The sequence below is a fragment of the Balaenoptera musculus genome, chromosome 6 (genome assembly GCF_009873245.2).
Source record: "Balaenoptera musculus isolate JJ_BM4_2016_0621 chromosome 6, mBalMus1.pri.v3, whole genome shotgun sequence".
Lineage (NCBI taxonomy): Eukaryota > Metazoa > Chordata > Mammalia > Artiodactyla > Balaenopteridae > Balaenoptera > Balaenoptera musculus.
This window is the reverse complement of record NC_045790.1, coordinates 55076589-55148677: the sequence shown is the minus strand read 5'-3', so window position 1 is coordinate 55148677 and position 72089 is coordinate 55076589.

Below are 72089 nucleotides of genomic sequence, written 5' to 3'. Positions count from 1 at the left end.
GTGTGTGTGTGTATATATATATATACATATACTTACATATAAATAATAAATTATTGCATTTGTTCCAAATGAACTCATGAACAGTCATGAATTAATCATTCACATAATGAGTCTGAGAAAAAAAATCCATGATAAAGCAAGAGTTTTCAATAAAGTTAAAGTAGAAATAAACAAATCTGAAAACAAAAAAAATAGAATAGATTAATAATCCCGAGATAATTTCTTGAACTGACCAACAGAAGACAGAATTTTCACAGTATTTCTCAAAAAAAAAAAAAGAAAAAAGAAAAAGAAAGGACAACACTATACACACTATACGTGTAGGATTTAATCACAGATATTCATAATTAGTATCAAACTATACTTACTGGATTTCAAATTTTCCTAATATTGGGTAATTTTCTAGAAATATAGATATTGTCAAAATTCATAAAGAATAGTTATAAAATATAAAGATAGCTATAAATTAATGAAAACACTGGCCAAATTTATTCCTCAAAATATGCTGTGGGCTTGACAGATTTAAAAGCAAGACTTAGCATATTTCAAAAAGTAGTAACTTCATCTGATGGGTTCAGTTCCAGAGAACTGAATCTATACCAGCTATCTGCATTGGAATAATAAATCATAATGTATTACAGAATTGTTGAGTTGATTTACAGAATTATAGAATTGTTGCAAAAACTAAAGAATTAGAAGCTTGCTTAGCTTTTAGAAATAACTCCAAGATCCACATTGCAAACCCTAGAATTTGCCATCCTGGCATAATCAGGGAAGTATTTAATCAAGAATCTACCTCTGCAGTATTGGTTCTAGGATTATTCCTCTTCTTCCAATATCTGCACCATGAAATGGGTCCTCCGCATTTTTTTCATAGCCCTTATGAAGCTAGAGGTTTGATAAAAGCAAGTCTGATACAGGTCAATAGTAAAACCTAATGGCTCTTTGACTATGCTTGCTAGCGCAAAGGTCAGCGTCAACGGATGAATGTTCTCATAATGCTCTATTCCTACCTTCCAAATAACGTGCATATTCATTTTGTTGCAACCTATAACAGATCTGAAAATCTAAACCCAAAACTACCTGGGATATGTATTCTTCCACACAAGAAAAAGCTTCTACAACACCAAAAAGAGAAAGCTGATGTGGTTAATGAGCTAGTGGAATGATTCTAAACATTCTGATACACAGAACATAAAATCTTTTTTGAGGATTTCCAATGACTTGTTTAGGTGGGTTATATCTATAGATAGTTGTAATATGAGAAATTAAAACTGAATTTTGAAAATATTTATTTTAAAATACAATAAATAATTCATCAAATGTTAACGATGTATTTTTTAATGGAAAATGGCTATATATTCTAGAAGAAAAAGAAACAGAGTGAGAATTGGGGCATGATTTTATACTTTTTCCAAATTTCTTTAATATCTGGATGAATAGAAGAAGCTGGACTTTCATATTTGCTTCTGCATTCAATCTATTATTTTATTTTGCTATGATTTAATATGCAAAGAAAATCTGACCTCACTCAAGTATGTCACTGTGAAGGGAGGACTTTGTGTACCTCTGAAAGTTTCTCAGAAATACAAGGAATCCTCAGGCCATACTTTGAAAATTCTCAAAGGGGCCTATTCTCAGAACATCCCAAAAATCTATTTAAATTTTAGCACATTTAAATTAAAGACAGAAATCATCTCAGCCCATTTTTATAGAAAGAAAAAACAACAACAAAAAGCCCTCTGATGTAAATGCCTAAGAAAAAATACCACATTAATTAAAGATCGATCTCAGCAAGGAACTTAGATGCCAGTCCCAAATAAATTTTAATAATTTGACATGGCAGATACTCAAATAATTATATATAATTAAACATTTAGGTTTTAATCCAAAACCATAAAATAAATTCAGCAATAGGTAATCTATTAACAAAATCCAATGCAGGTACAGTTAAAAAAAATGTAAACAAAAAAAAATCACTAAAATTGATATTAAAATTCATTTAATAAAATTTAAAATGGTATAACAATAAGTAAAAATTCTGATAATTTACCATCAATGTTTTTTATTTACTAGTGAAACATTATAGGCATTTTTATTAAGGTCAGAGCAGTATCAAAACTATTTCACTTTTGATATAATAAGCAATAAGTATATATACATAAAACATCTGAAAAGATATGCCAACACGTAAACAGTGTTACCCTCTGGTGTGAGGTAATTACAAATAATCTTTTTTTGCATATCCATTTATCTAAAATTAATGTGTCTTATTTGCATATTAAAACATTTTTAAAGAAATCTGAGTAAAGGCTGCTTACACAAAAGACTTAACAAAACCAAGACAACACAGAAAGCTTAGAAATAATTGATGGGCATAAAACAGGGAGATGCTAAAAAAGAGAAAAGAAGATGGCAAAATTATTTCCAAAGTATATTTAAGAAAATAATTACATAGAGCAGAAAGATCCATTTCATATTATTAAATCTCATGAACAACCATATTAGAGGTACATCAGGCATAAATTTTTATGTGACACTAGCACAGAATCAAAATACATATATAGCAAAAATAATTTTAAAATATGAATAAAATTAACAAAAACATAAAGGCTGGAGAATTATAAGACTGATATAAGGAAACCCTGAGACTAATGGCCATTGCAACTCTTGTACCTCCTCTATTAGGCCTCTTTGACCATCCTAGAATTGGCTTAACATAATGGACAAAAACACAGAAGTAATAAGAAACTTTACCACACTGCTATCCATTCATTAAAAAAAAGCAGTTCATGTAAAACACAGAAATTTTAAATCATATTCAAAATACTGATTTTATATATACATATGTAGGTATATATGTTTTATATATACTAGTATATACATAAACTATATAATGGTATAAGTATATATGATATAAATATATATAAAAACACTGACGCATACCTATTATTTCTAAAATAATGAAAATAAAATACCATATTCTATGTCTTTAAGATGAAGCCAAGTATTAGCATATTCTTAGAAACCTGCATAATTTAAGAAGAAAAATGTATACAGAGTACAAAACTCAGTTTGTAACTCAACTTAATTTTGACTTTGAGCCTTCACTCTACCAATATAGTCAAAACTTTATCTTCTCAATACAATCAACTAGCACACACATCACAATATAGTGTGTTTCTCAATTAAAATATAAACACAGTTAATCTCCAGAGCCACAAATCATACAAATAATAAATCATATGCTACAGTTTTACACAATTATGAATTTCAAAATGTCCTGGAATATATCTCTGGTGAATGACAAAGTTCTACTATGCACCCAAACCCTAACTGTGATCACCTTGCTAGTTATATTTAAAATTATACTATATCTCCCTTATATTCCTCTATGAATTATTTTTGCTATAATATTTGTACTTGTTTTATATTTTTCTTTAAATTTAGATGACTGAATAGAACTATACTATTTAATTCTCTATGATTAAATGAGTCACATCATTAATATTAGACAGTTTGCTGATCATGCCCTTTTTATTCCAAGTTTAGATTTTACAAATAGATTAAAAATTGATATATTTAAAGAGATGGCAATTTTCACACAATGTTTATTAGGGATCAGAAATTTAAATGTTTATTTAATATAGAATGATATTTATTTATTGGAAAGAATGAGATGGTTCCTTATGTACATATATGGGAGAAAAGAAATAATAGAGTTTAACTAAAAAGTCAAGTTTCAAAGTAATGCATATAAGATGAACTTACCTCTATGTAACATATAGAAGGAAAACTTATGTGCTTATATTTATACTAAAGGAAGTGACATAAGGATACACACCACATTATTAATATTGGTGTGCTATTTGCACATCGGTTACCTTAAACATTGATTGCTAACAGGACTCATAGGACTCAAGTGGTTTATCCTCACAGAAGAGCTTTATTAGACAAAGTATAATACAGTAATAGGCAACAGCAAAAACATTTTTACCAAAAGGGGTTTGGAGATGTCAAAGAGATATCTTGGTCCTTTCTCTCATGGATTACATGGGATGCATTTTGCCTCCAGATCTTACCTACCATTGATGCATGTTTGAAGCATCGAGGTACCGTGAGACCCAAAGTCACCTCAAGGTGGGGGATTTCTTATATTAAGCTTGTCAGTTAAGCACTTTCCAGTTATCTGACATGCCTTAAACGTCAAACCTCAATAGGATTCTCTAAAACCCAGTGTAAATATAAAATCTAGAATTGTATACCCTATTTCCCGAACAACTTACTGACCAAAGTTAAAAATAGAGAATCATTCCTCTTTGAGTATATATTCCACAGAGTTAATCAACAGTCACCATCATACTCCAGGAAGGCCAGGATCTAAGTACCTGGTCAATCTATACCAGCTGGGATTAGTCAATGCTATAAAGTCTATACTCATAATCCTTGATCAAGGTCTTTTTATAATGAAGAGTTTTTCATCTGGATTAGTACAGTTTTACATCTTTTACAATAGCAATACGGTATAAAAATCAATAACACACAGGAACTTCCCTGGTAGCTCAGTGGTTAAGAACCCACCTGCCAATGCAGGGGACACGGGTTCGATCCCTGGTCCGGGAAGATCCCACATGCCGCGGAACAATTAAACCCGTGTGCCACAACTACTGAGCCTGTGCTGTAGAGCCTGTGAGCCACAATTACTGAGCATGCGCAACACAACTACTGAAGCCTGCGCGCCTACAGCCCACGCTCCGCAACAAGAGAAGCCACCGCAATGAGAAGCTCGCGCACGGCAACAAAGAGTAGCCCCCACTTGCCATAGCTAGAGAGAAGCCCGCGCACAGCAACAAAGACCCAACGCAGCCATAAATAAATAAATAAATGTATAAAAGAAAATCAGTAACATACAAATGATCAAACTGAGCATTTGTAATAACCAGTGAGTTACATGTATTGATCCAAAAAGACAACTAATCCATGCTCTAATTCCTGACTAAATTTTCTCAAGTTTTTGCACCATATTAACAATTAAACTTTTTGTCTATTCTAATCTGGACTTTATAATAAGCTTGAGCTCAGAGATTTAAAACCATATTAAATTTTTATTTCTTTTAAAAAATAATGATTGTGAAAATTAAGGAAATGTCTTTATGATTTCAAACTGAGTGGTAAGAGCAGAACATTACTTTTACATACATCACGAATATGATTTTAATAAGAGACTATAGTATACTTTTGCTTCCACTTATGATGTAGAAGGCTTCAAAGAAGGTCACTTTAATCTTAAAATTACAAAAAGTGACATAAGCTACATAATCATAACTTTTCTTTAGCCATTACTAAGCAGTGGTCAGAAGACAACCATGTAACTGGATTTCTAAAGAGAGACAAGCCCTTTTAATGAGGAAAGGGACACACTCACATCTCACTTGTGACACAGATTAGGAGGAAGAGACACCAGCATCCCTACAAGCAGATAAGAAGAAATCAGCAAAAACCATAATGAAATGAATTGAAAGATTAAGGATGGACTCGTAGGTCAGTCTGGAATATTTGGGGACTCCACACACAAGCGGATTTTGTGCCCTCTCATAAAGATCTTTTCTTTGGGACTCAACCAGATATTCTCAAGAAATATGGAGTGCAGAGCAAGATGTCAGAAAGAGCATGCTGGCTGGCTCAGGTGACAGAAGGTGATTAACTACTTGTGGGGAGCAGAGACAAGAACTACATACTTCCTGAAACCCTTCTTTCAAAAGAAAAGGCCTTAAAATGCTGGGGGAGTGACACATATTCTCTCAAAGGAGTTAATCATCTATGTGAGGACAAGTACATCCCCACCACTTTCTCTGGATCCTTGTCTCCCAGAAAGCAAAAGTCTTCAGCTAGTGGAAAAGGGGAAGCAAAACCTACAAATTCCTCTCCTCTCCTCTCAGGGTAGTCCGGAGAAGGGTATAAAATGTAACTCTCTACTCCTTGGTGAGGAAAAGGAAATCATCTTAGTCATAAAATACAGTGATGGTTAGTTTACTTGGTTAGGCTATCTACCCAGTTATTCAAACAAACACTAATCCAGTTGTTTAGAAGTTGCTGTGAAGGTATTTTGTGGATTTGATTGGCATCTACAATCACATGTGACTTTAAGTACAGGAGATTATCTTCAATAATCTGAGTTTACTCAGATTAAGCCTATCAGATGAAAAGCTTCAAGAGCAAAACTGAGGTTTCCTGCAAAAGAAAAAATTCTGCCTGTAGACCACAGAGTCAGCTCCTGCCCAAGTTTCCAGTCTATAGGCCTGCCTTCCAGCTTTTGACTTCCTCCTCAGTCCACACAATCACTTAACTCAAGAGCTTTTAATAGCTCTCTTTACATATACAGATACTTCCTACTGCTTCTGTTTTTTTCTGGTAGAACCCTAACAGATTTTGGTACTGAGAGTGGTTCTAGAGGAACAGGAACTTGAGGATGAATTTTCTGAATTGGTTCTGTTTTTTCTGGAATTGGTTCTCTAATTTGATTAGATTTAAAGACATTAAAGACTCTTATTTCCAGTGGTAAAGAGGACACTGGTAGTTCATGGCATGATGTGACAATATACATACAATGTCATTACTAATTCCAATCAAATACTTATAAAAGGTAAGATTCTGTATGACGATGTTTTTGATATCTTAGAATATTTTAGTCAAACTAGGAAGTATAATAGCTGCTCCTAACTGCACTGGAAAATATGGAGAAAGAAAAGGATGAGTTTGGGGCTAGAAATCCATATCTCAAGCTCTACATAAATGACGTGGAAGTATCTATACGTGCCCTGAAAGAAACCTGTAGCCACAGGGCTAAGATTTCTGAAAACCAAATCCAGGGTCTCATCCTGAAGATGACTAAATTATAACACAAATTGAATTCCCAACCTCCCAAGTAATTCACTGATACTACTATGTTTTCCATCATCCTGAAACAGCTGGCTTTATAGAATTGTGGAATGATCTTTTGAAAACTCAAATACAGTGCTAGCTAGCTGAAAATATCTTGCATGGATGGGACAAGGTCCTCAAGAAGGCTATACATGCTCTAAATCTATGTCCAATATATGGTGCTATTTCTCTCATTTCCAGGATTCTCTTGAGTCCAGGAATCATGGAGTAATCACTATTACCCTTACTGATCCACTAGAAAAATTTGTACTGCTCATCCTTGGGACCATATACTCTTCTGGTCTATATGTCTTAGTCCCAAAGGGATGAATGTTTCCACTAAGAGACATAACAATGAATTTCATTAAACTAAAATTTGACTGTCACCTGTACACTTGGAGCCTCTCATGTCTCTGAATCAACTGGAAAAGAAAGGAGTTATTGTGCTGAATGGGGTGACTGACCCTTATTACCAAGGGGAATTTAGAATGTTACTACACAACTGAGGTAAGGAAGAATATGTCTGGAACACAAGACATCCCTTAGGGTGTATTAGTACTGCCATGTCCTGTGATTGAAGTCAATGGAAAACTACAACTCAATTCCATCAGGATAGCTAATGGCCCAGGGCCTTCAGGAATGAAGTGTAGATGATCCCACCAGGCAAGGAACCATAACCAGCTGAGGAGCTTACTGAGGACAAAGGAAATATGTAATGGGTAGTAGAAGAAGGTAGTTTAAAACCAGCTACAATCATGTGACCAGTTGCAGAAATAAGGAATATAATTGTTATTAGTATTTCTTCCTTATTCTGTCATATATATTTTAATATGTATATTAAGCAAATATTTTTGTTTTCCTACCTCTCTTATTCCCTTATTACATAGCAAAATATATATTACTAATAGCTAAACTCACTGTATTTAAGTTTCATGGAGAAGAGTGAATATCATACACAATCTCTGCATTCCCTTCCAGGGAAAGTGTCAGTACGTTTACAGTTGCACACACAGGATAGCTGTATTATAACAAGTCAAAATATGACTTTGTTATCATTCTAAGATTAAGTTTCATTTAAGGAGATGTGTATGGGTGCCAAGGTGAAAAAATAAATCTACTAGTTCATTTTCTGTAGTAGAACCCTGAATGATATAGATAGTATACAGAAACTAACAAGAACTATCTTATCAATGGAGAAGGGACATAAAACTCCTACCCAAGACCACCAACACATACAAGAAAGAATTTGTCTGCCATAAGGAAAAAGAACAAGAATACTGAGAAAGCCTCACCCTTGAGGTTCATATGCACAGGACATCCCTGAGACTGAGGTTGGACCAAAACCAAAAAGAAGCCTTTTTCTCACAATACAAGCCTAGTATGGTATAACAAGTAACACCGGTCTGCTGCTGGAGATGGGCAGAGTGTGGAGAGAGAGCTCCTCTGAGGTGCAGATGTTGGGGGATGGCTGGAAGTTGAAAGTAAGGTGTTACCACTGAATAAAACATTCAGGCTCACCTGGGCCCAATCTGATCACAAGGCAACATCATTCCACTGCTAGAGGAATACAAAGCCTTGGACACTAAAACCAAAACCAACCAAACAAAAAACAAATCTAGCTCAACCTCTGATTAGATTGACTCAACTCTATCACACTAACTGCTTCAAAGATAAAGGGGTCTCTACTCTACTACACATGAAAAAATACACGTTATATTAAATTCTATTAGCAAAACAAGACTCAGAGATGATACGGATGTTGGCAGTATTAGATAGGGACTTTAAAATAACACTGCTATTAGAGGATCTAATGGAAAAAGTGTATACCATCCACAAATCAAAGAGGACTCTCAGCAGGTAGATAAAAATATGAAAATGAAATAGAATTGCTAGGAAATAAGATAATCCATTGTGTGAGAGATGAATACTTACTCCAGTGCAGTTACAAACTTTCCACAACTAAGGAAATAATAAAGTCTGAGAAAACATGAATAGAAATTACCCAAACTGAAATATAAAAGAAACACAATGAGAAAAACAGAACAGAATTAACAAGACTTGTTGAGCAATATCAAATGGCGCTGCCTGTAGATACCTGAAGTCACAGAAGAAGTGAGTGAGAGTATAATCAGAAAACATATTTAAAGAGAAAATAGACAATAATTTTGCAAATATAATTAAAGATTTTTTTAAAAGTCCAAGAAGCTCAGAAAACTGCCAAGATAGGTTAAAAACGCACCCATACATACATCTTAATTTATTATAGTCAAACTACTACAAACCATATATAGTAACAAATTCTTGAAAGTATTCAGAGAAAAAAAGAAACAATATTCATTGGAACAAAGACAGGATTTATGTCAAACTTGTTATACACTATGCCAAAGACAATGAAGTTACATCTATGACAAACTGCAAAGAAAAAAAAAGAAAAACAGAAAAAACTTTCATCCTAAAATTCTATACCCAGTGAAAATATCTTTCAAAAATAATGGCAAAATAAATGCTTTCACAGCAAACCAGTGGTGTAGGAAACATAAAGACATTTCTTCAGGCAGAAATAACATGACAAAAGACAGAAACTTGAATGAACACAAAGAATACTGTGTTGATATGAATATTTCCATAATATGAATAATTCCATAAATGATAAATACAAACATTAATATAAAATATTTTGGCATTTTTCTTTTCTTTTAATTTCTCTAAAAGATGATGGGCTCTTAAATGAAAAAATATGGCAACAATGATATGTATGTTTGTGTATTGGGGGTAAGTTATAGCACATGTAAAAGTAAAGTAAAATTTGTGCCAATAATAGTACAGAAAGTGAGAGTGAAGAATTAAAATTATATTGTTTTAAGGTTTTAACTGTTTAAGTGGCATAATATTATATGAAAATAGACTGTGTGATACATTAAAATATATTATAAACATTATGGCAAACTGGTAAAACTAAATAAAGAGGAATGACCAAAAATCCAACACTTAAGACAAAATGGAGTTATTTTAAAAATAATGCAACTCAATGAAGGCAGCGATGAGGGAAAATGTAACCAAAAACAAATCAAGAATGACCACAGTAATAAAAAGTAACTAGAAAAATGTAAGATTTCAATTTATCCACAGCAATAACTGTATTAAATTTGAATTAAATGGCAGAGGTTGCCAGATTGGATTAAAAATATCAGAACCCAAACAGACACTGTCGACCTGTCTATGAAAAATTCATTTTTAATATAAAGACAGAGATAGATGCAAACCTATAAAAGGGTGGAAAGTATAGAGAATGCAAACACTAATAAAAGAATCCTGGAATGCTTATATTAATATCATATAAAGTAGATATCAGAACAAAATATTGTCAAGGATAGAGAAGTACTGCATAATTATAAACAGGAAAATTCACCAAGAAGATTTTAACAATCCTAAATGTTTAGGTAATAACAACAGAGCTTCTAAATACATGAAGCAAAAAATGACTACTGAATTGATGAAAACAGACAAATTTACAATTATAGTTTAATTCTCAATGCTCCTTTCTCAGGAATCAATATAAAAGATACATAGAAAATCAGACAGGATATAAATAATCTGGAAAACACTATCAGTCAGTTTGATCTAATTGAAACTTATACAACACTTCTATCAACAACAGCAGAATACACATTTTATTCCAAGTGAACTTGGAATATTCACCAAAATATATTTTGAATCATAAAATAAATCTAATAAACTATACAATAGAAATCATAAGAAATATTTAAGTCAATAAAAGAGAAATATACACAAAATGTATAAATATTTGTAAATTAAGTCATACACTTCTAAGTAACCCAATGGTCAAAGACAAAGTCACAGGGGGCTTCCCTGGTGGCGCAGTGGTTGAGAGTCTGCCTGCCAATGCAGGGGACACGGGTTCGAGCCCTGGTCTGGGAGGATCCCACATGCTGCGGAGCAGCTAGGCCCATGAGCCACAATTGCTGAACCTGCGCGTCTGGAGCCCATGCTCCGCAACAAGAGAGGCCGCGATGGTGAGAGGCCCGCGCACTGTGATGAAGAGTGGCCCCCACTTGCCGCAACTGGAGAAAGCCCTCGCACAGAAACGAAGACCCAACACAGCCAAAAATAAATTAATAAATAAAAATAAAAAAATTTTAAAAAAGCAGTGGGATGGAGTGCCTGGCTGAGAGAGCTTATAGAATTGTGGAAAAAAAAAAAAAAAAAAGACAAAGTCACAAAGAAAATTACAAAACATTTTAAATTCAATTCAATGAAAATAAAACGCAATGTGTCAAAATTTGTTGAATGCAAATAAAGCACAGTTTAGAGAGCTTTATAAGTTTAGAGAGCGTCTATATTTTCTGTATAAGCAATAATTGTTTACATTAGAAAATAAGAAGGTTGTCATATCAATGACCTAAATTTCCACCTCAAATCTCATAAGATTAAAACAATAATATTTTATTTCTCCCTTATTTAAGGTACAATGATGATCTTTCTGTCTAAGTGACTCTCCTGGGCTTCTCTCTTACGAGGAATGATCCATAGATCCATGTTCCATCTACCTTGAGACCCTACCTACCACCTTCAACACAAGGTTTTCAAAGCTTGCAAAAACAGAAGACATATTGCATACAACCGCCTCAGTTCAGAAAGAGACACTTTCACTCACAGTCTAATCACTGAACTCAATCATGTGAGCCCCATTAAGGAACTGGGTGCTGGAAGATGTAATCTTACCATGGGTATCTAGTTTCAGCAACAATTCTACATCATAGAAATGGAGTATATATCTCTGTCAGCTAACTTCGAAGGTTAAGCAGGTTATTGTTCTAAATTTTTCTACTTGCACTTAACCTGCAGTAAAATACCCTAGGGAGTTCAGGAAAGACTGGCCTTAGCATCAGCCAGTAGCAAATGACCAAAGATATACCCTGGTTTTAGCTTATGAATTCATGTAAGTTCATGAGTCTCCACACCTAGACTGGGGTTTGGAAAAGAATGTCAGTGAGACATACTTCTTGAATTTTAGAATCTCTCTCTCCATATTTCTCAGGCCTATTCCAGTAGCCTATTCATGGACTATATTTTTTGTGTGTTTATAGTTGAGAACTCTTTTATGACATCCTTTCAGGAAACTTTAACCTATAGGCATTAAAAATAAGCATAAAACTTAGGTCCCCAGATGTGATAGAGAGCCTGCCATATTTCACACACCCATTCACCACTAGCTTCTTCTATGAGTGACAGGGCCAGAGGAACCCTAAAATACATAACTTGAAGTCTGTCCAAAAATTCAAAAAACTTACAAATACAAATGACAATTTTTATTTATCCTTTCAATCAAAGGCATGCCTTTAGAACACAAATTAAGACGTAAACTGTTTTTCTTCACCATAATTTATGTTGCCAGATTAACAGATGCTTCATAAATGACAAAGTGCATTCCACAAAAACCCAAAGAAAGTGTTTAATAAAAAACATCTAGCCCCAATCCTAGGCTTTTAAACTAGAATTAATAGTAAAGCAGTAAATATTCCAGATAAAATTAAACTTGAGCAATTTAGACGTCATAAATCACCAAAAGTGACATTATATAGATAAGTAATTCTCAGAAGAACACAAGAAAAGAATCCTAAGAATATTCATGGCTTCAGATGTCTAGGTACCAGGTTAAGTATTATAATCAATGAGTAGAGTGAACTAAACATTAGTATTAACAGGTCTATGTGGTCCTAGGGACTTGTAGGAATAAGAATTATGAGCATACATAGTAATAGAAGGGCATATCTTGGCTTCAAAAAACAGAAAGTATTACAATGAGGCTAGCTTGGAACAACATGTCATCACTTACATTTATCCATAAACATGAAATAAAAATACAATGAAGAGCAAGTGGAATACAAATTCATTGAAATACTTTTCAGAATACAAAAAGAGAATATGGAAAATACTTTCTCAATGTATATTGTAAAAGTGACTAAGGACCAAGTTTTAGAAAAAGTAAATACAATTAGCTCAGCATTTTTTTGAAGGCTCATTCTGCCAATGCATTTATTAAATGAATAACATTCTATGTGAATAAATAACTTCAAGGGCAGAAAAGTAAAAAAGTCAATGACTGAAGAATCCAATTGTTACCTTGATTTTAATTTTACAAAACAAAATTGGAATTTGGTGACAAAATAACCATATCATTTGAGATTTATCAATAATGAAGGGATAAAAAATTGAGAAAAATCCAAAATACATCTAGACTTTATAAAAGTAGTTACTTTTGATGAAAATTCTAGTATGTTCAACAAAACCCATATAATAGCTATTTATGGGGCTGTTGTATAAAACATGGGGTATTGCTACAAAGTTGTTCTGTGAAATACATTTGTACCATTTTCTCTTAGTTTAAAAAATACTTTTCTGTATTTCGGTTTAAATTTATTAAACTTCACTTTTTTAGAGCAGTTTGAGGTTCACAGCAAAAGAGTAAAGTACAGAGATTTCCCATACAACCCCTGCCCCTACACATGCATAGGGTCCCAGATTATCAATATCCCCCACCAGAGTGGAACATTTGTTACAACTGATGAACCTACATTGACACATCATAATTACTCAAAGTCCATAGTTTACATTACGATTCATTGATGGTACTGTACATTCTATAGGTTTTAACAAATATATGACATATAGTTATCATTATGGTATCACACAGAGTATTTTCACTGCCCTTAAAATCCTCTATGCTCTACGTATTCATTCCTCTCCCCACTCCAACCCCTGGCAACCACTGATGTTTTTACTCTTGACATAGTTCTGCCTTTTCCAGAATGTCATATGCTTGGAGTCATATAGTACATAGTGTTTTCAGATTGCCTTCTTTAGCAATATGCGTATAAGGTTCCTCCATGTCTTTTCATGGCTTAATAGCTCATTTCCTTTTAGTATTGAATAATATTCTACTTTCTGGATGTACCATAGTTTATTTATTTGTACCATTTCTAAAGCAAATAATGTGCCAAAGCATCTCATTATCCTGGAAAGAATAAACATACCTCTACTTTCACTGTGATTAAAAAAAAAAAAAAAATTGGCAGATATTCTACCCAGTAGTATTCTTTCCTCAACTACAGCTCCATAAAGATCTGGTTCAGAATAGACCCCTAATATTAAACTAGAGAATTCTTATACCTGGCAATGATTTTTTTAAACAGTTGTTTAGTAAGACAATTTCACACACATTCCTTGTGGAAAGCATGACAAAAGAAGGAATTTAAGCCCTTGCAGTAAATTGATTACACTTGCAATTATAGTTCAGTTAGTTAAATGACTTCAGGGAAATCAATTTACTCCACATCACCAGTGAATGTCAGAGTTATACACAGTGAATTCTCCACTTAAAATGCATGTTCAAGAAATACACTCAAAGAACAATTTTATTTCATATCATGTTGCTGTGTTTCCAGTGATTTTCTTACAATTCCTACTATCAAGCAGCAAAAAACAATGGTTTCTCTAGGTTCTATGAAAAGCAATGATAGGATTAACAGTTTCAAATGGATATATAATTGCCTGTCTGGAATCCTGCCAATTTCACGATAAGGCAGGAAAAGTAAATTAAGAAACAACTAATAAATTCAAACTACTATGGTTTCTATTTTAAGTGTTTATGGACATATTTAAAACGGAAAATTCTCTACATTAAAAAAAAGACACTATATTTTCATACATATTCTATAAATTATTTTGGCATCCTAGCCAGCTTTTTTTTTTTTCCTCTGAGAAGGGAGAAGGGTTGATTAGAACACGTTGATTATTAATTTTTCTCTGAAATGGTAAGGGAGAACAGAATCTATTTGCCTTTAGCCATCTAATTTTATTCAATTTGTTACCAATTTGATCACTTGACATTCCTGTTTGCTCCCATGGTAATTGTAGAAAGATTTGCAATACTCTTTCCTGAGGGACTGAAATGCTCTCAAAAGCCTTGCTTAAGAGACAAGCACTTAATGTGAGAAGAGTTTTGCTCTGTGCCACTTGAACCTTATCCTTTCCACTAGAGCATGTGACAAGAGTGCTAAATCTAGTAGTAGCCTCTAGTTTATCGTATTATGCGTATGTGTGTCCCTTAAGCATTGAGATGAAACCTCCAATTCATTTCTAAGAGACCTTGGACACTGACCAGATGGTAGTTCTTTTAGTTAAAATAAAACTGAGTTTAAATTTATACTTAAATGTGAACTATTCCATAGCACACTTCCTTATGACACAGGGTTCTCCTTTACTAATTTTCTTAATATTGTGCCCAAAGAAAACCTATGGCTATGAAAGTTCTAAGTTAGAAAATATAATATTATTGATCACAGGATATCTCTGATAAACATTCTTCAGATGTTACTTTGATATTCTCAATTACTGAGACTCAGTCATACTTTGTCGAATATGTACCAGGCACTTTGCATTCATCATCTCATTTAATACTCAGAGTAACCTGCTGAAGTAATTATTATCACCATTTTATGGGTGAAAAAACTAAAGTTCAAAGAGACAAATTAATTTTTTGAGGACTCACAGCTAGTAAGAAATAGACCCTTGATTTGTAATGAAGACCGGGATACCTTCAAAGTTCATGTTCAATCCATTCAACTTCAGAACTCTTTATACTCTGCCACCAAAGTATCTTTGTACATTTTCAAAGCTTAGGTCCAACAGCTCTCTGCAAGTTTAAAGTTTTCTGGAAGTCTCACATTTCTCCTTGGAAATGATTTACATTTTGTATTATACTATACGATACATCAGCAGTTGTTTTAAAAACATTCAAAATTATTTAAATGTTGAATTACTTATTTCTCTTTAAGTATTAGAGATAAACTGATGCTCCCAGATGTTAGACTGTTTATTCTGTTACTTTATCCAATAATTACACAAAGCTTTCTACTTCCAAAATTATAGGAATATGCACACCAGTTTGAGAAGCACAAAACAGGAAGTAAATGGTAAGAACAAGGCCATGGAAGCAAATAAGGGCTTGGCAACGTAAAGGGATTTCAGTGTAGGTGAGAAATATGGTACACATGGACACATGCCATGTTCACTGGGGTAGAACTATAGAAAACATGAGTTATAATAATTCTCTTTATTTAATTACCTGATAATATATTTAGAAGAGAATAGAAAACAACTAATCTATAAAAACAATTCAATGCAATCCAACACATCCTTTATTAAGTAGTTTAAAAAAAATGACAAGCATCATGCAAGACGCTGGAATATTACAAATATTTGTAAAACACACTTCCTGCCCTCAAGATACTAACAAGAGAAGGCAGTCACATACAACTATAATTATGTGTAATGTGATAAGTATCATAATAGAAGTATGCAGAGGACACACAAGAACCACAGAAAAAAGTGCTGTATCTGGGGTGCTATTCTCCCTGGGTTTTAACGATCTTGTACAGCAGAAGGGTGGAGAGTAACACCCAGTTACTAAAATAGTGTGATGTATTTTAGTGAACGTTAAAGAGTTTAGCAGGCTTGATTGCAAAGGAATGTCCACGCTAGAGAAAAGTGTAGTGGGAAGAATAGCACATAAAGTAGAATAAAAATAGTAAGAGCCCCTGTAAATATTCACATGGCTTGTTGCACTTTTCCTTTATAAAACTCAATGTCCTTGTAATTACTTGTTCAGTGACTGTCTTCTCTACTAGACTGTAAACTCAAGAACTGCAGGGGCTGTGTCTTGTCCTCTCCTGCTTAGCACAGTTCCCAACACACAGCATGCATGAGGTGTTGTGAAAACTCCAAAGAAAGGAAGAGAAATATGTATTTGATATGGTGCACCAGACAGAAAGTGATTAAAAAGTCATGGTGAAGGGAGTAGCACGTGGTAAAGTGTCTTTAGAAGATTGGGAGTAATATGAGGGATGACTTAGGTAAAGGGTAATAATTAATGAGGTATTAATTCACACTCAGAACTCACCCCTTGGATGGTGAAAAGCCTGGAAAGAGTAGTGGCAGACCATGTAGGGAAGAAAAGGATGAATGAGAGGCATATGTTTAAGATAAAACTGTCCAGAATTTTGAAAGGAAGTATAAAAAGACTGAAGGAAAAAACAAGATAGAAAGAAGACTGTTAACTTCCAGTCTGAAGGACAGGAGGAAAAACGGTGACTCTGAAGGAAAAGGAGTTAGTTTGGGGGTGGAAATTAACAAGACTTGATAAGAAGTGTAATTTGAGGGACTTCCCTGGTGGCGCAGTGGTCAAGAATCCGCCTGCCAGTGCAGAGGACGCGCGTTCGTTCGATCCCTGGTCCAGGAAGATCCCACATGCCGCAAAGCAACTAAGCCCGTGCACCACAACTACTGAACCTGCGTGCCACAACTACTGAAGCCCACGCGCCCTAGAGCCCATGCTCCGCAACCAGAGAAGCCACCGCAATGAGAAGGTCGCGCACCGCAACGAAGAGCAGCCCCCGCTCTCTGCAACTAGAGAAAGCCCGCATGCAGCAATAAAGACCCAATGCAGCCAAAAATAAGTAAGTCAATAAATAAATAAATAAATAAATGTAATTCAGAACTGCTAAGTTTTGTTATTGAAGTAATTTATCTACCTAGGATCTTTTGTTAATTTTATTGCTGAAGAGTTAAAATCTCCTACTTTAAGAGTAAGGATAACATCATAATTCTTTAAGCTTGCTTTACTGATTTATATGTTTGTTTTTTCTTTAAGCTACATTTTGAAGAGTCCATTTACAAATGTGCCTTTTTTTAAAATGTGTAATTTTGCTTAGAAAAATGAAATCATAGATTCCAACCTCCACGGTTCACCATGACTCCAATAAGCAGGGATTTACACCCTTTGGAAATAGTCTTAATTAGCGTACTATGGGGTATGCCCTTGAAAATCTCCCCTCTTTCTAAACTTACCCATGAAAAGCAACTTTGGACTCCCCCATAACAATATCTACTATTTTTTCTTTCTTCAAGGGAACATATCAAACCCTTTCTTCAGTTTTTGGGGGATTTTTTTTTAAGAGGAAAAACCCTTCTGGTACACTACATTTGAATAACTTTTTTTCATTTAATGAGGTCATGGGGAATACAGATCTGGAGCAATAGCACAAGCACATCAAGTTTTCTTAAGCCCTGGAAGAAATGCAGAGGGAGACTAATTCAAGGACTCAATCTTTCTTCAAACGTTTTGCTTCTCAATGACCAAATGAAGATTACAATTGTGTTTGCTTTGCTTTCTCCTCTGATCAGAATTTTTCAGGTTGATTTTTAGAGTGTAGTAGACCAGGTTTCATCTTCATTTACAAACAATCCTTAGCAAGAGAAGAAGATGGTTTAAAGGTGCTGTAAGAATCATAAGTGAAGTCTGGTAAAATAAGGAAAAATATTATAAACTTTTGGCAATAAGATAAAAGTGACAGGTAAACATAGAAGATATGGTTTAGAAACACCCTTTATTTTAAGAAGACAAAATATTTAGAGTGAATGAGTAATGTTTGAAACTGTGATAGGACTGATAGGGGAAACAAAAGCAATAATAAAGATATTTGATTCTAAAAGCTCAAGTAGGATACTGTGCATGAAATGAATTTAGGAAACGGTGCCCAGAAAAGTAGCACAGGGAAACACTGATAGTTTCCTCTTATTTCACAAAAATAGTAAAAAGTGAAACTGGGATGATGATGGAGAGATAACTAATTACACTGAAATCATTTATCTGGACTAAAGTTTATGGTACGCAACCCAAGTCCCTGTATTATAAATTTTAAGAATCCAAACGCTAGTATATTCAAGTTTAGACATAGTACAGATCATAAATGCATAGTTCTAATTTCTAATATAGAATATACTATTGTTTGCAATTCTAAATCTAGATGGATATATAATCCAACCCAGTTTTTTCCTACTCAAAGAGCATATGTCAATGTATGTTTTATAATCATCTGTAGACATTGTAAGATTTTCAAATTTCACTGCAGCACATTAATAAATGATGCTGGGGAATGCTTCTAAGACTTTATACACCTGTTTTAATCAAACGCTTCTTTGCCCTAATTTAAATTAAATCACACAGGATGAACTGAATGTATACAAACAAGATGCTGTGTAATATTCAGACATGATGAACAAGGAAGTATGATGTAGCCCTAATCTTTCAATACACTTAGAATCTAAGCCAATTTTCCAGAACCATATCTGTGCTTCTGGAGCCAGAAAATCTGAGTTCAAGATCCAATAATGACATCTAGAGTTTATAACTGTGAAAGGAGTTTATTATTTGTGCCTGAGGACTTTTATTTTCCATTTTAACAAGAGGGCATTAACTGTCTAAATATATTATGAGAAGATTAAAAAGACAGAGAAAATGAAAGTAAAATAGACCACAATGATATCATTATACATAGTAACATGTATCCTCTGCCTCTGCACTGATCGCAATGTCTTTCTAAAAAGGAGAAAAATAATAATGGTAGAAAAGTTTCATTTTCTTTTATCCCTGCACACCTTGTCTTTCCCCTAAAATGACAATGGAAGTTGTTTCTCATACTTTTCAATGATTACAGTGATCTGCTATTTTATTTCTTTATATTAGTGTCTGGATATCTGCTTTGAATCCCAGTCTGGTAATCATCGCCCTGCTAGGATACAGCGAGGCCTCCTGTTAATGCCTGCCCATCTAAGCCCAACCTGCAGTGTCAGTTAAACCTGTTTAATCTCCTTCTCTTGTCAAAGAGCTTCTTAGACATATTTTCAGTTCATGGAATTGGAGAGGAAGTATAATTTTTTATTCACTAATTTCTTGTGAGACTTAATGGTATATTTAACATATACTTAGAATTAAAAAGAGATAAAATGATGGGCCAGATAAGAAGAGAAAAAGGGAGTGTGGTATGGAATAGGTGGTGGCCTATTTAACCTCTAAAGACAAAGTAATCATTTAACACATCTAGCTCTTTAAATACATGCTCCATTTTAAGAGGCAGAGCAGAAGAGATTCTGCCCCAAACCAGCATTACTGTAGTGAGATTTTGTAGTGGGATTTGGGTTTATATATTCTTCTTATAAGGCCCAAGCGTGCTCCACAACTTTCTTGACATGCTATGTATAATGCAGTGGCTGCTCTTCTGGTTCATATCCCTCTCAGGTACTGTAGAAAGATATCATCACATGAGAAATACGGAAGCTCTATTACAGCGCACTTAAGACACTTATTCTTAGTTGCTGGGCAGGCCATGGGCAGTAGGAAGCATCTACACAGACTAGTCACAACAAAAACATTAAGAAATAGGAAAAATGCACATGGAGAAGAGCAGGCTTGGGGTTACTAGAAGTGATGACATAGGGAGAATCTCTAGGGAGAAGGAAAATTGTTACCAGGCTCACTATGCCATTACTGTGAAGGAGCCCAAGTCCTAATTCTCTAATGTTCCCGTGTATGGGAATGATATCTTGGAACTTGAGTAAAACTACATTTCTTACTTGATTACATCTTCCTGTGGTTCTGACCATTAGCTGTCACTTTTCTTACACTGATGATTTATATATGAAACAGTATCCTGGATGTTCCCTCAGGGGTCTGTAACCGTGGATGACTGCTGGCTGCCAGAATATTGGCATGATCAAGAATAATATGAAACTTTGGTTTATACATCATAGTTGCTCTGAAAGGGAGAGAGGTGTTCCATGTGGATAAGGATAGAGAATAGTTTAAAAGGATTTATCATAGGAGGTTTTGCAGCAAATGTATTTCCTTACTACCAAGCTGATACATTTTTTTAGGTACTCTCAGGAGGCAGAAAGAAAATGGGGACTTCAAGGTCTTTTCCATACTAATTGAGGGTGTGGTCAGAAGCTTCAGAAAGTGAAAAATCTGTTTAACATATCGCAGAGCTATAGACGGTGTTAGCTGGAGGTCAATTCTGTGAAAGAAGAGTACCATTTTCATAAGTGCATCCTCCAATATCACTATCAGGTACTGGCCCTGGAAAAATTACTGGTCATTGCAATGACGTTTAAGAGGTATTCTAGGAGTGAAGTTTAAGCAGATGGAGATCTGTCCAAACTTCCAAACCTATACTTGATGTAAGCAGGTGTTCAATTATCAGAAAAGTTATGTGTTTAAAGAAGGATCACTACACGTCCTTCTGGACTACATTTGCAAATGTGAACAAACTTCAATGGCTGCCATGTAGAGTAATGGGCTAGTTATAGTACTTGGGGCAGGTGTTCTGGCAGAATACAGTTTCTAATCTTGTAGAAAAAAATAATAATCTTAATATTCTAGGACAACCTCCACATCAATTTATATCTCAATGGTAATAAAAATAAATATTACAATTCCTGACAAAACGTCTTGATGTACAGAATATCCTTTTTATTTTGATACCAGAATTTCCATCTACTAATTTCCCTTAAGGAAGTAATCAGAGATTTTATCATTTCTTTTTGTGCTGATAAAATCATTTTGCCTTATTTATGCTGTAAAAAAGTAGCTGACTCTGGCTATATCTGCCTTCTAGATAGCAATAATCTCTCTGGTAGAATAAACAGTTCTTTCAAAAAAACAAAATAAAAACAATACTTTAATGGACTTTGATGGGGCTTTCAATTAAGAAAGACAAGGACTCTTCTTCACAAATGGCATGTGGGTATTCCTCAACTGCCCTGTGTAACAAAATGGGAAGTGTTCGAAGTGGCAGGCATAGCCAGAGAGAAATAACACAGTTGGTGATAAAAAAAAAAAAAAAAAAGAAAGTGGAAGGGTAGAGGGCTAGAAAGTGGGGAAAGGCGGTGGGGAGAGAGAGAGAGAATATTTAGTCCTATGGTGGGATGACAGGGAGCCTGGAAAAAACCGTTGACAAGTGGGTCAGTACCTTCTGTGGGATTTCCTGAGAACTTTTATTGTGGCAGTATATGATGCTCAATTTTAAATAATTTGCTCTGCCATTATGTAATCCTCCCCATTTCCCTACTCCTTTAACAAAAACACCAAAATAGAACAATCTTGTGCTGGTGATGCTCTGCAGAACAGGACTACTTTCTCCAGATTTAGAGATACATGTGAAAGGGAAAATTTCCGTCACTGAAGGCAAGATATCAGCAATACTTAGAGACTAGAGGGGAAAAGAGGAGAAAACACATCAATTTAAGTCCCCAAGAATTAACAAAAATCTTGAGAAGGGCATTGTAATTCTCACAGTATTTGAGACAGAAACTTAGGGTATCTTTATTTTTTTGTTTGTTCATCTGTTTCCAATATTAATGTGGATTGTGTAGTCATCTATATTTCCCTTATGCTATTAACAATCTGAAAAACAACCTAAATATGAAAATATTTGAAAACTGTAGAAGTGATTACAAGTCTTTCATATAGTGTGGTAATAGGCATTCATGCATTTGTATCTAGCTAAACATAAGCTGGAAAAATCACCAGTGGGGAAAAAAGTTGCAGATAGCATCTTATCCAATAATAAGTTGTACAAATAGCACCTTATTTTTTTTTCTAAAAGACTATTAAAAATGTACAAAATTGTTAATATGAGATATCACTAGAGCAATTTTTAATGCCTTCCTGAATTTGCCTAATTTTTTTCTACAAAATAGATGTATCCCTGCTATAATCAGAAAATGTTATTTTAAAATTTGTGTTCATCAAGATATTCTCATCCCATGCCAAAGAAAGAACAAATTTGTTGGTAACGCTTGCTGTACATTTTTTTAAAAAATTTCAGTGTTACTTAAGCTGTCCGAGACCTTAAAAACAACTGGAAAAAAACAGTTGATTTCAGGTCAACAAAATAAGTGTTTGGTCTACCAGATATGGTAAAAGCAAGAATGGGGCCTGGGGACTATCAACAGCAAAGAATGAGATACTGGAATGTTGCAAAGTAATGGAAATCTGCAAAATCACTAAAAGTATTACAGCATTCGACTTTTGCAAAATCACTACTAGTATTATAGCATCCAACAATCTGAAAAAGCTGATTCATTTTCAAATTGTTTAAAATTTACTCTTTTGGTAACTTCTTTTAAATAGGAAATGAACTTGGATTTTAGGACTAACATATATACACTACCATATGTAAAATAGATAGCTAGTGGGAACCTGCTATAAAGCACAGGAAGCTCAGCTCAGTGCTCTGCGATGACCTAGATGAGTGGGATGGGGGAGGTGGGTGGGAGGAAGGTCCAAGAGGGAAGAGATATATGTGTATATATAGCTGATTCACCTCATTGTACAGCAGAAACACAACATTGTAAAGCAATTATACTCCAATAAAAAAATAAAAATTGAAGTCAATGAAAAACTAGATTCATTTTATGGAATATCATTCTTAGAAACATTTTTTCTAAATCACATTGACTCCATAAATATGTATTTATAACACTATATTCTTAATGCAACAGAACTAGTTATATTAAAATTATTGAGGCTCAAATTTGCAAAACTGTTTCTATTATCTACCCAAAAACCTACAGTGAGAAATAACATCACTTTTTATTCATTTTACACTAAAAGTGGAAAAGTATGTAATCTATCCAATTTTCAAGGTTCCTTGCTGTAGGGATAATGCTTTTGTTTTCCAATCACTGCTTCTCCAACTGGTTGGTAGTAGAAACAGAAAACATGCAAACTCAAAATTGGCATGCTTTGCAAAATCTGAGACAGAACGTTTCTCTGCCTATCAGTTCAGGCAGAACATATAATTATTTTCACATCTCACAGGAGTAGTCCTTTCAATGTTAGATTTCCTTAATGCTCTGAGTTGGCAATGACAGGGAGAAAAAGAAGAAGAAAAGAACACATTTGGGGACTGTCATTTGCAGTCAGTTCTTTGAAACTAATTTTGGAATGACTTTTAAATTCTGCAAAACATTTATTGGGCAATTCTCTTGATGGAGAAAACAGTTATTCCTCAGTTAAATTTGCCATGAAGTTTTCCCAACTCTGTCTCGTTTATGACAGGCTATTTTCATGAATGTCATCACAGTAAGGAAGGTAGAAGTGTGGCTCCTATCCTAGGGAAACCTTCATTAATACATTATCTTTCTCCAGCTCTACAACTGCATTAGGTATTTAGGTATTGACTATGGCACAGGTACTTGCATGGGTAAAAACCTCAATGACATCATCTTTAGTACTCAATTTGCAAACTGGAAAATGACTGTAATTTAAATCCCATGAAAATTTTCTTCCTTGGCAACACAGTTCACGGTTAGATCCGGTAGGTAGTTCAATATAAAATGTCTTGTTAAGAGGAGTGAAAGCAGTTAATACCATGGTACAGAAACTATGCTAAGGTGTTAGGAAGTGTAAGAAAACATTAAAAGGAGCTGTAGTGAAACTATAGCTTGATCACACATCAGTCTCTAATGCATTTCTAACACTTGCTGCAAATTTAAAACTTACAAAAAATTTTACTGAAGGTCACACAGAAGGGACATAGCAAGGTTATTTCCCCTGTGTCCTAAAAAGATATACATACTGAATAAGAACTTGAAGTGTAAAAGAAATCTTACTGATAATGATTTAAGTTCTCAATATTCTATATCCTTAAGACTTTCCATAGATTTACAAAGATGTTAAACAAAGAATAAATCCGAATGATACAACTCTTGGCATAACTTTCTGAAGGTGCACCCTGAAGGCTTACTCTGAAGTAAACTCTGTCAGTTGTGAGAACTGCTGAATAGTGATCTAAATAGAAATTATTCTGGAAACACTGCCAGAGGTTAAATGAGAAGCAATCACAGAGGATCTCAAATTTATCATTTGAAAAAATCTTTCTATATTGTTTTCACTGAAATTAGGAAGAACAAGCTTAACAGTTATTGATTTATTAATACTACGGCTAGAATCAAGTCCTAAAACTTTAGCGCTAGACAGAGTCCTTCCAAATCTGCAGCCAGTCTGCTATTCAGACTGATTTCCTACCAGCTTTCTTCTCTTCCTGCATGGCCTTTCACCATGTCACCCATTCAGAACCAACTATCACTTTACGCACTTCCATAATTCCATACATTTGTGTGTGTGTATGTTGTTGTCTCTAAGTGTACAATTCTTTTGAAGCTTAAAAATGGTGAACTGCTGTTTATTCTTTCAAACCCAGCTCTGAGAAATCTCCCCTGACAGCACAAGATAGCCATCCCTTCCTTGTATGTACTATAGCAATTTGCAGTATTCTATTAGGCTGGGAGCCATTCTAAATGTCTTTTATATGAAAACTGACATTTTCCTATCAGAGGTACATCTAAGATGATAAATTCTTTCTATTAAGGTAGTCACCCACTTCACCTGCACTTCTAAGTCACCGACACGTCTCTGTCCCATTATCCGCTATATCCTGTGTTCCATTATCCTCTATGACACGATAAAGGAAAAGGGAAGTTCAAGATAAATTCCATTACATATTCCTGCCAATTTTTTGTGCAGACCCTCCCCCCTTTGCTACCACCACCACCACTCTCAACCAGCAGCAAAGAGGAAGTTCAGGGGCAAGGTAGATCATGTGACACAGTTGGAGATGAACTTAACACACGTTGGTTACATTATAAAACCTAAATATTGGGAATGAGGCACCAAATTTGGCAGCTTTGGTGCAGCTGTGAGACTTCTGGCAAGAAAATGAAATACAACAGGATCATCTTTAAGAAGCCATGCATAAAGTTAAAACGCAGACTAGAAGGTGACATGACCAATAACCATCATAGCTACCCAGAATTCAGGGATAGGAGTAAGCACTAACTAGCAGGCCACAGAAAATAGCTGTAACTCAGTGATAGCATTTTGGAGAGAAATCAACCCTGAGACTCTAAGACTTCTCACAAACTCTGTTGTCACATATTGTGTTACAATGTAATTATTTCTCAATTAACCTTCCATAAACAATTCCAAATTTTTGAGATTATAAATATAATCTAATTATTTTAATTTTGAATCACCAACACATTAAACAATAACTGATAAAAAGATTTTAATGAAAACTTGGAATAATTAAAACAGGAACACAGCTGGTTTTTAAAAACAGATATCCGGCAATTATTTAATGAGGAACTCATTATAATCCAGACTGCTCTTCTTCATAGGTGAAGAGGAAATTCAAATAAAAATTAAGTTCCTAACCCCAATGTTAGGTCAATTATTGTGGAGTGGTGTTGAAAGAGGAAATGTTAAAACATAACTTTTGCATTAGCAGAGCTTGTGAAATTAATATAGAAACCCAATCAAAAGTCCATCATGTAGGCATTAATTGGTTTAACAAATATTTATTGAGAAACTACATTTTATTTAGAAAAATTAGGCATTTGGAACATAAAGTATTTTATATTCTTCAAGTGAGCATTATTTCTATAATGTTATGTTACTTCTATATCTTATAGAAAATGATAAAATATTGTTAAATTTAAAACTTCAATGGTAAGTTATATTTTATAGTCTTATTTTATAAATGTTTATAAATATATGACTTAATATACTTAATACTGTAATACTTAATAAGGATACACAGTGCAAATGATAAGAGCTTTGAAGAATCACCCAAACATGATTGCCAAATGTACAAATCTTTTTGGTCATATCCTCTGTACTTCTGTTTGAGATTTTACTCCAGGAATCACAGAACAAAAGGTTCCAAAGGGAGTTGGGGGGGGAATGCTGTTTCAGTAAATATTTCCTAGAGATACTCCTTACAAAGAGCTTTGGGGACACATTCAACTTAAGGAAACACCACCTATTCTCCCTGTATCTGTAAAGAAACTTTAACAGGAGGAAACCCAGTTCCTAAAAAAAAGAGAAGGAAGTTTAACTGACTTCCAAAGGAATTCTGGGATTCATGCCCTGGCCTTAGGAGGTGGTTTTCTCAGTTACCTTTGACACAGAGCACTGCTCTGGAGGAAGTATCCAGTTTCTAACACTGGATCATGCAATATCTGCCCCCGAGGTAAAGTGATACATATCTATATATCTCTATGTATGTATATACACACACATACATACACATCTTTTTCATATGTATTTTTTCATATATATATTCTGTTGCTGTTGTTTGGTTGTTTGTTCATTTAAGCAGTACTCTGGAAATGTAAGAAGGACTTGAGAAAGGAGCTGCCCTGGTCACACAGGTAGAGAGGTTCCATTAACAATGCAGACTCTTCCAATTACCTATAGCAAAAATCTAGTAAAACAGGGACAAAGAGGCAGAAGCAGGAGAGGCAGGATACACAGGAAATTTATCAGAGATGGGAAGAGGCGCAAAGTAATGTTCACTTCCACTTTTAGTCTTCTAAAAAGAAGCAATGTACACCACAGCTTGTGCCCTGTATCCCAAAATAAAACTCAGAAGAGTTTAAATTGAAGGGCAACTTTCCTAGAACAGGAAAACAAAGGCATGGTGTAAGGCATTCCAAGGATACAGAGGGCATGATCTAGTTTGCTATTTAATAAGCTAACTGAAGTACTAATTATGAGAAAATGTATTAAATCAGAAATAAACTCTACTGATCAATGCATTTGTGTGTGTGTGTGTGTGTGTGTGTGTGTATTATCTTTAGAGGAAGTGTCATGTGTAAAAATTGGGGAGATATTTAGAATTTAACTGAACGATTAGAATTAGATTAACAGGACTTTGTCTATAACATGGCTCATCAACTGGTTCTTTAAATACATTAGAATGCTAACAAGGGGAAGGTTGCAGAGTTTTGACAATCTGGCTATACAAGAATTAAGGAAGAACAGAGATGGCACTTAAGAGGTGCTTGTGCAGAGCACAATGAAAAGTGTTTGATTTGAGGATAAAATGAAATTCACTGTGTATGAAATTTGCAAACAAAGCAAGTAAATCTCTCACTCATTGAATTGTGTATTTCTGCCAGCACCAAGTGAAGCAAACTTTGGAACCAAAGGTGCCATTCTACTGAATTCTTTGAATCGACTTGGCTTACTAGTGATTTTTAAAGCAACTGATTTCTCTCCAAGTTCTCTGGCACAATTAGCCTGGTTAGAGTTTACTCTAAGTGTAGAAATGCAAGACAACATCCAATCCTGCTACTGGGCAGGAAATATGGGCTTTGTTAAGCCAGAAAAGTTTTAGGAAGGAAAAACAAAACAAACAAATTCACTCTTGAAAGATTCCAACATAGTAGACATGGCAAAAGTCAAATGGCTAGAAAAGGTAATTAGGTCCCTAACAATACTAACTCAAGGGAAAAGGGAGTTTAATTATTGAACAACATGTGCATTACTAACAATGGGGAATGCATCTGATTCTGGCTTGGTTGCCCCATGTAGATCTCAAAACAGAGATACCTAAACACTGTGGCACAGTAAAGTGCTTTGAGGAACAATGGCAAATGTGAGGGGTCATAAAAGTGATATATTCTTTGAACCTAAGCATGGGTTTCCTTTGAGCCTCTACATAGATTTGAATCTGACACAATCCAGAGTGAAGAACTGTCCACTGACTTCCTAGGGCTAAGCTTAAGTAGTGAATCCATGTGGCTTCCAGAAACAGCTACAGCACAAACTGAATATACTCCAGTTTACTCCACAACTGTCTTCAAAAGTAAACCGAACTGTGAATCCTTTGGTTCAAGGGAGCTATGATTTCTTAGCCATTTTGTAGGGAGCTAATAGTCTTAAGTATGAGCTACCAGACTTCATGCTTATATGACAGGAGATATAATGCATCACTAAATTTTTAATCATATTTTGTGAAACAGTACATACCACTTTCCTGGAAAAAACAAAATCAAAAGCTGGGATTTGGGTGTTTAGGGGCAAGAATCTACACAGAAAAAGAGGGAAAGTCAGAAAGGAAGGGCATGGCTGAAGAATACATTGGAGGGCTGAAACCTTTATAGGAAAAGTGACCAAATTTAATTCAATGGGAAGGAACGATTAGGAAACTATTAAAACTATTAAAAACAGTATATCTAATTTTCAGATTTAAGTCTTACGTAGCAATATAATATCCTTCTAATTGAAATCTTTAAACCTAGCCTTGATTTGAGTCATGTTTTAAGGAGGGAAGGTATCAAAGTGGTATCCAACAGGCTGTCATGATGCAGAAAAGAGAAAGAATATATCTGAGGTAAAAAGGAAAATGTACATTTAGAATCTTATCATCAACCTTGAGACAAAAATCCTTAAGGGGAACACTGCTTTGCATCCGCTGCCCAGAGTATCCCCTAGAGACATTGACAGGACTGCTATGCTTTCCACCATATGGGAGTGAGGCCAATTTTCTAAATCTTAAATTACTGGATGGTCTTAAGTAGCTGGAGAGTTTCGGATTATTAGGAAGAAAGACATAAGTTACATTTGTATTACCCACCTTAGAAATATTTTCTTTTAAGAATTTTTGAAATGGTAAGAAGAAAAACATATTTCACAAGTTGAGTAGGTGAAAATTATAGAAAATAAGTTTATCTGCTAATCCCTAAGACTCTAAGTAGATGTCCTAAAAAGGGCACAGAGAGGTGAACTGTAAATAAAAGTAGTTTCAGGTCAATCAAATTAAATATTCACATTAAAGAGAATTTAAATGACTAATTTGTAGGTTATCCGTTCTTTTAAACAGACACTGCTAATTTGTCTTTTCAATATACACTGACTATAAAGATGCATATGGAAAGTTTCCCATTCTTGAACAATTTGTTGTACAGAATAAGAAACAGATACATATGCAAATGATTACAATAAAAAGTTCTAAGTGTTTCAGTAATGATGGACATGTAGGATTTGGAAACACCTAGGGAAGAGCAACTAATGCTTAACTGAGGTATCAATAAACCACTCATATAAGAGCAGGGTCTTGAAAGTGAAGTGGAAATTTCCTAAGAAAGCAGACCGGAAGGAATTCAGAGGGAACAATGTGTGCCAAGAGCTAAGAAACCTGTAGGACCATGACACTTCCAGGGAGTAGAAAATAATTTATTATCAGGAGGGAGCAGTGGTGAAAGATGATGTTGGAAATACAGGTTGAAACCAGTTTACTTAGGTCTTTGAGGATCTGGCTAGGAAGTGGGCTATACTCTTGGACCACTGAAGTTTTAAGTGGTAAGATGGGCGTGATGCATTACAAAAGTATATTCCAGCCAAAAGTGTGCCTAAACACTGTACTGATCAGGTAAGACAAAGGAATAAACAACCCTCAAGAATTCAGTGGATTAAAGTCCCATGATTTTATTTCTTGCTCATCTAACATGCCCTAGTGGGAGTTTAGGACAGCAGGGCAGCTCTCCTCCAAACTATCATGTAGAGGCTTAGGCTCTTTCTATCTTGGGACTCTGCCTTCTTCTGAGATCCTGTTCTCTTCTGCATCCAGCTGGTACAAGCAGAAAAGAGAGTATGAAGGAGACACAATTACCCTCCCAAAATGTCCAACCAGGAATTGGCACAGATCACTTCCATTGATTTGAATATAGTCATGATGTCACACCATTACAAAATAGACTAGAGAACCTATTCTTTCTGCATGCCCGAAGTAAAAAGTTATGAGGTGCAGCTCAAATCCAAATGTCTTACAAATACTTTAAAAAGATCTATAGCTTCCTACTAAAGATATTGCATGATTAATGTGCTAACTATTGAGAACACTACAACATGGAATATTGAAGATACATATGTGAATTTGGTAGCAATAAACAGGAAAAAGCTTGACAACTCTACCCTTGCTGTACTTGGGAAAAGGAGCATTTTCAGTCAAGTATTTGCTTAAAATGCAGTATATAGATCATTAAAACATTTCCCCAAAGGGCGCTTTCATCTACTTACCTCTGAAGGGGCTCTTGTGGCCCAGCACTAACTTAAAACAAGCAGGGCACACTTACAGACTAGGGATGACTCAAGAAAGACAAAGATAAGACAGCATATGAGTCCACAAGCAGTGAACAAAATGGGCATATCTTGTTTGTGAAAATCAGTGTTTTTTAGTTGAACTTGAACACTTGGGCTAAAAAAGGAACCATCTGATATTCTAGAGAGAGTATGTGAAATGATGAGAATAGTTAAAAAAGGATAAGGAAGAGTAATCTTTTGAAAGAATTTCAAAATAATGTGTATGCGGAGGATACAAAATTCTCCTGACCTGAATAGACACAGGGAAGAAAGGAATTTTCCTATGGACTCTTTGAGCCATGGAAAATATTTATGAAACAACTTAGATACACTGGATATGGGGGACAGACTTCACGCTAGTGACCTAAACAAAACCAGCTTCCTTCCCCTTCTCATCTTAATTCACCACAGTCATGATGTTACTAGCTACCCATGGTTAGTATCTGTAGCAACCTTCCCTGAGGCACTATAAGTTTGGGGGAATATACATAGATCCCACATTTAATTAATATTAAATTAATAGTATATTCATTAATGCTGTTTAATATTAAAATAGAGATTTTTAAAAACACAACTCTACTGTGGAGCAAAAAATGCCACTGTTTTAAGTCTCCCATTTTTTTTCTCACTTATTTACCACAGTAACTTGTACCTTGGCTCACTTTACTACAATTCATTCTATATGTTGTTTCCAGGGTAAATATCCTAAAGTGTAATGCTGATCAACTCACTGCCTGGAATAAAACTTTTCAATGGTTCTGTATTTCCTACAGGCTATACTCCCTTGCATGTCACGCATTCTCCTTTATCATCCAAATCCTGCCTACCTTTTCATTTTTACTCTTAAGACTTTCCCGTTGTCATATTATGCCCAAATTATGCTGAAATACTTCCTCAAATAGGCCACATTTTTTCTACTTCCATATGATTATACAGTCCTTTAAATGTTCTACTTAATTTTTATCTACATTAATACCTACTTCAATATTTATTTCAAATACTCCATTTCCTTTCACTCTTCTTCATCGTCTGCGTAAGCTGCCCATTCTTGATACTCCCAGACTGTCAAGGCATATCTCTTTCGTTGATCTCTTTAGATGCTGTTATAAGCACTCGTTTATCTATCAATCTCCCACATTAACTTTTATGATCTTTGGAAGTGCGGCCTGCATCTGTTTTCTTCCTGCTTTTTTATAATCCCTGTGTCTGGTACTGTAATTGATACCCAGTACTTACTTGATAAGTGTTTGCTGAATGATTTATGTGCAGTGTTGTGGACACAGAGATCATGAAAGTAATTGCTGCTCAGCTGTAAACAAAGAGCCTCCGACTAACCTCCTTCAGAGGTTCCCTTCACCACAATGAGCCATCACACCCAGGAGAGTACGCTTCTGAATGTGGCTTTTATCCAATGACTCATGAAGCTGCTGGTATAAAGGCCTAGCCATTAGGCCTAATGTGGGATACCTGGTGGACCATGTATGTTCCTCCATGATGATGGCTGAAGCTTGTTGGGCCTACAGTGCTTTAGGACTTTTCAGTCTACTCAATACTTCCGTGGCTGATGCTTTAGAAAAGAATTAAAAGGCCCAATGGAAGACACCCCACAGAATTATGTCCAGGAGATGGCCTATGATGCACCATTTACTGAAACCTTAAATTAAGGAATACGCTGGTGAGGGGGCACTGGCATAATACAAAAGTCAACAGTGGCCCTCTTCTTGTAGTGGGAAAAGTCATTATAGAATTCGACTACCTGATCAAAATGGGCACAACAGGATCCCAAAACAATAAAGGCAAGGTACAATGCTTAACTGCCAGAAGTAGACTAAAATTTCATAATGAGTAACAGGTTCAAATTGCAGACAAGGAGTAATGACCCAGAGAAAATTATGGAAATGGTTAAAAGAACTTAGTGTCCCTAGGGAAAATATAAATGGGCAGCCAATAAGGACACCACTCAGCTTGTACCTTAAGAAAAAAAAAATTAAGGCTCGATTACCAAGCAGCTGAGGGGAGTTAAACCTCCCACCCCTCCCCCCCAGAAAAAGGTCACAAACTCCTGCCAGTTTTCAGACACAGAACCCACTGCCTGAAGATTCAGCTGGGCCCACTGGAGGAAGGACCCTGCAACACTACAGAAAGTACTTTGATAAAAATTCTATAAGTGCTTCCCCAAAGATTCCTACAATTATCTACTTAGATAAATGTACATCAGTGAATGGGAAATCTCCAGTCACACTGAAGAATGTTACATAAAAGGTTGACATTGATACCCATTAATGTGATGCATCATTATGCCCCTCTCCTTACTCCTCTCTGCCCTGATATGAGAGTGGGAGCATGTGATGGGCAGGTAAAAAATGAAGTCCTGGTTAAGATCCAGATTATTTTGGTTCCAGTGAGTCCAAAGACCTACCTAATTTTAATTTTCCTGTTCCCCAACTATATAATTGGGATTGGCATACATAACAGTTTGTGCAAGCCTAACACTGGGCCTAGGCCTATAGGTTAACAGCTATTATACAGAAGGCCAGATAGCAACCATTAAAACTACCCCCTAACCTAAGCAAGATAATAATTCAAAAACAGTATCAAATCCCAAGGGGATGGAAAAAAATAACTCCATTCTTAAAGATTCAAAATACACAAGAGTAGTGGCTTCCATTTAGTTCAACAGCCAAACTGGGCCACAGAAGCAAAAAGTGGCTAGTTCACTGGAAATCTTGGTAAAACACATGCACTTCGACAGATGGGGACAGAACCTACAAATATTCAGTGGTCTTCCACTTCAGTAAAATTTTTAGGAATTTAGTGATCACTGGCATGCCAGAACATATGTTCCAAATTAAAAGACAAATAATTGAGTATGCTAACACATATATATGGAATCTAAGGGAAAAAAAAAAAAAGGTCATGAAGAACCTAGTGGCAAGATGGGAATAAAGACACAGACCTACTAAAGAATGGACTTGAGGATATGGGGAGGGGGAGGGGTGAGATGTGACAGGGTGAGAGAGTGTCATGGACATATATACACTACCAAATGTAAAATAGATAGCTAGTGGGAAGCAGCCGCATAGCACAGGGAGATCAGCTCGGTGCTTTGTGATCACCTAGAGGGGTGGGATAGGGAGGGTGGGAGGGAGGGAGATGCAAGAGGGAAGAGCTATGGGAACATATGTATATGTATAACTGATTCACTTTGTTTTAAAGCAGAAACTAACACACCATTGTAAAGCAATTATACTTCAATAAAGATGCAAAAAAAAAAAAAAAAAAAAAGACAAATAATTGCAGCATGTACCTCCAACCACGATGAAAGAAATATATTACCTGGTAGGCTTCTTTAGGTTCTAGAGGAATACACTCCACATCTGGGAATACTGTCCAGGGCCGTATACTGTGTGACACAATGCTACTAGCTTTGAGTGTGGCCCAAAATAGGAAAGGGCTCTACAGCAGATCCAGGCTGTAGTGTGAGCTGTCATACATTCCGACAGACCTTATGGCATTAGAGGTGGTAGTGGTGGTGGAGAAAAATATCTCATGGAACCTATGGGAAACGCTAGTGGAAGAATCATAATAAAGGTCTCTGGGGCTCTGGAGCAAGGCCATTCCATCTACAACACACACGCCTTTTAAGAAAAAAATTCCGGCGTGCTTCTGGTGGAGGAGTGCCTGATGATGGGATAGCAAGGGACCATGAGACTCAACTATCCCCATGAGCTGGATCCTGTCAGATGGGCCAAGTCTAAAGATTTTCAGGTACATGAACAAGCAATCCATCATATTAAAGTTGTACCTCTGTGATCAATTATGATTAGAGCTAGAGGTCATAAATAAGCTGCATGAACAAACAGCTCAGATCTGCATATCACCCACCACTGTTGCACCAGTTTCTCAGGCCACACCTCTGGTATATAAGGAATCCTGTTTGAAGAGTGATGAAGTAAAAAGTGACACTTTCTTTACGGATGTGCCAAGTATAAGCAACATCTTCACTGAAGCTTTCTTCAGGAGTGGACTGGAAAATTAATGATGAATGAAATTTTTCCCAATGGACAGCTTCATGCTGTCCATACAACCACCCATTTTGTTGTAAAGAAAGAAAAGTGGCCTAAGACTAGAATTTATATGGTCTCATGGGCTGTGGCAAATGGCCTGGCTGGTCAGGACCCTGGGAAAAGAAAGTATGGAACGGGTCCATGGTATGAACCTATGGCAGACATAAGGGAGTGGGAACAAAGTGCGAAGACCTTTGTATGGATGCACATCTTAAAGCATGTACCACAGAAGAGACACTAATTAACAAGCAGACAGAACACTCAGCTAGTTGATGTCAGGCAGCCTAAGTCATCAGCCACACTACTGTTGGCATGCTGTATACAAAAGAGAGTGGTCACATTGGGAGAGATGGAGACTACTCATGGGACCAACAATATGAGTTCCTATTCACTGAGGGTCATTTATATATATCTGATACTGAATGTTCAATCTGCCAGCAATAAGAGACGTGCTTAGTCCCCAGTATGACACTATTCCTCAAGGAGAACAACTGGCCAGTTGGTGGAAAATTATATATTATAGCCCTTTTAACCTGGAAAGGCCAAATATTTGTTCTACCAAAAAGAGATAAATACTGAGGATATGCATTTTCCCAGCTGCTGTGTTGACCCAGCTACCACCATGACCTGGGGGCTTATAGTTTGGTTGATTCACTTGCATGAAATACCATGCAATATTGTACCAAACCAGAGAAATCAACTTATAGCAAAGGGGATATGGGAGTAAGCCAAGTTACATGGTGTCTACTGGTTGTATCAAATACCATACCACCCTTTTTTTTTTTTTGTCAGCCTGACAGAGGAACGGTATGGTCTCCTGAATATGCAGTTGAAGTATCAGCTTGAAGATGCTATTACACAAGAATTAGGCACCGTCCTTAGGATGCAGTATATACAGTGAATCAAAACCTTTATATGCTGCTGTGCTGCCAATGGGAAAAAGACTTGGATCCCTACAGTTCTGTCTACGCAGTGCTAGATGCCCAGGTCTCTACCTCTGGCATCACAGAACTCAGCAAAAGTCATATTGGGCACTTTGATGAGCCGTTATATTCCAGAGCTCCTTGCAGGATTATCCTGCAATATGACTGCAGGCTAGAGATGTTGATCTCTAATAAATATCTTGCATGTCAAACTCCATCTCAATCTCTGGTGCTGGAAAACTCAACTGGCAACAAGCAGTATTAAAATGTAATTGCTGGGCTTCCCTGGTGGCACAGTGGTGGAGAATCTGCCTGCCAATGCAGGGGACACGGGTACGAGCCCTGGTCTGGGAAGATCCCACATGCCGCGGAGCAGCTGGGCCCGTGAGCCACAACTACTGAGCCTGCGCGTCTGGAGCCTGTGCTCCGCAACAAGAGAGGCCGCGATAGTGAGAGGCCCGCGCACTGCGATGAAGAGTGGCCCCCGCTTGCCGCAACTAGAGAAGGCCCTCACATAGAAACGAAGACCCAACACAGCCAAAAATAAATATAAATTTAAAAAAAATGTAATTGCTATACCACATATGCAATGTATATCAAAGCTTTCTTTAGAGATACATTTTATGGATATATCACAGTTGGAATCTCCTTTAACTTTTACAATAACTCCCTGTTTGGAGCTTTCCTAGCCTGATAAGAAGCAGGGCAAATGGCACTTTAGTGCATTTAAAAAGAAAAGTGACACAAATATGTCAGATTTCTAAAGATGATACATAATTAGCTTCTACTCGGTTGTCATGTGACTAGCCCAGAAAAGTCGGAATCTCAATTATGCTAGCCATGTATTATTCACTATTTAATACATTAACAATACATGAGGAGGATTGAAAATGATGGAATATAATTTCATCAAAATTGCTCTATGAGAGGGTGGAGGAGGAGGAGGAGGAGGAAGAAAAAATGGACGAGGATGAGGAAACCTTATATGGAAATGCAAATATATCTGGATGAAAAATCAAACACCCATACTCTATGTGTGTCATCTATCATTAATGTTTACTACCCTGTGCACGTCTGTGAACGAAGACTCGTGCAGAACCTTGAAGCTGCTGGAGAAAATTAACATTTCTTACATTCCAAATTTAGCCTAACGTTAATCAAATACTAACCTTGGCATCTATCGTTTGCTGTTTTTTCAAAAATCCTAACAATGCAAATCTAGTACCTATTCTAACAATACCATGTTTTTTTACGACTAATATCATTTCAACAACAAAATTTATAATATAGATTATAAAATCCAGAGTTTAGAAGTTGAGGGTTATAACCATCACACCTGGATTAAAACGTATTAGATTTTTCATAAGGTACCCTTCTGCGAAGATATAGGCTCGTCTGTAAAACATGTGCACTAAACAGTAAAATAGCAAAATACCAAAGAGGCAACAGTCTATTTAACCCCAGCTGTTGCACTGGAGGCATTTTTTTTTTTAATTTTTAAAAAAAATTTTGTTGGGAGGGGAGGTATTACCTTAAGAGCAGGAATGCAACAAAAACAAATGCTACAATTACCATGTGAAAGGTGGTCCAGTGTTCTGCTTAAATCTAATTTATTCTCAATTAATTATTTAAAATCATGTTCTCGAATGTTCAGAGAAACGAGGCTCAGGGAATTAAAGTAACTTACCCAAACTCACAAAGCTGGACAGGAGAAGTGCTGGAAGTAACTCCTACGCCTGCGGCTCTGCTTCACCAGGTTAATACGTCCTGCGTGGAGGCCGTTCTCCAAAACCGGTGGAAAACTGAGGAGAAGAGAAAAGTCACTCGCTCAACAAACAAGCCCGGAACACGTACGCTTACACCTACGTCTACGTCACGTTACGTCACGTCACGTCACGTCACGTCACGTCTCATCTAGCGCCGCCTCTACGTCCATAGCTCCACCTACTTAGATATACTGACGTAGGTGTTGTCTTACTGCTTGTCTGGGAGACGCTTTATTTAAGACAATTTGTGGAAAGTATTTTCAGAGAAAAATTGTTAAGGAGAATAGTGTCTTCTAACTACATAGCATATACTTAGGTTTTCTAGTAGTAAGGAGAAGGAGAAGGAGCTAGGAAAAATGATAAAAAGTTTGAAATTCGTAGTGCTGAAGGAGACTGAACTTGGATCAACTGGCAAGTTTTCGAGCCTTTGTCGGTAAGTATAATATCAGAAGAGAGAGTGATGTTTGGCACTGTGGGAAATAGAAATGCACGTTGCACGGAAGAGCTCAAACAGAACAGTTAGAGAACGAAATCTGGATGGAATCTGGACGATCCATTTTCTGACCGTTTCACCAATGCACTCATGTCGGAAAACTGCTTGTAAGCACCAGGGGCACACATAGAATTCTGAAGACTTTCATAGTTTGCTCTGTGTGTGGTTTTACCATAGTATACTGAGATTTATAAAGGAGGATTCTGATTTCCCTTTTTACTTAAGAAATTTTTGATTACAGGAACCTGTTTTGTGTTAAGAAACAACTGAAAAACCTAGCCGAAACCAAAATTTACAATAGTCACCTCCTTAGGAATTATACTGAACATACAAGATAAGCATAAACAAATCTTCCAACAAAAGAGTGTCTCAGTATGCATTTGTTGTTGCTCTGGGTGGTTTGAAAGTGACTAAACTAATGATGATAATGTTAATAATAGATACCATTTTAGTAGTTACCAAATATATTACTTGTCTTTGAGATATAAAAGTAATTTTATGAAGTGAAATGGTATTAACTTATGTTTAAAGATGAGGAAATAGGTTCAGAAAGGTTAAGTGATTCTTTTTAAGAAAACGCACATGACTAATGGCAGGCCCTTCAGTTCTAGTTCTCATGCAGTCCGTTGCAGCATACTGCCTTTCTCTCTTTGAAGAAAAAAATAATTAGCAGGAAATATACTCTTTTCATAATGACCCAATAATCCAGAAAGAACAAATGCTTATCATAGTGTAAGACTCATCTTTGAGTGAAGAGGAGCTATTTTAAATAACAACAACAAAAAAACCCCTTTAGTTCATAGTAGTAGTACTAGTTTGGAGACAGCTGGTATAAGTGAAGAGCAGTATGGTAAATGTATTCAGCCCTGAAATAGCCTCTGATACTGCTCAGCTAACTTTTAATGGGTCTTGCAGCTTAGGCTGCTCTTTGCAAACCACTGAGGGTGCAGTCCTGCTGCCCTTGCATTTCTTTTATGCTCACATAACTCCCATTAACATTGCTCAAAGTTCAGGGTACCAGGAACTAAGGGCGATTTTTCTCTGCTTCCTCAATTCTCCAAAGCTTTGCAGGCATAGACATTTAGCAGCACTTTCTCAATAAGAAGGGGATATTTTGCACAGAAATAAGAAAGCTGCAGGGAAGCCGTTGCTTACTGTAGGGAACCTCTGTGTGCAGAACCACGTGACACACGGTTCTGGTAGGGCACCAGCTGCTTGGAACCACCTCAGGGCTGTATGCTATGGGAAGAGAACTCCCACTGGCTGTGTGTACAGCTGATTGGCTGTATGTCAGCAATGCCTTCCAGCCCAGCAGTTCCTTTTCTAGTATTCACCAGATGCAATTAGCAGAATCAGAAGGAAGCAACTTAAAATCTGCCAAAATAGGTCAGTAACCTCATTGTTTGCCCATTAGTAATCACAGCATATATGTTTAGAGCAACAAAAGTCTTATGAAAATTATACAAAAGCATCCCTTCCCTCCTAAGTTTTGCCATAGTTCCTCATTTTGTAAACATCGTATATAAAATCTCATAAAAAAGGGGAGCCATTTCCAATTGAGATCTGTTTCTATATACAACTTACAAAAGTCATAAGTTCCCTTTGAAAACTAATAATTGGAGAAGCCCAGGATATTAATATTAATATAAACTACAGCTTGTAGGTTAAGATGTACACATGTCTTTCCTATTTCCTCAACTTGCACTTTATCCTAATATTTTTCCTATGAATAATGATCCATAGATAGATTTTCTTAGATAAACTAAATCATGTATGGGGGTCCCCTACATACGAACCTTCAAGTTGCAAACTTTCAAAGATGTGAATGTACCTTCAGGCGTGAGTGAAATTGCAGCTTGCCCTCTCTCTCCTATTGGTGATGATCCTTCAGCTCTACCATCTCCCACCTCCTCCCCCTCCTCCAGTCAGTAACTCTTCTTGCCTGTTCACTCGATGTCAACGCCTGTATGCCAGCTGTTGTACTGTACTACTGTACTTTTCAAGATAATGTACTGTAAGATTAAAAATGTTTTCTTTATTTTTTGTGTTTGTTTTTTATGTACTATTTGTGTGAAAAGTATTATAAACCTATTATAGTACAGTATTATTTAGTCAATTGCGTTAGTTGGGTACCTAGGCTAACTTTGTTGGACTTATGAACAAATTTGGACTTACGAACACCCTCTCGGAACGGAACTCATTCATATGTAGGGGACTTAGTGTATTAAATACACTCAGTATTGTTATCTAAAAGGATGCAACACCCCTTAAAGAATGTAAACAAAACTTCACACTTAAAGCAAAATGTTGCACCTTAATTGATATTTCTGATGAATATACTGCCTTTGAGATTTGGACTGACACATGCATTCAACATATTTATTGTTTTCTTCTTTTTTGGCATGCAGATGTCAAAGTCTTACTAGCTAAAATGTAAATTCTGTTTCAAAGCAGAAGCAGTTGAAGAGCTTTTTAAACCTTCCTGATACACAAATTAAGACATAAGGAAGAGGCTAGAGTAAAAGAGACAAATGGAGAGAGTACAGGTGTGTTTTTCATCACATCGCCAGAAAAAATGCAGTTTTTCTTCACTGATTCTTCCTTTGCTTTACTTTTTTTTTTTTAAACAGTGCAACATATGTTATGGTTAATCGTATATAAGCCACTGGGAGAATAAATGCTGTCACAATAATTAATGGTTTAACTCAGTCTGAGTATTTTCAGTATTAATAACCAAAATGAGACTTTTGTGTTAGTGTGAGCAGGAACATATGTTGCTTATTGCATTTTGTCTCTTAGAAATAAAAACGGTGAGCCTGCTCATTCTTCCTGGGTTTTGGTCAGTGGCTTAAGATTAGAAGCAAGCCAGAGGAATACCATCAACATCCTGTGTTCCAGTATGGATTGGTGCAGTATGCTGCCATTCTAATAGGCTTCAAACCTTACCTTTTTTGCCTCTATTCTTCAGATGGTTCAGGATAGTATAAGGGATTTCAGATATAATGAATAGTGCTTTTCATCAAACAAACATTAAGCAAACAAACAAAACTTGAGTAATCATCAAAGCAACTTTCACCTATGTTTCTAGGTTTGTATTAAGAGCCCTCTTCAAAAGAATTCAACATCAAATTGTAATGTTCTTTCCTGATAGTAAAGGGATTTCTTATTATTTAAATCTGCTTTCTGTTCACCAGTCTTATAGAATGATCATCTAACAGTATAAAAAATATTTTTATTCCCCACATAAATGTAGACTATTGTTTACCCATTATGGTCTTTTTTTGTTCATGTTGATTATTTATTTAGGTTCTTTGTTGTTATTGTTCTGTTTTAAAATAGGGCCCTCGTATTTTAGTGTAGCCTCATGGTTATACGGAGATTTTGATTGAAAGAAAACAATAGATAAAAGAGAGTTTGGCTACCACTCATCATTTAACCAAAAAGGTAAAATGATTCCCACCTGAAAAGAAAAAGATAGTTTCTGAAAATGCCTCCCAGAGGAGGAATAGACCCAGAAAAAAGCAATGTGCTCATTTTAGCTAATTTTATTTTTATTTAAATTAGGAAGGAAATATCAAAAGAAAATTCTTTTGATAATGAAATGATGAAAGCAGCAACGAGTTTAAAAAATAATGAAAGAACGAATACCCCAGGAAGAAAATATTGGTAAATTGATGAGAGTGATTGAGCTATCACTGCAATTATTGTAACAACCTTGAAGCAATGATGTGATTCATTTAGAATAATCCCATGTGAGCTAGAGCTGTGTTCCTAGCTGCTGTTACACACTGAGTGGCCTGAATCTAGTTGAGTCCCAGGAAAATAAGATTAAAACCAAAAATATCCATTTTGTAACAATACATGCAACATGGGTGAATAGATTGTATGTAAACACAGCCATAACAATATAATTATGCTCATGTTAAATGTTACATTCAAAATGTTTGTTCTATTTAGTGAGTCTAGTTATTCCACGTTAATATTTCATTATCTTTATAGATAAAAGTTTTTTTTGATTTAAAAATCCTCATTCGATCATTGTTGCCAAGTAAGGTACTTAAGCTATCACAAGTGCCTTAAGCAGGACAGTGTTAATTGAAGTCAGTCATTTAAGGATCTCTTACAAAATAGTACCCAAAGTTGAAATATTCAAAAACTTTAAACTCTTTTATATTTGTATTTTAGAAAAAAACATCATCTAGGTTATTAACCTCTGCATACTTTTTTTACTTATGAAGATATAATTTTCACTTGAATGTTTGAATACTAGCTAATCCAGCAACATGATGCCTAAGAATTTTTGCTTAATTATGTACAAGATCGTATTGGATGAATAATTAGAATTTCTGGAGACTGACATTAAGACTTCAATGTACACTGTAGAGTAGTCATTAGTTCATTAAAGTTATTGAAGCCAGTGGTATTTTTTCCATATAATATTCTGGTATAGTTTATGGCATTCACCATGATTAATATCTCAAATTCTTTTTATTTAACTGAGGTCAAGGGCCTTCTTTCAATGTTTATCTGCAAATCTAGAAGGACAGAAATAAATGCTATCCCTGGCCCCAAAGTTGTGTAAAGCATAATGAACTCAATTCTTTTGAAAAATTGAGTCCAGAGGTCTTACTTGCTTAAATGTGGTATTCTTTATGTATCATTTCACTTTAGAACTACATCTCAATTTTATATATGATTGCTGGAATCTCAGAGGAGGCTTCAGCTCACAAAACGATACATTCAGCCACAAGCAACAGAACACTTGATTATCAGTGTCCTAAACCACAAGATGACCCATTACTTAATGAGGAATCTGGAGCTAGGAAGTTGAAAGATTGTTTCAGTAGTTCATTGATATTATTAAGTTCATGTTCTCTTTCTATCTTTTTGCTCATCCATTGTTTTGTGTGTTGGCTTTCGTTTATTGTGTTTATTGCCTGTGGATACAATGTGACTTCAACAGCTCTATAGATCATATTACCATTCAGTGAGGAAAGAATAGGAAAAAGACCTGCCAGTGAGCTATTCCATTATGTTTTTTAAAATCAGAAATAAATTTCATGTAAGTTCCCTAGAAAATTTGCTGGTTTGTCCTTATGCTTCATTGATGAAAACTGAGTCACAGGACTTCCCTGGTGGCGCAGTGGTTAAGAATCCACCTGCCAATGCAGGGGACACGGGTTCGAGCCCTGGCCCGGGAAGATCCCACATGCTGCCGAGCAACTAAGCCCGTGCGCCACAACTACTGAGCCTGTGCTCTAGAGCCCGTGAGCCACAACTACTGAAGCCTGTGTGCCTAGAGCCCGTGCTCCGCAACAAGAGAAGCCACCGCAATGAGAAGCCCCGCAACAAAGAGTAGCCCCCACTCGCCGCAACTAGAGAAAGCCTGCGCACAGCAACAAAGACCCAACACAGCCAAAAATAAATAAATAAATAAACTTATAAAAAAAAAAAAAACTGAGTCACAGGGCCATCTCACTCTCAAGGAAGGTTAAGAAATTAATTGTTTTTTCCACTTCTAAAGTGTAGGTCCCAAGGGAGAAAGGGGGTGGAGTATTCTTGGAATACCTCTGCTTTCATAAGACCAAACTTGGCTCAAAGGTTATGAAATATAAAATTTACAACATATGAAGTTCTCTAACATATGAGTTAGAATATTCCTACTTATAATTTGAGGATCACAGGATAATTGCTTTATTTTCTTATTGTAATGATTCAATGAGAATTTCAGTGGTGTGGTTTTTTTTTCCTTCTACCAAAAAGAAAAAAAAAAAAAAGGTTTTGAAGGAGACTTATTTTAGACTTAGTCATATAATGATACTTATACTATCAAGGTTTATTAATGTAATTTGTCACAGTTCAGCACAGTTTTTTTTTAACTGAAGAATAGACTAGTAGATGGAATCGTGCTTAAAACCTTTTCGGGAAGAGGGAGTATTGGAAGTAAGTGGAGCTAAAACTGGACAAGATATTTCAAGAGCTAATGCTGTAACTAATAATGAGAGAGAAAAGTTACTGTTGCTTTTCTTATAGCTAGTCTCCTCACAGTTACCTTTCACACCCACAAAACTGGTAACTAATAAAAATAAAGACAGCAAACACTATTTTTTACCACTGTGCTGCTGTCTCTTGAACACTGAACTGCAGAATCTGAGCTACATACCCATTTCTGTAATCTTGCTCATTATCACCAACAGCAACTATAGGATGCCGTGTGGACAACTCCCAGACACAATGATTATGAACACTTGTGATAAGTTTAGTTTTATTACCATCACGTTTTAAAAATGTATAAATGCTCTAGTTCTTTAAAATGTCTATTTTACATTTGAATAGAAAAATGAAAGTGTGAGTAAGGGAAGGGTCTTGAGTTTTCATTCTGCTTCTGCTACTATGAAAAGCTGGAAAGGTCATTAACATTTTTTGAGCACAAACAGCTTACCTATAAAATGAACTAATTCATGTGGCTAATTTTAACAGCTTTTCTCCCCAGATATAGGAAAAAAAGACTTTGATTTAGAAATTCCTAAGTCAGAAATTACTCTAATAATGCTGTTTCTGTCTGTCATATCTGATGTCATATCTCTGTGGGTAATTAAATTATTTAAAGTCTGCAGCAATGTAGATCGTTCCTTCAAATTCAAAGTTACATTTAAAATTTGTATTCTGATAATACAGAAAATGCAAATCATACACAGAAACTTGGCTTTACTCCCCTTACTACTAAATGTAATGATGTTATTTGGGAAGTCTCCTAAATGTTTCTGTTTTCTGTATTAGCGTCTCACTGAACATAGGGGTTATTTATCATCACTCCTTGGAAATAATTTTAAACACTTTTAAGTGAATAAATTTTTCATTTTAAGACTGTACATCACTCATCTATTCATGTCACATAGAATGTCTAAGAACATTTTAATAGTAAATCATCTTTTGTTGATTTACTTATGGACCCTTTAAGCATTGCAGACTTTTAACCCTTAATAACTTTGCAATACAGAGTCACCAAAAATTTTGGCTTCTCCTCTCATGAGTCTCAAAACAATATGAACAACAAAATAAATCAAATAGTATAGGATTTTAAACCAATGTATAAAATAACTATGAGTCCATGCTGATACAAATAAATGATTGGATTAATTTTAAAATGGAGAATAAACAAATCTCCCATGGAGAATTTTAAATAATTCATGTAGATACTCTATCCTCGAGAAAAAGAATAATAACTCACCACTTCTTAAGTGTAGGTTTTGCATAGTGGTGGGGGGGGGAATGGGTGAGGAGGAAGAGGAGGTGGAAGAGGAGGAAGAGGAAGAAGGAAAAAAACGGCAGCAGAAGGTGCTGCTGCTCTTGGCTCATATCATGGCTTACACAAAAATCAATTTGAGATGGACTGTTAGACCAAAACTTAAAATCAATAGGACAATAGAAGAAATCAGAAGTATAACTTCACAATTTTGAGTTAGACCAGATATCTTGAAGAGGACAAAGACTGTATGAACTACGAGATAAAACGCTGTTAATTTGGAATTTACAAAAATCCCAAACATCTATGCTCATCAAAAAGTGTAATCAATAGATATCTATTAGAAAATATTTGTAAGTCACATATCTGACTGAGAAGGAATTCTATCCACAGTATATTTTTTAAAATAAAAATCTGGAGCTTAGTAATAAGGTGAATAAACCAATGAAAATTGGAAAAATACTTAAACAGATACTTCTTAAAAGAAAAATCCAATAAATATATTAAAAATTCTCAGCATCATTAGCCAGTAAATAAATATAAATAAATACAAAAATGATACAACTACATAGCCACTAAAATAGCTAAAATGAAAACACCAAATATTCTGCAGCATGTGGAGCAAATGGACCTATAAAACTTTGTTTCAGTGTAAAATTGTACACTCATTTTGAAATCTTTTTGTTCTCTCTGTCAGTTTTCCATTTGGGATCATTTTCCTTGTTGCTGAAAAATACCCTATTCTATCCTATAGTACTTCTAGTAAATATGAATTATTTTTAAATTTTTCTGAGGATGTCAGTGTTTCTTTAAGGGTACTTTCAAATTAGGATGAATTATCCTATTGAATTCTTTTGAGGCGATTTTTTAATCACTACTTTGAAGATATAATTAGCTTCCATTACTGGTACAAGTTAGTTATTTACAAGTTAGTTGTCTAATTTTTGATCCTTTGAAAGTAATCTGCCTTATTTTTCTGGCTCCCCAAAGAATCTTCTATTTAAATGTTTTCTGTAAAAATATGCATGTGTAATTGTGGATTTGTTTGTTTGTTTATACTGTTTGTGTTTTATAGGGTATATTTAATCTCTCCCTTGGTATCTTGTATCAGTCTAAAAAGTTCTCATTCATTCTTTTCCAAATATGACTTCTCTCTCTCTCTCTCTTTTTTCTTTTGGGATTGTAATTAAAATATGTTAACTATTCTCGTCATTTACTTTATGCCTCTTCCCTCTCTTTGATAGTTTCTTATATTCTGTCTCTCTGTGCTTCATTCTGGATATTTATTACAATCTATCTACAAGTACAGTAACTCTCTCTTTAACCCTTTCTAATCTCCTGCTAAACTCACCTATTGATTTTTAAATTTCTACATTGTGTATTTGGGTTACATAATTTCCAATTTCTATTGAAATTTTCAAATGTGTTGTTTATATTATTCAACATATACATTTTAAAGGCTGTGTCTGTTAACAATAGTAATTTTAACCTTTGTGTGTGTTTCTTCTTCCAGTTGCCTATGTTGATTTTCTTTTATGTTATCTTTTCTCTTCGCATTCATAATTATTTTATTTTGTCTCAGTGTGTTTATAGTATTAATTATAGAAATATGTTGTGGCTTTAGATATTGCCATTTTCTTCCAAAAAGGATATACATAATTTTCTGCTAGGTGACTGGGATTGCTAATAATTTGGGACCACCTCGTTCAAATTTCAACAAATGAGATGATTTGCAGCTGAGCTGCAATTCTTTAAAGGTGGTTTCCTCCATGGTACCTCTTCATGTCTTCGTATATATCTGTTGGATTAATAATGATATGATAATAATAAAAGGCTTTTGTGTAGTTCTCATTATGTTCTAGGCACTCTTCTTGATGCTTTACAATTATTAACTTTTTTAACTCTAACAACGTGATGAGGTAGGTAAAATTTTTATCCACATTTTACAGAGGTAACTGAGACAAAGGAAAATGAAATAATTTACCCAGAATTAGTAGTAATTATTAGAACCACTATTCAACTTCAGGTCCCATGTTTCTAAAACTACTATTCAAATGTGCCTTCCCATAAAAGATAGTTGCCCTCTTCAGCAGCTAATCACTTTGTGAGAATCAACTCAAGAAATTACTCCTCCCCAGAACATTTGCATTCTAAGATAAGATCACCAAGGGAGGAACAAAAAAGCATTTATCTCTAACCACAAGCTCTCTTATGAAAGCTTTACAACATTCTAAGTCAAGCAGTGCCATTCTGACCTCTGATGTCCCTTTCAACTCATAAACTTCTCTTATTATAATTGTGAAATTTAAGACACTGGGAGGGAAATAATTATTTGGCAAAGGTTTTCCAGGCATATAGCAATCATACTTTATAGATAGCTAATGCTTATTATAGAATTTACTATGTGACAGCAAATCTGGTGAGTCATTTACATAGAGTCTTGCATTTAATCATTAAAGTAAATCTATAATAAATATTCCCATTTAGGCAGATGAGAAACCTAAGGACTAATCATTGTATGATTTACCCAAGTCCCATAGTAAAGATATATAGCATTAAAATTAAATCTTCACCATCTTGACTCTAGAAACTGCATTTTTACCATGACACTGTACAATCTACATGATATAGACATAGAGGTCTCTACATATTCTAACTACATGATATGGACATAGAGGTCTCTATATATTCTATATGACATAACCACATGACCGTTACTAGTAATAGCCTTTTGCTGAGTAATTTGTCTTAAAAAAACAGTCATTTTAACATTTATTTTCCTTTTAGTACTAATGACACAGAATAGAATAAATTAAGACTCTATGTTGGCAATTAGGCACTAAAACTAGAATATAGGTTATAAGTGAGATGTCTCTCTCTAGCCTGGAAAACAAGCAGCTCAGTATCAAAATTCACTAAACCTTCATGTTTCTTTGAAATGAAGAACCAATTAAATTTATAATCTGATGCCATCTCAATTCCTGTTGATATCAGAAGTTTTTTTTAAAAAATAAGTTGAGCTGTTTCCAACAAAGTCATAAATAACTACAGGCATAAACCTAATATTTCAATTTTGTCATGCAATAACAGAGAAAGAATCCCTATTAGTATATATACTCTTTTATTTTTCATGTATAGGCAGTTTTTTTGCCAACATAAAGTCCTGATATAGACTTAAATATTCATAAAAAAATTAATAATAGCCAAAAATTAGAATTTTTTATTATAACTATATCAATGGCTATACAAAATAAGTATTTTCCATTGATTAGGGCCCATAAACCATATTTTTAATACTCTCATTCATGGTCTAATAGGGGTAGATTTATTTGTGTCTTTTCATTAAACCCTAATGAACCTTTAATTATAATGCATTGTATCTATTCAGTAATTTTTACCTATTTTCTTGAAAATAATTTTGTCTTAAAATAGTCAAAGTCTGTGTTTTATAAGATGATACCTATGACAAAGAAAAATAACTGACAAGTAGTATTTGGTCTGTGGATGTGAGAGAGAGAGAGAAGAAAAGAAAGAGTGGAGAAACTCACATGATATAATGATTAAATCCCCCCCAAACAGAGTCTATTAAAGAGAGAATCCTACATCTGTACTGTGTACAATTCAGTGGAATTCATAGCCATTTAACTTCTTAAAACCAGTGTATTAGAGTGTTGAACAATAAATGAAGGATTAGCAATTTCTAGAAATCTGATTTAAATTAAATCATTGATTTGCTCTTAAGGGTTGACCTTTGACAATCTCTTAGAAAACTTAGAATAAAGCCATCTGAAAGAAGGACATCAATGAAATACCAATAAACTTTCTAAGGTCAGTAACAACAAACATGTATTTACTAAAGAATTACTTTGATGGAAAGATATTTTTGCACTAGGAAAAAACAACTTACCTGATGAAAAAAATAAAATAGGGGTAACTTGAATTTGATAAGACACTATCATAACGCTGACAGTGTAAGATTGCTTTTAATTATTTCTCATCATCAACTTTGGTAATTTGATTTCCTTTATGAACTTTTCAAACACAGTTATGTTAAGAACCACTTTGAAACAATTGAAATAATTACTTTTATTTAGGAAAAACTAAGTGGTAAAGTTATAATGTCTCTTGAATGTTTAGTTATATCAATATTAAACTACTAATCCAAGTTCTCTTTAATAATGAAAGAAAAGTGAACTGCCTAAATTAGACCACAGGTTTTTTTAAGGTGGATCTGAGTTACAATACTCTTAATTCTTTTAAATATGTTCATATTAAGTTTTTTTTTTTTCATTAGGTCAGAATGCCTTACAGCTATACTAATTCTCTGTTATTAAAAAAAAGTTTGAAAGCCAAGGACAATTTATCCTGTTCTTTAAAGGTCTAATTTAAAGGCAGGATTTTCAAATCAAATAACAGTGACTACATACTAAGCACATATAATTAGTGTACAGGTGTATAAACTAAATTTTTTATACCATTGTAGTCTTCATTTCTTGCCATATAAAATTTGTTAGCTTCTATGATACAATAAATCTCCAATTAAAATACAAAATACATTTTTTTTTATAGGAACATATTTGCAAAATCATCAGAGTACACCCAGAACTGTCTGTAAATGACAAAAGACTTAAAAATGACCACGGTTAAAGATTTGATGAAAGTTCATAATAATGCAGTTGACAAGAAAATTAGTTATTTCTGAGATATACATTTTAAAGTAATAACTAGGATTATGACTTATAACAGTATACCGGAACATATAAGATTTTTAGAAATTTCATGTAATGTCTGAAACATTTATATTAACATATTTCCATACATATTTCCATACAAATACAAATATAAGATTTTTAGAAATTTCATGTAATGTCTGAAACATTTATATTAACATATTTCCATACAAATAACCCAATGAAAGTTTAGTATTAGTTGTTTTGTTTGTTTTTTTATACTGCAGGTTCTTATTAGGCATCAATTTTATACACATCAGTGTATACATGTCAATCCCAATCGCCCAATTCAGCACACCACCATCCCCACCCCACCGCAGTTTTCCCCCCTTGGTGTCCATATGTCCATTCTCTGCATCTGTGTCTCAACTTCTGCCCTGCAAACTGGCTCATCTGTACCATTTTTCTAGGTTCCACATACATGCATTAATATACGATATTTGTTTTTCTCTTTCTGACAAAATACATTTTTTTTTTTTTTTAGCCACATCACGCAGCATGTAGAACTTCCCCAACCAGGGATCGAACCCACGCCCTCTGCAGTGGAAGCACAGAGTCTTAACCACTGGACTACCAGGGAGGTCCTAAAATACAAAATTCAGATAATGGATCTTTGATGGAACAAAGATAAGAATCAGGACTTAATTATTCTAAGATCATTTATCTGAATTTAAATTTCCCAATATGTCTTGATATAGACTTAAATATCCCTAACCAGAACTAATAATAGCCAAAAATTAGAATTTTCTATTATAACTATTTTAATGGCTATACAAAATAATGACTCTCCATTGAGTAAGCCCTGTAAACCATGTTTTTAATATTCCTATTCATGGTCTAAGAGAGGTAGATTTATTTGTATCTTTCCCCTAAACCCTTTATAGTGAAACCTTAATTATAATGCATTCATTGTATTATATATATATGTAGATAATTATATATAATCATAAAGTGAATTTAAAAAACAGTTACAAATAGGGTAACTATTAATCTAACTATCTCAATAATCACTTGAAATATATCAATAGTTTTAGCACACCAGGGACCTTTGGAATGGATACAAAAAAGCAACTATATATTGTGTATAAGAAATGGATTTAAATATAATGACACAGGTTAAAATTAAAGGTATGGATAAAAATATATATACCATGATAAGATTAATCAAAAGAAAGCTGAAAGAGCTATATTAATTTCATACAAAGCAAAGTCTAAACAAAGAAGGTTATCAGGGACAAAGATGACCATTATGTAAAGACAAAGGAGTTAACTCTACAAAAACTAACAATTCCCAATATATATGCACTCAACAACACACAGGGCTTCCAAATATTTGAGAAAGAAACTGACAGAACTGAAAAGATAGATAGATATGTACTCTTAAATCTATAAACTACATATATTTTTGCTAACAAAGCGAAAATAATATTTCCCAATATATAAAAAATATCTTTATACCTTTACAAAGCAACCAATAACTTTTGTTTATTATTATGTGCAGGTAGACCTCATTTTGTTGTACTCCACAGATATTGCATTTTTTTACAGATTTAAAAAATTAGTTTTAGCATTATCAGATGATGGTTAGCATTTTTTAGCAATAATGTATTTTTTAATTAAGATTTTTTTTAGACATAATGCAATTGTATACTTAATAGGTTACAGTATTGTGTAAACATAACATATGCACTTGGAAACCAAAAATCTTGTGTGTCTTGCTTTATTGCAATATTTGCTTTATTGTGGTGGTCTGGAACACAATATATTGTGGGTATACCACAATATCTCTGAGGTATGCTTGTAATATGTTTCCATCATGTAACAACATAGATTTGACATTTTATCTTTAATATCTAACAATGTCATTAATAGTAGACTTAACAGTTACTAAAATGGAACATTAAAACATCAATTAATTCTGCCTTCCTTAAAACTTTTGATCTCAGGATTAGTTTGTATCTCAAAAATTATGGAAAACCCAAAGAACTTTTGGTATGTGGATATAATTTACCCATCTCTACCGTATTGACATTAAAACAGTGATTTTTTAAAAAATACTTAATTCATTTATAAATGACCATCATAAAACCTTCACATATTTACATGCTTTGTAATTTGAAAAATACTGGTTCATTGAATTATGCAGATATTCCAAGTGGTGCTACATTTCATTATAAATTTTTTTTTTTAATATTTATTTATTTATTTATTTTTGGCTGCATCGGGTCCCAGTTGCGGCATGCAGGATCCTCCGTTATGGCGCATAAGCTTAGTTTCCCCGCAGCATGTGGGATCCCAGCTCTCCGACCAAGGGTCGAACCCGCATGCCCCATATTGGAAGGCAGATTCTTAACCACTGGACCACCAGGGAAGTCCCTAAAATGTATTTTTGAAAATAGCATTCATTATTATCACCCCTGAAGCTGGTTAAGTTGTCAACTTTATGGTGGCACATAAAAATTTTCCAAATTTGTATTTTGGCTTAAAGTCTTAATTTTTTTTTTTTGGCAACAGTATGAGTTCGTTTCTTGAAGTGTCATGTGCATTGTACTTTTCAGCCAAATACACAAGTCTAGATGACCGTATTTTGTCTGCTGTTCATTCAAGCAAAAATGCAGCTTCTTGAAAAAAGTTTAGTTATGCATATTGTTCAAACAGTTGCACAGTTGTTTTTATTCAAGTTAACCATCATACTTCAGAATACAACAGAAATATTTATGAACACTTCTCTTTTCATGACAAAGAATATTAAAAAGAGGTGTACTTAAGGATTGTCGTTAAAATTAATAATTTGCTGTTTCATCAAGGTCAGTCTTTATGTGCTTTATTTTTTATCTTACTGCAAACACATGGAGGTGAAAATATAGTAACCTCAAATACAGTTTGATGTCAATGCCTTGATTGTGCTAAAATGCTAACAGTTTATATGCTTGCTATTGCCTTTGCACTCTCAGTTCAATTGTCAACAGGGTTAAAAAGACAAAAGTCTTAATGTGGTAGGCAGAATAATATCACTCAAAGATATCTATGTCTTAATCCTCAGAACCTGTGAATATGTGATCTTACATAACAGGGACTTTGCAAATGTCATTAAGTTTATGGACCTTGAGTTCAGGAGATTACCCTAGGTTATTCAGTTGGCCCAATATAGTCACCTGAGCCCTTAAAAGCAGGGAACCTTACCAAGCTACAATGAGAGAGAGAGAGAGAAAGGGGGTGGGGACAGAGATTTGCATTGTGTGAGAGGCACTTGACTCACTGTTACTGACTTTGAAGATTGAGTGAGAGGACCATGAACCAAGGAATGTGCATAGTTTTTAGAAACTGAAAATGGTCCTTAGCTGACGGCCAGCAAGAAAATGAAACTTCAGTCCTACAACTGCCAGGAATTACATTCTGCCAACAACCTGAGTTAATAAGGGAACAGGTTTTCCCAAAGACCATCCAAAAAGGATCACAGCCATGCCGACCCTTTTGACTTTAGTCTGGTGAGATCTGTGTTAGACTTATTATCTACGACACTGTTAATTTGTGTTGTTTTTAAGCTGAAAAGTTTGTGGTAATTTGTTATGGCGGCAATAAAAAATTATTTGATTATTATAAAAATTGTTTGGATCTCACAGTTCCCTGCAAAGTGTCTCAGGAACCTCCAAGGGTCCAATAGTTCATGAATTGAGAATTGCTGTTCTAAACCTACAAATATCACCTCATAGTAGAATTAGATGTAGCCAAATTGTTGGTAATGCTCCTGCTAAGTTTCTAATTTTTGTCTTTTTGACAGTGGAATCTTTCTGTGTAACAACAGAGCTTTGTATTATGAAAAACAGTTATATTTTTCCATGTTTGTTACTTCAGATTAAAGTGTTAATAAATCAAAATAAAAACAACAAAAAGTGGTTTAAACTGAAAATTTTGCTCCCCACTAGACCCTATACAAATCTAAGGAAACTTAAAATAAATCCTCCTGCATTGTGTTGCTTACATACTACTCAATTACTAAATATGCCAGCATTTACTAATGAAGAGATAACATAGGGACAAGAATATACTTTTCAGTTCTAGGAAAGTATACTTAATTTTAGATGCCTAAGCCTTCAGTAAAATCAATTATACCAACAAATTATAAACCACTTGACTTTAATTATATTTATTTTTTTCCAGAACCATATTGATGGATATACTCTTGTTGAAAAGTGGAAACAATAATTTTGAGAGGACATTCAATATAGGACAATACAAGGTAAATAAGCAAAGAATGTATTTTTTCTTGGGAAAATAATTTATTCCAACTAAATAGATTTTATATTTAAATATATGTGGATATTAGAAAAGCGCAAGATGACAGAACCACAATAAATAAATTGTTATGATTTTACTAGTGATTTTCTTAAAAACTACAATACCGAATATATTAAAAATAAATGTAAAATTAGGTAAAATATTGAACACTGAACCACACAAAATATATTCCTCAAAATTAAAACCAACATCCTTGCTCAATTCTTTTATAAGGGAAACATAAATATCACAGAAAAATAAAATAGTAATGAACATTTTTATATAAAAATCCCTAAATTTCTAAAGGGTAATAGGTCTGCCTATCAAGCTAATGACATAGCTACAAACTGTTTTAGAGTACTTCATACTGTTTCTCCATAACAACCTTTTAGGTCTTTGCTGAGTCAGCTCTTTTCCAGCATGAAGGTTTCAGTTTAATACCCTATCCTCAGGAATTCCTTTTCTAATCTCCTTTGGCACCTAAGCAGTGTTCATCTGTCTAAAGCCCTGATTTACATTATTTAACTGTTTATCCATAGAATCCCCATTTTGATAAGAGCAACCTTGCCTGCCTTTTTCAGCATTGTATCCCAAGTGCTTACAACAGTGCCTTGCACATAAATACTACACAAATGTCTATTGGAAGAATAAATAACTAGGCAATGCTCAGCTCACTTAGAAAACCAGGGCCAACTTTCATTGGTATTCCTGGTCTGGGTTTACAGCAGTGTTAGGGAAGCTTTGAATAGCAGCCTTAAGAGAATGTCTGCTGCAGACAATTGGAAATAGTATTTATTCCAGTAGGAGCAGGATGGCATTAGAAACTCCAAGACATATTCTAGAAATAGAATGAAATCTGTATATGAAAAGGTCATGTATTTACTTGGGAGATATTACAAGTCAGGCCCTAACACATGAAGAAAGCATAGTCAGGATGCCACAAGGAGCTCCTTCTATGCCTACCACAGAAATTTGCGTAAGGTACCCTTGGGCCTGCGGGATTACACAGTTATCAGAGTGCATCTTGGCCAGACATGTTGGAGGAAATTAGAGGCACACACAGGTCCTCTTAAACTCAAAATTAATGTGCTGGCAGGAGAAGAAATTGGAGAAATTTCAATTTGTTAATTCCTACTATGTTCCCAGCATCTCACTAGGCAATTAGTTCTCACACCATCTTGTGAAACAAAATTAGATCACTATTTTATAGATGTGGATGCTGTAAGTCATTCAGTAATTTCCCCAAGGTTATAGTTAGAAAATTAAAAATTAGAGTATGAACCAAGGACTTTTGAGCTATCGAGTCCATTCTATTTCTACTACAGTGTGTTAACAATAAATTTTCTTGAAATTGGAGAAAATTAAAGTTACATTTATTGACTTAGTATTGAAGAAAGAAAATTTCAAGTGTTAGTCCATATATGAGCATTTGTACCATCATCTTACCTAACATCAAAGACTCTTGTGACAAATTTTTGAAAAAAGAATAATAAAATAGAAGCTTTAACACAGTGCAAGTCTGCCTTAATTATGGCTTAAAAGATGTTTAACCTGGTGAGAAATGTTCTTGAAAATCAAGAGAAACATTGCAATACTTGTGAGTGACTGTTGGCAATAGTGATGTAAGGAGGGTCATTAAGCATGAGAATCATACCCCAGAGTTTGCATTAGAAGCCACAGTATAAGAGAAGGATGCAAAGACACTTGAGCATGCCTATATTGCCAAAGGATAAAGGCTTAAAACTGGGAGGCAAGAGTGAGGAAAAGAGGGCTGAGAGAGATAGATGTGCTTTTGTTCCTTTCAAAATTTCAGCTAAATTGACTTACCTTTCTTTGGTATAGCACCCTTATGGCCATGGATGCTGTTTCCTGGCATGTATGAGTGTATGACTTGGGCTTTATTTATGACAGTACAAACTATTAATGTGGATCTGCAGTTAATTTGTCTTTAGAATTTTCTAGTGGTATGAAGACTACACTCTTGCCATGATCAGTGAGTTTTTTCAATAATATTTCAGTAAAACATCATAGCTAGAAGCCAGTGATTCTCAAAAATTTTTAATATAACATTTTTCAAACATAATTATATTTTGATCCCCAAACAGATGTATATTTGACACACATGACAGATGACAGTAGACCTTCTTTGCTGGGGTTAGCAGTGTCAGGAGACTTGAGGCCTGCACTGTGTCCTCCACCTGACATTCTATGAGTGTGAGACTTAAGAGATGAAATTCACATCCAGAGTCACAAAGATGGTTAGGAGATAGCTTGGTTCCTGGTCTAGTGCTTTCACTATCCATAGGCTGCCTATGCTCAACCCCAGATTTCCCTGCCATACTTTTCTCCTATAAACTAGTTTCCATTCCCATTCCCACCAATTCTAACATTACCTCTGAAAGCCTGAGTGAGCGCCATACTTTGAGGAAATGTAGAGGCATTTATATTAGTTCTAACATTCATAAAGTTGTCATTCTCATCACCAATACTGAATTCAACAGTGATTTTTGTCCAAACCTTTCACACAGGCTCCTATCCATAAACTGCTTTGTGTTGTTATTTAACTGTTTCACGTGTGTGCGTCTGTGTGTGTGTGTGTTTGTGTGTGTGTTGCTTCCACAGCTAGTGAGAATATTCCTTAAGGTCAGGGCCACATATTAAAATCATGTGAAGAAAAACAAGGGGAACAATTATATATGGGCCATTATTTACCTAATGGCTTTTGCAGGCAAGAAAAATTAAGAGTAAAGGGCTTTTAGTGGCTATCAGCTAACCTGCAGTACTATGCCATAGAAAAGATAGTTATTTGTTTGTTGCTTTGTTTTTATTTCAAGGTACAGATGTTTTTATTGTTTTTGTGTTTTGCCTTAGCTCCTCTATATCTACCACTCCTCTGTGTTTTGCTGTGAAAGCTAGAGTTATAGATAACTATAATCTCTCAAATAAATATTAAATATATATTCTAATATTTATCCAGCTTACTCTTTCAAATATATCTTGCCGACTTCCATATGAATACAGGAATATATATCTGACTGACCTAGAAGATCACTTCAAATCTGAATCAACAAAATTAAACCCTTTTGTTTTGGGGAAAACATAAAACTTCTGATGTTCACATTTAAAGCAAACAGTTTTGAGAATTTGTCATGTTTTTTATTCCTTTACATACATATGGTTTCAAGATTATGTATTTAGATATACTTGCAATCAGTTCTTTGTGAATGCATGCAAATATCAGCTTTTACCAGTCAATATAAATGATTTCTACTTTGTTTACTTGTGTGCATGATCGTGAACCAATATTGCCAAAGAAACAAAAAAGTATTACCTGCTGGAAAAAGGTAGAAGTGTGTGAATTCTTTGAGTTCAGTGGTTGATGGAACAATGGGAAAATTTGTGCAGTGGACAGAAAGACACTGTTTATTTCTACTTTCAAAGAGTGTAAGAGATCTGCCGGCTAGATATAATTTGATCCATTATTTTTTACTACAGTTTCCTTTCCTTTCACCAACCTGCTTATTAAGAGTGGTGCTACAAGTGGCAGAGAGATAGAGTTTCAGAAGTTAAAGGGTCGCAGAGATTTCCTAAAAATTTTGCTTTACATGTAAATTAAGTAGCTGTCATTGGCTAAGCCTTGAAAAACTACTGAAAAATCTATGAGGGAGAAAGCATACAGGAAAGGTATAAATTTGGAGTGTGGTATTAGAAGACTGATTTAATATGTGCATGAAGAAGCTCTAAACTGATGAATTTCATTGTGGCATTAAGGACTGGAATAGTATATGGGAATGCCTTCCCATCCTTCAAACCTCTGATCATAGAGGAAAAACAATTCAGAGAATACATTTATGCACCATACACTGAGATAGCTAAAGGAGAGTATATATAAATATATGTATATATACATACACACACAATGTATATGTGTGGTATATGCGTGTGCAGACATAAACTATGTAAACTAACAACCGATACTGGTAAAAGTCAAATAAGAAAAGCAATAGAATAATTTGAAGTAAAATAACTGGAGTAATAATATGCTACAAAGAAGCAAACATTTTAAGCTACTTTGCAGGGAACAGCTATGTTGCATTTTAAATTGAAGCAAATATCATTGCTTCAATATAAGAAAGAAACCATCCCTAGGATATCTAATAATTTGAAGTAAAATAACTGGAGTAATAATATGCTACAAAGAAGCAAACATTTTAAGCTACTTTGCAGGGAACAGCTATGTTGCATTTTAAATTGAAGCAAATATCATTGCTTCAATATAAGAAAGAAACCATCCCTAGGATATCTAAATTACCTCTGAGGCCTTGGGTTTTTATATTCTGATTTATATGATTCTGCTGATCTACAGAAATTTTTTCTGTAAAGTATATGTTTTTCATAGTTACAAATACTGAATGGGTAAATTTTATCATATTTAAAATTATTAAAAAGCATTCTAACCTAATGGGATCTCATCTTCCAATATAAAGGTAACAGCTGGAATTATTGAGTTGAAATACTGCTTAGTTTCTCTCAGAACTGACTGTGTGTACATGCTGAAATAGTAGTTAAGTGGATAATATACTTAAAAGCTAATATTTATTTCACAATTATTATTTATTTCCTTGGTATTCTTCTGGTTTTGCACTTGTATATGAGAAGTGACTCTTAAACATCTAAAAATAGCCTCCTGTCTTTCAAATTCAAATATTTTAGCAAGTGCTTTATAAATTACTATAAATATACAACGTTAAAAATGAACTCTTAAGTTGCAGGATTGCTGCTTTAAATATGCTGATGGGCTGAAGTGTCCTCCTTCACATTCATATTTCAAAATCTTAACCTCCAGTACCTCAAAATGTGGCTTTATTTGGAGATAGGGCCCTTAAAGAGGTAATTAAGATAAAATGAGGTCAGATGGGGGGGTGGTCCTAATCGGGTATGTCTGGTGTCCTTATAAGCAGAGGAGATTAGGACACAGAAGACAAATGGCAGGAAGACCACATGAGAACACAGTGAGAAAATGGTCATTTACAAGCAAGGAGAGAACCCTCAGAATAAGCCAAACTTGCTGACATCTTGATTTTGGACTCCTAGCCTCCAGGATTATGATAAAATAAACTTATGTTATTTAAGCCACCAGATCTACAGTATTTTGTTATGGTGCCCTAGCAAACTAATACACATATTAAAGACAAAATGTAAGCTTGTTAGGCACTTTTATAATTAATCTTTCCTGTTTCTTGTCACCATTCGTTACTCCCATCCCTACAAGAGAAATGTTTAAAAGTTAAGTGTAAGCTTTCACATAAGAGGGAGAAAACCAGAAGGTGTCTCCCCAAATTTACTACAGAAGAGCAAAATCACAATTTTTCTTGAGCCTTTCAGAAGTGAAGATGTACAGCAGTCAACTAAGTTGAAATATAAGGAAAAACAGACACCTGTAAGAAGAAACCTGATGCAAGGACTTGTTTATCTGAAAAAGGCCAGCCCTAATACAAGCCAGAAAGGAGAATTTAGTTACAGATTTTAACCAATTGCTGAAGGCCAAGTATGTGGTAGCAGGAGATTATAGAACGCTTTTAGCCACAGACAGGAGAATTCACACCCACTTGAAGTCTCTTTTTCCTCCTTTCTTTGTTGAGCATATGCAAGCAGGATTGGGAGCAGAGTGGTAGGGAGACTGGAGAAACCGTCTGTTGTGGTGAAGGCTAGAGAGAAGGGAGCACTGAGAGAAAGACACAATAATGGCAAAGGAGGACAATAATCCCTACAAGATAGAAAACAAAAGAGATGAGCTCTACAGTTCCTTAAGAAAGCTCCCATCCTGTAGCACAGGGAGAGAGCTCCCAAGCAGAGCCCAGCCTACTATCTGATTTGAGAAGAGGGAGCTATGAATCTGGGAAAATAAAAGGGGTTAGAGTTTGTAGGACAGAGTATAATGGAGCTGCATCGAGAAAGGACCACAGAGATCTGCAGAGACTCCCAGTAGAGTGTTCAGCAAAATATGCATGAGTGCACGCATGAAAGGAAATTACCTGAGAATGAGAAAGGAACCACCTGAAGTGATAAAAGAGAGCATCTGGCACGCACTTAGAGCTTGGGATTGTGCCTGTTCCTGCCAGAGAGATTGGAAAACTCACAACTCATGAAGCATTGGATAGAGTATCCAGAAGGGTTTTGCCTCAGAAATGGGGAACACTTAGCCTTAGATTAAACACTACTCTGTCTGGTACAGCCTAACAAATTTTAAAAACAAAACCTGAAAGATCAAACTGTTTCCATGTAACTTAACCGTGTCTCAGAACAAATCTCAAAAACAAGTTATAAGAATACAAAAATATCCATCACTCACCAAGGTAAAACTGACAATATGTGGAGCCAATAAAAAATTATCAGGTATCCAAAGAAGCAGGGAAATATTACTCACAATGAAATGAAAGATCAGTCCATCAGTATCTTCCCAGACTGAAGCAGATGCTTGAATTACTGCACAAACATCCTTCTGAGTAAACCATGGGGTCAAAGAGGAAGTGACAAAGGAAACTAGGCACTATAAAGAATTGAATGGAAATGAATACTATGCATACCAAAATCTGAAGAAAGCTGCTAAAGCAGGGCTTTATGGAAATTTAAGGCATCAGTTATCCCTATAAGAAGCTAGAAAAAAAAAAAAAAACCACTAATTACCCTACAAAAAAGCAGAAAGAAGGTAATAATAAACATAAGAACAAAGTCAATGAAATTGAAAGCAATAAAACAATAGAGAAAATAGTGAAAATGAATAAATAGCTGCTTATTTGTAAATATCAATAAAATGGGAATCCTCTAGTTAGACTGACCAGGGAGAAAAAGAGTGATAGCGAAGACATAAATCACAAATGTCAAGAATGAAAGAAGAAACATTATTACAGACCATAAAGACATTTTAAATGTAATGAGAGAATATTACAAATAATTCAAAAAAGAGTTTATGTATGTATACTCAAGAGAAAATAGGTAACATGAGTAAGCCTGTATGGATTAAGGATATTGAATGTGTAATAAAAATATTTAGGAAAAAAAAATTCCTTGACCAGAAGATTTCCCTAGCAAATTCAATCAAACTTTTAGGAAATAATATTGAGGAAGATTTCTGCAATGATGGAGTAAAAATCTCTGTAAGCCTGCAGCTTCATAACCGTACAAGAACATTGGCAAAAACTGTCTGAATCAATTTTTTAGAATTCAGGAAATTAACCAAAGACTTGCAACAATCTGAGAAACATTTATCTAAGAAAAATGGCTTATTCTTGTTAAGGATGATGAGATCAGTGGCATTTTAGTTTTCCCTATTCCATCCCCTATTCCACATTAACCCTGAACACCAACAACCTCATAATCATGGTACTTATGGCACTAGGGAGATCAGCAGTCATTTAAAAAGAATGTGTTTCAACCTCCCCACAAAGTCCCCACACCAGATAATCTTTATTATTTGACTTCTCTTGCAATTCTGTGTGAACAGCCACTGGCATTGCTTGTTTTTATTTGACCTAAGAACTCACTCAGTGTTAACAGCCTTTTCCCTGGAGCCCTTATCAAAAACAATTAGTGGCAATTATTTATCATTGCAGATGTTTGAGGCAGCAGTAACAGTGTGTATAAACTAGAAGCTGACTAAAAATTGTTAAATAAAATGCTGGGAATAAGACGTCAGTAGAGACCTTTGAAAAGCTCCAGCCTATTCCTGGGAGTCTAAAAAGCCAGATGCATGTGGAGATCTATACGCAACCCCACCCAGTATATAATCGTAGCCTGATCTTTTGGATAAGTGATAGCAGTAAGTAAAGCGAAGGAAGAATTTTAAATTACAAGAGTGTTTAAAGTGTCCCCCAAGGTACTCACAAAATCTGTTGGCAAAGGCTCAGAGACTTATTGGTTCAAGGCATTTAAGAAAAATGTGTGTCCAATCATTAGCTTACTCTTAGTATCATCAAACAGATACCACAATGGTCATACACAACAAATAATACAAACATTACAGAATTAATTGAGGGAAATTGCAAATAAACAGTAGTCACTAAAACAACCACAGTAATTCCTGAGGAGTGGAAGAGATTTAATTCCCAAAATTGCTGCATTATATTATTTAAAATGTCCAGTTTTCAACAAAAAATTACAAACCATGTAAAGAAATTGGAAAGGGAAAAAAGTCAATAGAAACTCTTTCTGAAAATGCCCAGACATTGACTTATTGGACAAAGACTTTAAATCAACTGTTAAAAGTGTATTTAAAAAATAAAAGAAAACCATGTCTAAAGAATTAAAGTATGAGAACAATATCTTGACAAGTAGAAAATATCAATAAATAGAGAAAGGGGCAGACCTATATTTGAAGAAATAATGGCCAAAAACTTCTTAATTTTGATGAAAAACTAATCTGCATGTACAGCAAATTCAACAAACTCCAGAGAGCCTAAACCTGAAGATATCCACACCAAGCCACATCATAGCTGAACTGTCAGAAGCCAAAGAAAAGAGAGAATCTTGAAAAGGATGATATTCAAAGTGCTGAAAAGAAAGAATGTTAACTAAGAATTCTATATCCAAGAAAAGAATTCTTCAAATATGAAGAAGAGCTTCTTCCACATCTAGGAAGATGGACATATATACTTTTTCCTATCCTCCTACTAAGTATAACTAAATCCCAAGAGTATTATGTATACAAAACAAATATAAGAAGACTGAGAGATAGAAAGAAGGTAGATAAGCTACGAATCTAGGAGCAAGGGGCAAAGTACATTGAGTTCCTGGGTTTTCTTTTTGTCTCGTGTATGTCACAATTGGAGCTGAAGAAACTGAAAAAATGGAAATGCCTGTGGCTGCAGACAGAAGTAAATCTCCAACCAAAGTCTTCTCTCTCTAGCCAAATGACCAGGAAAAGGGAGAATCTAGCAAGACAAAAACTTTAGACGATACCCACTATACTCCAAACAAACATCACAGAAAATATTGTGGCCATACACTCACCTACACCAGCAAAGTGTTAATGGGGAGCCTGAACTTCCACACTCATGAGGCTATAATTAGTATCTCCAGAGTCCTCACCTGGGTGCTGTCAGATAAAGCCAAGTAGAGAGACCATTCAACTTCATCAGTGATAACAAAGCCTCCACCCATCATGATTTCAGTGGAGACTACAAGAGAAGCCTGGAATTTCACTGGCGCTAAGCACTAAGGGGAAATCCTACCCCTCCCCACTGTAGTGCTCTCAGAGGAGACCTTATGGAGAGTCAGCACTTTCAGAAGTTACCACCACACCGTTATGTCAGTGGATGTGGAACTGCCACCTCTACCTAGATGCCCAACTCACTCAAATGACAATGGAGGCTGAATCAGGAACCTATACTTCTACCATTAATTGGAAGTTACAAAACAGTGCCTCTCTCCCCTTCCCTTGTTGGAGTAATGTAGCCAGCTTAAGTTTTTTAAAAGTTTTAAAAGTTTCAACAGTATCACAACATAATATGAAAATATCCTGGTTTCAACTGAAAATCAATCATTATAATAAGATCCCAGAAAATCTCAAACAATTAGAAAAAAATCACTAGGTGCCAACATCAACATAAGAAATACGTGAGAATTACTTGACAAAAGATTTTAAAGCAGCCATGATAAAAATTCTTCACCAAGTAAATATGAAAACATTTAAAGCAAATGAAAAATAGTGAGTTTCAGAAAACAAGTAGAAATTCTAAGCAAGGAAATATAAAGGAGAATCAAATGAACATTTTATAACTGAAAAATATATTAACAAAAATTTTTAAAATGATCAATGAATGGGTTCATCAGTAGATTGGAGGGGATAGAGGAAGTAATCAATGAACTGGAAAGATAAAACAATAGAAATGATCAACTCTAAACAATAGAAAAAAACTGCACTGAAAAGAAAAATCTCTGAGGAAGGGAGGAATAGAGCAGAATTCCTGACTTTGATAAACAGAATCCACAAAAAAATTCTACGGCTAACATTATGCCAAGTAGTGAAATACTGACAGCCTTCCCCTTGAAACCAGAAACAGGCAAAGTATCTCACTATTCTTATTCAACATTGTGCTGGAAGTTCAACCCATTGCAATAAGGCAAGAAAAAGAAAAGTCATACAGATTTGAAAGGAATAAGTAAACCTATCCCTATTTGAAGATAATATGATTTTCTACAAAGAAATCTCAAGGAATCTACTGCCAAAAAATTCCAGAACTATTAAGTGATACAAGCATATATTCAATGATTATAAAACTTGTGTTGATGGGTTTAAAATATATAAAGATGTAATTTGTATGACAATCATGACACCATAAAGGGAGAAGAAATAGAGTTATTTTAGAGAAAAGTTATTGTGTACTATTGAGATTGTTGGTAATAATCTGAATTGGATTGTTGATTATTGTAACCCCTTGGGAAAACACAGAGCCATAACTGAAAAATATATTGCAAAAGAAATAAAATGGTATACTAGAAAATACCTTTTCTAGTACGAAAGTAGAAAATGATAGAGAGGTAGACCAAAAAATAAATAAGATATATAGAAAAGAAATAGCAGAATGCAGACATAAATTTTACCTTATTAGTTATTAAGTGTAAATGGATTAACACTCCAAGAAATAGCAGAGATTGGCAGAAGGGTAAAAACAAAAACATGATGGAACTCTGTGCTGTCTTTGAGAGTCACAACTTAGATTTAAAGATACAAATAATTGAAAGTAAAAGGGTAAAATATGATATGCTATCAGACAGTAACCATAAGAGAGTGACAGTGGCTGTATTAATATCAGAAAATAGACCCTTAAGACAACAAGTTTTACTAGAGACACAGAAGGATATTTTAGTTGATAAAAAGGTCAATTCATCAAGAAGACTAAACAGTTATAAATACATACATGAACCTAACAGTAGAGCCACAACATCCATGAAGTAAAAAATGGAAAGAATTGAGAGGAGAAATAGAAAATTTCATAATAGTTGGAGGCCTCATTATCCCACTTTGAATAATGGATATAACAAGTAGGTATAACATCAATAAAGAAATAGAGGCTTTAACAATGCTATAAACCAATTAGACATCTATACAGCACTCCATATAACAACAAAAGAATATATATTCGTTTCAACTGCACATTGAAAATTCTCCATGATAGACTGTATGTTAGACCATAAAACAAGTCTCAATAAATGTTAAAATAATTGAAATAATACAAAGTATATTCATCAAATGAAATGAGAAAACAACTACACAATGCAATTTGAGAAACTTTTAAAAGTGTAGAAACCAAATCACATTTTCCTAAATATCCAATAGGCCATCAAAGAAATTAAAAGGGGAATTAGAAAATATTTTCAGTTGATTGAAGCAAACACACACCATGCCAAAAATTATAGCTTACAATTTAAGCAGTATATAGAGGGAAACATGAGTATTAAAAAAGAAGAAAGATCTTAAATCAGTAGCCTAAACTTCACCTTTAAGAAAGTAGAAAAAGAAGAGCAAACTAAACCCTAAACAAGTAGAAGGAAGGAAAGACTAAAGACTAGAGCAGAAATATATGGACTAGAAAATAAATCAAACAATAAAGAAAAGCAACACAACCGAAAGTTGGTTCTGTGAAAAGATAAACAATTAGCTAGACTGACCTCAAACAAACAAAAAACAAAACCCAACAACTCAAATTCATAATATCAGGAATAGAGGGAACATTACTATTGACTAAAAGATATTAAAGGATAGAAAGGATTATAAGGAAATACTGTGAACACTTTAAGCCAACAAGTTAGTTAACACAGATAAAATAGACATACTGCTATAGATCTGTAATGAGTAAAGAGATTGAATTAACAATCGAGAAACTTCTCACAACACAAACCTTGGCCCAGAATGCTTCACTCTTGAATTCCACCAAATAGTTAAAGAAAATATTAACACAAAGTTTTTGCAGAATAGTCCAAAAAGTAAAAGGGGAAGAGAAGACATTTACCAACTCATTCTATGAGGCCAGCATTACCTTCTCATCAAAACCAGATGTCACAAGTAAAGAAAACTACAGAAAAAATCTCTTATAAGAGTAAAGGCAAAAGTCCTAAAAAATTAGCACATAGAAACCAACAATATATTAAAAGCCTTATACACCATGAAGAAGTCAGATTTATCCTATTGACACAGAGATGGCACATGTTTGTTCACGGTGGTGATGAAAATGTTCTGTAATTAGATAATGGAGATGATTGCGCATCTCTGTGAATATACTGAAAACCCACCAATTTGTACATTTAAAAGGGTGAGTTTTATGGTATGTGAATTATATCTCATAAAAATATTCTAAAACGAATATGAATCCTACACAATTTTGTTCAAAAAATTGAAGAGGTAGTAACACATAATCCATGTTATAAAGCATGTATTACCTGGATCCCAAAGCAGAAGTCAGTAAAAGAAAAACAAATTTGCCATACAATATTCATCCTGAATATAGATGCAAAAATCCCCAAACAATAATCATTTGAATTTTGCAATATGTATAAAGGACAATACATAGTGACCAAGTGGAATTTACCCAAGTAATGCAAGCCTAGATTATCCTTTGAAAAGTGATCTATTTAATTCACCATTCATGGCTATTAGAGTGAATAAATCTTTCTGAAATACTAACAATTGCTGATGAGAATGCTGAGCAACTGGAACTCTCATATTTTATGGCGGGAATGCAACTGGTACAGTCATTTTGAAAAACAGTTTGCCAGTTTCTTATAAGTTAACATTTACCAGATGACTTTGCAATCTTTCACCTAGGTACTTGCAAATTGAAATAAAAAACTTGTTTATACAAATTCTTGAATGCAAATGCTATTTGCAGATTTACTTGTTAGAAGCAACTCACCCTCAAATGGAGAAAGGAAAAACAAACTGTTGTGCATATAAATGAAAAAATGCTACTTAAAAATATAAAGGAACATACTAGTGATACAAATACATCAGTTAATCAGAAATGCATTATTTTAAGAGAAGCTAGACTCAAAATGACTGCAAATGTATGATCCATTTATATGACATTCTGGAAAGGGTAAAACTAGAGGGACAGAACTGATGTCAGTGGTTGGCAGGGACTGGGGTGAAAGAAGTGCTTATCTACAAAGGCAAAAGCTGCTTTTATTAATGTTATGCTTTTTATATTAAATTATACATGTTAGAATATGACACATATGATCTTAAGTATATTACATGCAAATCAAATTACTATTTATTACATGCCTAAATGAAATTACATGCAATAAATATGTAATGTAAATGAATTGTATATATGACACATGCCATATATGTATCTTAGAAATTTGTAAAACATGGACAGTCACCTAAAATCAGAGCAGCTAGAGTTATTTTAATTTTGATGAATTTCCTTCAGTTTTAAGTATGCACACATATGTATGTATATGCACTTACATATATATGATTTTGATAGTCTTGTATAATTTATTTTTAGTGAAAATGTAATAATAATTAGTTCAAATGCCTCAGTCTAATGTTTGCATAACATTCCATCAAATATTAATGCTACTAATTAGTATCAACAATAACCAATAGCTACATTTGGTTTTCACTCTAACTCCTGAAACATAATGTTACTGTTTTAAGTTACATTTAAACTTAGTATGTTTCAGTTATTACAACCTCAAAACATAGTTTTTGTGCACTTAAAAATTTATTGAGACCAGAGGGCAGACAGCAGAAGCAAGACGAACTACAATCCTGCAGCCTGTGGAACAAAAACCACATTCACAGAAAGATAGACAAGATGAAAAGGCAGAGGGTGATGTACCAGATGAAGGAACAAGATAAAACCCCAGGAAACCAACTAAATGAAGTGGAGATAGGCAATCTTCCAGAAAAAGAATTCAGAATAATGATAGTGAAGATGATCCAGGACCTCAGAAAAAGAATGGAGGCAAAGATCGAGAAGATGCAAGAAACGTTTAACAAAGATCTAGAAGAATTAACAAAAAAGAGAGATGACCAATACAATAACTGAAATGAAAAATACACTAGAAGGAATCAATAGCAGAATAACTGAGGCAGAAGAATGGATAAGTGACCTGGAAGACAGAATGGTGGAATTCACTGCTGCGGAACAGAATAAAGAAAAAAGAATGAAAAGAAATGAAGACAGCCTAAGAGACCTCTAGGACAACATTAAACGCTACAACATTCGCATTATAGGGGTCCCAGAAGGAGAAGAGAGAGAGAAAGGAACAGAGAAAATATTTGAAGAGATTACAGTTGAAAACTTCCCTAACATGGGAAAGGAAATAGCCACCCAAGTCCAGGAAGGGCAGAGAGTCCCATACAGGATAAGCCCAAGGAGGAACACGCCAAGACACATAGTAATTAAATTGGCAAAAATTAAAGACAAAGAAAAATTATTGAAAGCAGCAAGGTAAAAATGACAAATAACATACAAGGGAACTCCCATAAGGTTAACAGCTGATTTCTCAGCAGAAACTCTACAAGCCAGAAGGGAGTGGCATGATATACTTAAGGTGAGGAAAGGGAAGAACCTACAACCAAGATTACTCTAACCAGCAAGGATCTCATTCAGATTTGATGGAGAAATCAAAAGTTTTACAGACAAGCAAAAGCTAAGAGAATTCAGCACCACCAAACCAGCTATACAACAAAGGCTAAAGGAATTTCTCTAAGTGGGAAACACGAGAGAAGAAAAGGACCTACAAAAACAAACCCAAAACAATTAAGAAAATGGTCACAGGAACATACATATCGATAATTACCTTAAACGTGAATGGATTAAATGCTCCAACCAAAAGACACAGGCTTGCTGAATGGATACAAAGGCAAGACCCATATATATGCTGTCTAGAAGAGACCCACTTGAGACCTAGGGACACATACAGACTGAGGGGATGGAAAAAGATATTCCATGCAAATGGATATGAAAAGAAAGCTGGAGTAGCAATATTCATATCAGGTAAAATAGACTTTAAGATAAAGAATTTTACAACAGACAAGGAAGGACACTACATAATGACCAAGGGATCAATCCAAGAAGAAGATATAACAATTATAAATATATATACACCCAACATAGGAGCACCTCAATATATAAGGCAACTGCTAAAGCTATAAAAGAGGAAATCGACAGTAACACAATAATAGTGGGGGATTTAACACCTCACTTACACGAATGGACAGATCATCCAAACACAAAATTAATAAGGAAACAACAGCTTTAAATGACACAATAGACCAGATAGATTTATAGGACATTCCATCCAAAAACAGCAGATTACACTTTCTTCTCAAGTGCGCATGAAACATTCTCCAGGATAGATCAGAACTTGAGTGACAAATCAAGCCTCAGTAGATTGAAGAAAATTGATATCATATCAAGCATCTTTTCTGACCACAATGCTATGAGATTAGAAATCAATTACAGGGAAAAAAAGCATTAAAAAAACAAAAACATGGAAGCTAAACAATACATTACTAAATAACCAAGAGATCACTGAAGAAATCAAAGAGGAAATCAAAAAATACCTAGAGACAAATGGCAATGAAAACACGACGATCCAAAACCTATGGGATGCAGCAAAAGCAGTTCTAAGAGAGAAGTTTATAGCTATACAAGCCTACCTCAAGAAACAAGAAAAATCTCAAACAAACAATCTAACTTTACACCTAAAGGAACTAGAAAAAGAAGAACAAACAAAACCCAAAGTTAGCAGAAGGAAAGAAATCATAAAGATCAAAGCAGAAATAAATGAAATAGAAACAAAGAAAACTATAGCAAAGATCAATAAAACTAAAAGCTGGTTCTTTGAAAAGATAAACAAAATTGATAAACCATTAGCCAGACTCATCAAGAAAAAGAGGGAGAGGACTCAAATCAATAAAGTTAGAAATGAAAAAGGAGAAGTTACAACAGACACCACAGAAATGCAAAGCATCCTAAGAGACTGCTACAAACAACTCTATGCCAATAAAATGGACAACCTGGAAGAAATGGACAAATTCTTAGAAAGGTATAACCTTCCAAGACTGAACCAGGAAGAAATAGAAAATATAAACAGACCAATCACAAGTAATGAAATTAAACCTGTGATTAAAAATCTTCCAACAAAAGTCTGGACCAGATGGCTTCACAGGTGAATTCTATCAAACATTTAGAGAAGAGCTAACACCCATCCTTCTCAAATTCTTCCAAAAATTTGCAGAGGAAGGAACACTCCCAAACTCATTCTATGAGGCCACCATCACCCTGATACCAAAACCAGACAAAGATACTACAAGAAAAGAAAATTACAGACCAATATCACTGATGAATATAGATGCAAAACTCCTCAACAAAGTACTAGCAAACAGAATCCAGCAACACATTAAAAGGATCATACACCATGATCAAGTGGCATTTATCCCAGAGATGCAAGGATTCTTCAATATACGCAAATCAATCAATGTGATACACCATATTAACAAAATGAAGGAAAAAAACTGTATGATCGTCTCAATAGATGCAGAAAAAGCTTTTGACAAAATTCAACACCCATATATGATAAAAACTCTCCAGAGAGTGGGCATAGAGGGAACCTACTTCAACATACTATAGGTCTTATACAACAAACCCACAGCAAACATCATTCTCAACAGTGAAAAACTGAAAGCATTTCCTCTAAGATCAGGAACAAGACAAAGATGTCCACTCTCACCACTATTATTCAACATAGTTTTGGAAGTCCTGGCCATGGCAATCAGAGAAGAAAAAGAAATAAAAGGAATACAAATTGGAAAAGAAGAAGTAAAACTGCCACTCTTTGCAGATGACATGATACTATACAGAGAGAATCCTAAAGATGCCACCAGAAAACTACTAGAGCTAATCAATGAATTTGGTAAAGTTGCAGGATACGAAATTAATGCACAGAAATCTCTTGTATTCCTATACACTAATGATGAAAAATCTGAAAGAGAAATTAAGGAAACACTCCCATTTGCCATTGCAACAAAAAGAATAAAATACCTAGGAATAAACTTACCTAGGGAGACAAAAGACCTGTATGCAGAAAACTATAAGACACTGATGAAAGAAATTAAAGATGATACCAACAGATGGAGAGATATACCATGTTCTTGGATTGGAAGAATCAATATTATGAAAATGACTATACTACCCAAAGCAATCTACAGATTCAATGCAATCCCTATCAAATTACCAATGGCATTTTTTACAGAACTAGAACAAAAAAATCTTAAAATTTGTATGGAGACACAAAAGACCCCGAATAGCCAAAGCAGTCTTGAGGGAAAAAAACGGAGCTGGAGTAATCAGACTCCCTGACTTCAGACTATACTACAAAGCTACAGTAATCAAGACAATATGGTACTGGCACAAAACAGAAATATAGATCAATGGAACAGGATAGAAAGCCCAGAGATAAACCCATGCCCCTGTGGTCAACTAATCTATGACAAAGGCGGCAAGGATATACAATGGAGAAAAGACAGTCTCTTCAATAAGTGGTGCTGGGAAAACTGGACAGCTACATGTAAAAGAATGAAATTAGAACACTCCCTAACACCATACACAAAAATAAACTCAAAATGGATTAGAGACCTAAATGTAAGACTGGGAACTATAAAACTCTTCGAGGAAAACATAGAGAGAACGCTCTTTGAGATAAATCACAGCAAGATATTTTTTGATCCACCTCTAGAGTAATGGAAATTAAAACAAAAATAAACAAATGAGACCTAATGAAACTTAAAAGCTTTTC